This window comes from Arvicola amphibius, chromosome 11 (assembly GCF_903992535.2).
Source record: "Arvicola amphibius chromosome 11, mArvAmp1.2, whole genome shotgun sequence".
NCBI lineage: Eukaryota > Metazoa > Chordata > Mammalia > Rodentia > Cricetidae > Arvicola > Arvicola amphibius.
The window spans coordinates 19,693,637-19,765,725 of record NC_052057.2 but is presented as its reverse complement, the minus strand read 5'-3'; the positions used below and the strand labels follow the sequence as shown (position 1 = coordinate 19,765,725).

General features: G+C 37.9%; 2 protein-coding genes across 2 annotated transcripts; both read right to left on the bottom strand.

Moving 5' to 3' along the window:
• Window positions 1–1,694: 1,694 nt before the first annotated feature.
• LOC119826918 (arylacetamide deacetylase-like 2) lies at window positions 1,695–14,152 on the bottom strand. Its single transcript, XM_038348431.1, has 5 exons — window positions 14,015–14,152; window positions 8,551–8,773; window positions 7,286–7,355; window positions 4,853–5,024; window positions 1,695–2,297 (listed from the first exon to the last, which is right to left on the bottom strand). The coding sequence occupies exons 1-5, from the start codon at window positions 14,150–14,152 to the stop codon at window positions 1,695–1,697; spliced, it is 1,206 nt and encodes a 401-aa protein (XP_038204359.1).
• A 13,622-nt stretch (window positions 14,153–27,774) lies between these two features.
• Window positions 27,775–55,618, bottom strand: LOC119826803 (arylacetamide deacetylase-like 2). Its single transcript, XM_038348293.1, has 5 exons — window positions 55,481–55,618; window positions 41,148–41,370; window positions 37,008–37,077; window positions 35,270–35,441; window positions 27,775–28,377 (listed from the first exon to the last, which is right to left on the bottom strand). Exons 1-5 carry the CDS (start codon window positions 55,616–55,618, stop codon window positions 27,775–27,777), a joined length of 1,206 nt encoding a protein of 401 aa, XP_038204221.1.
• Between the last annotated feature and the right edge of the window lie 16,471 nt (window positions 55,619–72,089).

The following is a 72,089-nucleotide window of genomic DNA, read 5'->3' as shown; positions in this document are numbered from 1 at the left end:
TTTTCCAATTTGCTCAGCTTTAAGCAAAAGGGTAAAACAGGTTGAAACGACCATTTGGAAACAACAGCAATACCAAGACATCAGAAAATTTGACAACGATTTTAGTGCCTCCCAGTGGAAATGCAGTTACTTATGCCCTTGTTGGTACTGACAGAGGTGTGGCTCCCATAGTAACAGATGTGAGTAAGCCTATATATCATCACTTCAGATGGCTTCCTAGGTCAGGCATGCAGTAGGCTAATGATGCATTTCAAAATATGAAAACAATACTATGAATAATTCTGACTCCCATATAGAGTTGGTTAGGTATCATCTTGGATTAGGAACCATTGTCTAAAAGAGAATGAAGTTTCAGCTTTTTAAAAATTAAACTATAATTGCCTAACATCAGCTTCCATTTTCTCCCCGAAATACATACTTCCCCATTCCCTCTCAAATTGCACAAACACACACACACACACACACACACACACACACACGGTTAAATATATAAAGACAATTTGCTAAGTTCTTTTAGTGCTACTTCCACTATGTGATTCTGGGGCTGACAACTTGATATCAGATAGTCAACGAGGAGGTTCACACCTGTTGCTGAATAGTGCTTTAACTATGTAAAGGTGTGTTACATTGGCTTATGCTGCATTTGTTTAACTATGTAAAGAAGTGTTGCATTGGTTTTACTTGCCTGTATAAGGCACCTGATTGGTCTAGTAAAAAACTGAATGGTCAATAGCTAGGCAGTAGAGAGGTAGGTGGGACTGGTGGGCAGACAGAATGAGTAGGAGGAGGAATCTGGGCTCCAGAGAGAATGAGGGAGAAAGAAAGGGACATGTCCAGGTCTAGCCAGTCAGGCATCCACCAGCCAAACAGACAGAGAGGAAGCAGGAAGTAGGACTTACAGAATTTAAGAAATTTAAAAAGCCTCAAGGCAAAATGTAGATGAAGAAAAATGGTTAAACTAACTTATAAGAGCTAGTGGGAGAAGCATAAAATAAGGCCAAACATTCGTGAATAATAATAAGTCTCCATGTTATGATTTGGGGGCTGGCAGTCCAGGAAAGCCTGCTACACATACCTGACTTGATCTTATTAAAGTTTAAATAAGGTTCAGATATTTTAGCTTTGGGACAATTTGTGGTGAAGATGTTAACCTTGGTGGCCAGTACACAGACAAGTATATTAGTAAGTAATAAGCAATAAATAGACTTCAGTTACAGTGAATGAAATAAATACTGATCTAATTCACAATGAGAAAATTGATTTTTTGTATGAACAACACACAACTAAAACTTGTGACTGAAATACAGTTTAATGATCACTGCAAACAATTGCCACTACAGTGTTTCTCCCTCCTCTTTCATCATCCCATTCCTGTCACTGCCTCGGGTCTCCTGCCCTTTAGATATAACAGCACTCACATCTTAGTACTGAACTATCAGGTTTGATTTCTCAGAGAGTATCTCTACTCAGGGTGTTAAAGATGGCAACAAAATGAATATCTCCATTGTATTGAATTGAAAATTATCAAAATTAAGTAGCTTCCCCAATATACTAACCCTATTTATTCTAACTTAAAATTAGGTTTACCCAAAGTTCAAGTCATGTTTAAACTCTTTAATTTTAAAATACTTTAAATCATAACCTTTAGGTAGCATTGCTAGCTAACTGACTACCTAGCTATATGTACAGTTGATTTATAGATTTTCTTGTAGCCAACTTATATACTTATCTATTATCCTCGAACCTGAATGTAAAGAAATGGGTGCTGTGGCAAATGATATGGCTCCATGAATTGCATTCTCTATGTGGTCGTGTGTAACTGGAACTCCTGCATTTCTGAGTCGGGTGACATAAATAAGCCCATCATCTCTTAGGATGTCATGTTCACATGTGATGACATAAGTTAATGGCAACCTCTGTAACTGGGAGTCATTGGCTAACAAAGGTGACACTCTACTATCTAGAAGTACTGGATAGGAAGCATCCAGCTTTCCAAGAATGGGCTCCCTATAAACATGGTTCTTTTTATACTTCTCAGGAAGGAAGTGACTCCAGTTAACAAACTTGAACAAGTCTCTTGATCCTTCAGGCATGTGTTCATTTCTCAGTACTGCCTTTGGCAATTCTTCATCTTCTGTTAGATATCGGAGGAACACTTTAATTGCTAACTCCCTTGACAAAAAGGGGCCGTTTTCATACTCTCGATAAGATGGCATCCAGGTATCAATTACCTGTAGGTTAGGGTATATCATGACTTGTGCCTTAATTTTGTTTCTGTATTCTGGATCATCCTGTAGCTGTAAATAAAACACATGATGGGTGTTAATGAGTCAAATGCTTTAACAAAAAAAGAATTGGTAACTTTGTTTTAATGTCCTGAGGCAAATAAATTTATTAAACTGAAACAGTATCTGAGGATTATTCTCATAACATTTACTCATGGTTTGAAAAATGAGATCCTCATTCCACCTTCTTCACACTTGGCAGCCAAACAAGACCAAATGAGTTGGAGAATCCTACTGGAGATGGCAGAATGTCTATGTTTAAAAATACTTTTAGTTTTTGGTGACAAGTTGTTTTTATCTATCTATCACATGTCCTCCTGTATTAGCCTCCCATGTGGTTTTAACCTAGGTATGTGTCATCATGCCCAGCTTCCTTATGTTGACATACAGGAATCTACAATAGCAGAAACAATGAATATAGTAAAACAACATGTTGAAAACCCATTCAGATGGAGCATAAACATTTGTTGTTACATGTTGCAAACAATTCTATCATATGCCTTACCTTTAGCTACTAGTATTATAATATGACAGAAAACACAAAGAATAATTTACAAAAGTCAGAAGAGCAGAAGAAACTAATGGTTTTCATGTGTAATCTGTATCTACCAGAAACAGGAAGAGTCCTGAGTTTACAGTCATAAGAAGATCCTTTCCTTTCGTTACCTAGTTAGCACACTAAAGGAGGGACCTTGCAGTGAGCCCTGGCAGCACGTGTGCTTCTATAAGAGAGTGCAGCATCCCCATCTGTGTCTGCATCCCTCCACAGGAAGTTCAGGATGTGCTGAGTGCAAGGTCATGCCCTCATCAGAAAGTGAATTTATATGAAAAGAGAGGGCTAGTTGAAATCTCAACAGCACATCACAAGGAAAATATCTGACCAACTTCAAAATGCACAACACAACATAGGTACAAAGTTCTTAGCACGGCGGTGGTAGCACACGCCATTACTCCCAGCACTCGGGAGGAGGAGACCAGTGGATCTCTGTGAGTTCGAGGCCAATCTGGTCTACAGAGCAAGTACCAGGACAGATTCCAAAACTACAGAGAAACCCTGTTTTGAAATGGTCCCTCCCCACACCCAAAAAACAGAAGGAGAAGGAGAAGGAGGAGAAGTCCTGCAAGTTCAGAAGGAAACATGGGATATAAAATGTCCAATGAACATGATTACATGTGCTGTGGCCAGATCTTTGGAGCCTATATAGTGACCCTGCAGTGTCTAACCCCAAGTTTTCCTATTTTAGACTTTTGTTTCACTTTGTTCTGATTGAGACATTGCTCTAATTCTTCCTTCTTGGAATATGAAAGTATTTAATTAATTTATTATCTTATAGGAACCCACAGTAATAAACTTTGAAATTTTAGAGAAACTGGCTATTTTAGAGTGACTGACCATCAACGTCTTTGAATTTGTAAAGATTGCGGGACTTTCAAAGTTGCAATGTGTTTAATATTGATATAATGATATTAATATGAGCGATTGGGCATAAATAAGTAAGGGAAGGTCACAGTTAAATAATGATGCGCCCGTTTGTGCATCAAGTTGAGAAGTGTTTAGTAGCTCTGGCTGGTTTTTCTTTCATTTTGTTTTGTCAGTTTAACACAGGCTAGATTTATTTGAGCAGAGGGAACAATAAAGAAACTGTTGTCTTTGTAAGATTAGTCTGTGGGTGAGACTGTGAAGATTTTCTAAACAAGTGATTGATGTGCCCAGCCCACTGTAGGAGGTTCTACCACTGGAACAAGCCACCAGGAATAAGTCACTGGGCACCACTCCTCCATTGCTTCTGCTTCGTGACTCTTGCTGTATGTCCTTGAAAAATGTATTAAAACATCCTCACTTGTCTGCTCCACAGGGATAAACTCCTCTCGCTGCCATGGATTTTCTGCCTGCAGGTACTGTACCGTATTAAACCATAAGCCCAAATAACTCATTTTCCATTTACCTTTTTCTTATTAGGTCTTCTAGTCAGAGAGACAAGAAACTAATCAATTTGCATCAAGTACAGTGACACCAAATTCACACAAATTCTATAATTTATCTTTGGAAAGCTAGCAATAAAACTTATACTAAATAATTGTTCACAGTCATTGCTATATTTTTTAAATTAGTATGATAATGTAGGCTGGATCATGTGACTCTATTCCAAGTAGCTGGGGCCTGATGGGAAGAGATTGCAAGTTTAAGGCATATTACAGAACAGATTCAAATTCAGCCTGGGATGCTTAACAAGAGACCAACTCAAGAAGAGCTTAAAAAGAGGTAGTTCCATAGTTCCATGGTAGATCATTTGTCTAGTGAGCATATATCCTTAGATTCAGTGCCCACTAAGCACACGTGCACACACACACACAGTAGGATTATGAAATTCTTATGCAACATCACCTAATTTCTTGACTAAAGCCACATCTAAATCTAAAATCATGCAAAAGAATAAACTTATTTGGTTATGTTACATTTTATAGATTACAGTAAAAACATCATTCAGACACAATAACAAAGGTACTTCCTTTGTGTTAGGACAAAATTGTGCTGGTTTCAATCATACGTAACACACATAACGTACCAGTTGAGTCACTGATCCTGTCAAGGAACCCCCAGAGCTGTCTCCTGAAATAAAGATGTGAGCAGGATCCACTCCATATTTTTCAAGAACTTTATCTTGGAGAAAGAACTTGATCACAAAAATACAATCTTCAAGGGCAGCTGGGAATAGATCCTGAGAAGCAATTCTGTAGCTTTAGAGGTAAGTCAAACAAAAAAGAAACAAAGAATTTAAGATACTTATGATTAGGCTAAGGTATCTAATTATCTCTAAAATTTACTAGCAGATATATAAATAAAATTTGGCCCTATTTTGAACCTTTAAACCCATCAAATAAACCTAGGATTACTGATAATTAACTTCTATTTTAAAATAAGACATAGGTTCTGGTTTCGAAGTGTTTTTGGTATTACTACCATGAGAAGAAGAATAAGAGAGCATGTATTTTCACCCTCAGGAAGCCTGTAACTTCACCAAGCCCTGAATGGAGTTGGTGACTCAAAAGCAATTCATGATCATTGATTAGATTATTCAAGAAATTTAAAATCAGAAAATCTGAGACAAAGTGTTGGTAGTCGCCTTCAATTAGAAATTTATTTGTCCGAACTTTCACAGAATTGTAGAATTTCAATTCCTAAGCATGAGGATTTGAATTAAAATAAACAGTTTGATATATGGATATGTAAGCTATTTCAATGAGTACTATTAAAATACTGTGATTCTTAAGACAAAATATATCATATCTTTACGCCCTCATCCTTACCCCATCTCACTGTGCATTCTTTTATAGAATCATGTCTCAAACAGTCTATTTTTTTTACGTTTACAATTAGGATTAGAATTCTTGAATTATTCATAGTTATATAATAAACAATATTATTCAGATAGTCCTTGTGAATTTTTAAATTTTAAGGTGTGTTTAAGTGTATAAAAATAGCATAATATAGGGCTGGAGAGATGGCTCAGAGGTTAAGAGCACTGACTGCTCTTCCAGAGGTCCTGAGTTCAATTCCCAGCAACCACATGGTGGCTCACAACCATCTGTAATGAGATCTGGTGCCCTCCTCCATGTGGGCATAAATAAAGGCAGAATGTTGTATACATAATAAATAAATTTTTTAAAAAAATTAAAAAAAATTAAAAAAATTAAAAAAATAAAAAGGATAAAAATAGCATAATATAAACCATGAAACATCAAAATACTATTTTAACTCAAGGTGAAGAACAAAGTTTGCCTGCAATATTTTAGAATCCTTAAACTAGATATAACTTTACTCTTAAAATCTTATGTAAATTATAACGTGATAAAGTTGGTTGAATTATAATGATAAATGCAAGCTGACATTACTACTATAAATTAGAAATTTCTCAAACATAAGTGATTCCACTTGCTTTAAAGCAGTGGCTATGAGCACGACAGTACTGAACTCGCTAGTTCATGCTACTTGACTCTATTATACTGTCAGGAAAATTTTTTTATAATGTTTCAGAAAAAATCTAGAATTTTGCAAATCCATTTCTATGCTATAAAATTAGCAGGGGAAAGCCAATTTTCTCCAACCTCATGATGAGGCATAAGAAGTATAGAATATACCCAAAAGGTTATAAAGCAATAAGCATGTATTCAACTTTCTGGTGTACTGTTGAACATTTGAACAAAAGTCATGAATTAATTAAGAGCCGTCATTGGAAAGGTTCTTGAGATGTTTGAGTGGTCCCAACATTTGTTCTAATTGATATTACTTGGCCCAATAATGACTCTAGCATACATTGCTTCTACCCCTCATGATGTGGGATTTTCCTTTGTATGCTGTCATTACCATTAATGAATAAAGAACTGCTTTGGCCCTATAGCAGGGCAGAACTTAGGTAGGCATGGAAGACTAAACTGAATGCTGGGAGAAAGAAGGGCAGAGTCAGAGAGAAGCCATGTAGCCCTGCTGGAGACAGACGGCATAACTTTAGCTGGTAAGCCACAGCCACATGGCAATACACAGATTAATAGAAATGGGTTAAATTAATATGTGAGAGTTAGCCAATAAGAAGCTAGAGTTAATGGGACAAGCAGTGATTTAATTAATACAGTCTCTGTGTGGTTATTTTGGGGCTAAGCAGCCAGGAACTAACAAGCAGCTTCCTTATTACCCCCTTAGGTATGATGAATATACACTATGGGCATATTACCTAGGTAGGCTTTATGTTCTTAAAGCTGTCACTGCTCTATTGGCAAAGATGTTCACATCTCTGCTTCTCATGGGAGTCTACCATGGCAGAGATGAATGCAAAATGGAGCCTTATTGAAGAAATTTTGATATTATAAGGTTAAGAAAAGATTTTTAAACCCATATTTCCTAGCAGCAATCCAGCCATCACTGAGGATTTTGCAACTTGTACTGTAAACTAAGCTTAGGTGGGAGGGCAAGGGCACAATACTAAAAACAGCCAGTCTCTTACTCTGGGGCCACCACAACAGCATCAAGTCTGCTGGCTGTCATTCGGTTCACAAAATCATAGGACAGCATCTCTGAAATGACAGACATAAATACAGAACAGAGCTGTGTAAATGCCAGGCAATGGAAACCCAGACATCTATGAATCCTAAGAGAAATCGGAATTGTGATTACTCAGTGGAAATCTTGCAGTCAATACTTTGGCCACCACGTGTAAGAAAACTCCACTGGAGTAAGCAAACCTTCATTAACTCCCACCCACTAAATCCCTCCTAACCCAGGCCAGCCAGAAGAGAAGACTCTTGCTAGGTCACAATGAAAGAAGATTTTGTGCCTTGATGACCGGTTGGAGTTTCTCAGAAAACTCGCTCTGGCTTCCTGTGTTGCTAGCTTCACCTGACTCCAGATTCACAGCCTGGTGCACTGTGACTGTGCTCCTGCTGCTCATTTCTGCAGTCAGTTACATCTGGAGGAGGCTGTGCCTGAGCAGTACAGAAGGACGACACCAGGCATTGTCGCAGTGACTGACAAGCAGTGGTGAAGATCACAGTCCCGAAGCTTAAATAGTAGCAAGCTGTCCTTTCATAGAATTCATATTTTACTTTTCAGGAGAGTAAAAAGTTTATGTCTTGACTCTCTCAAAGTAACCATGTCCATACCATAAAACTGGCTATAAATCAGAACTCTAGAAGTAAGTTGAAGATCATATTATAATCATCATTATAATATTCATAAATTTTAATAGTCACCTTAATTAATCTATCTTTAAAGATCTTTTAGAGTTCTCAGACTTTTTAATAAAGGGATTTTAGTTTACCTAAATCCAAATATACTTCTTAGGATAATCTTTTTAAGTAATTTTTTTCATAATAAGAGGCTTAGGCTTTAAAATAAACTTTAAGTTGCATTTTTTAACATAAGTGAAAATTTTAATTGTAGTTAAAATCAATCAGCATATTCTCGTTTACAATATTTTTTACAGAAATTAACTATGAATTGAAGTTAGTTGTTATATCAAGAGATAGGGACAAAAATAAATTTATTATGATTAAAATCTTAACAGAAAACAATGCCAAAATTTGTCAGCAAGAACCAATTAATTAAGAAGTGAATTTATTATATAAAACATCATGACTACTGTCAAATGGAGTTTCAGTGGAAAATTAACTCATTGCAGGATAATGTGTAACAAGATCATGAGATGCAGAGAATTCCATTTCACATAGCAATTGCAATCAATTTAAAACACACATTTAAAAATACACTTACTGAAGCTTCCTGTGACAAAAGCACCACCATGAATGTAAATGACAGCTGGTCTCTGTCTTTCAGACTTCCTTTTTGGCAAATACAGACGAACAGGAATGTTATTGAATTCTGTGTCAATCACTGTAAGGTTTTCATCGGAAATTGGCTCTATATTTTGAGTTCTCAATAATATGAAGAAAAAATCTTCAATTTTCATAAGACCCATATATTCAAATACTGTGGCCTATCAAAACAACATCCAACATGTATGCATTATTTTTTTATTTTAACAGCACTAAATTCACATAAAGATGCAATGGGAAAAAGAGTAAGGGGTGCAATAATGCCATAGTGTGTATAGCACATCCTTCACCAAAGGTGAAATGCACACCTCAGAAGATGGAGAAGAAACATACGGAAACACAGAAGGGAAAGATGGCTGAAATACAGTGTCTTTCAAACATGACAAGGCACTTGCACTTATCACCTCATAGATGCTCTGGTTATCTGTATGAGATGTGCACATGACCAAATCCAATAATATGGAAGCGTTTGTTGCGGCTCTGTAACACAGGAAGCCCCAACCCCAACTCTGGAGCTACTGACAGTTAATGGCTACTGGGGATGAAAGGATCAGGTACCTTCAGGGATATGGAAAGTTGCACTGGCTCCAGCACATGGCTCTACGTCCATAGGCAGCACTAACTGGATTCAGTGAGTTATGAAAAATATTTTATAAAAAGGAAATGATGTTGTGAGGGCTATGCAATATGAAGAAGGGTCTGGGAGAAGTTGTAGGGGAAAGTAGAATAAATATGATCTAAATATAGATATAAATATAAACATGATAGATGATAGTTATAGATATCATTAAATATATATTTTATTTATGTTTTCAATACAATAAAATATTAGTCAAGCACAAAGAAAAATGAAATCAGAAAATAGTGCACTAAATATGTCAAAAGATTATCCTTACTTTAGAAAAACAAGGAAGTATTGCTAGACTAAACAATTAGACTTATTACATGTCCCGATGCATGTACTCTTATTTATACTCTATAAATCTCAATAAATTCATCTGTAATAAGACATGCATAATATTAGGCCAACCAACATTTCATGATAGATGAGGGACTTGTAAAGAAGGTCCCATACAAACCTCAGGAAATACTGACTCTTCATGGTTGCCGAGAGGGTAGATGCCATTTTGAGTGGTGTAGATAGCTAGCCTTGTTCTGATACATAATGCCCCCCCCCATGTTAAGTTGGACACTAATAAAATTAGTGGGGATTCACAAAGAAAACGTAAGAGTAGAAAGAGGAAATTTTGAGAACAGTTTCTGCAAGAGAGGTGAATTCATCATGTGAATTTATGAAATTGTCAAATATTAAAAGCTCATTATAAATTTAAAAATCTAAAGCATACAAAAGTTAAAATCAAGATAATCTCATTTGATCCCACAAATTTTTGCCACTGTACTTTTCATTGGGTTAAGTTCTTATTAGCTTAGTTTTACCTAAAAATACTAACTGGAAAAAGCCTTTTATGCTTCCTTTCTTTGTATGTCTATTCCCAATATTTTAATTTAATTTTTGTTCATTAAATTTAGTTTCAGTGTTTAAAGTTTAGCTGTGTGTGTGTGTGTGTGTGTGTGTGTGTTTGTGTGTGCAGGCATGTGTGTACCATATATGTCAATGGGAGCCAGAGAATACATTCAGATGTTGATTTCAACTTATTTGAGTTAGGGTTTGCTGTTCCTTGTCACTACATATGCCAGTCGAGATAGTCCATAAACCTCCAGGGATTCTCATATCCCATCTTCCCATGCCACTATGGAAGCTGTTGGGTCACAAATGGACACCACTATATGTACTTTTATGTGGGTACTGGACATCCAAACTCATCTTTTCCTAACAAGTGCTTTACCCACCAACCCATCTTCTTTGTCTTCGACTTATTTCGAAGTTAAAATGTAATGAGTAAATAGGAAATGCATTGTAAGCAACTTCCAAAATTCTAGAATTACAAAGATACCTGATGCTTAGACAGTTACAAAAAGTTTTTCTGTAACATTGGGACATCCATACTCAGCCTACAGGCCTAGAGTTTCTTGCAGATTTCTCAGTGAAGTAGAAAATTTGAAGGACTATTCTACCTATTCTGGTAAAGTTTGTCAGTCACTTTCTTCTGTGTCCTGCAGAATGTCTGACAGACTCTTTCATGAAGTAGGAACCTGAAGGACTGTCCCTCCTCGTTTTGAGAAGCTCATCATTTATTTCCCTGTGGGTCCTGCATGTCCAGTTTATACAGCATACAGTCAAACAGTCCAGGCAAGAGCAGTTTCTTGTCCAAATGGCTAGCTTTGTCACACTGAAAGCAAAGTATACAAGGAGTTTATTCAATGCTCATCATCCTCTTGAAGTAATTGGTGCTGCCAGGAGCACATGTCTCACATCCAAAGAATTCTAAGTTCTTAAAACATTTTAAATGCCATATTCTATAGCCTTCTGAAATGTTCAAAGGTTTTCTATCTTTCTGAAATGTGACTTTGCATATCTGGAAAACCTAACATGTATATAAATTTGACTACTATAAATGACTGTTTATTGTATTTCTTAACTATATGTTACATTTTTAAATAAGTTGCATAAGCACAATACTTTAAACAAGAGTGGAGATATAGAAATAGTATCAAAATGTACCTTAAATTTGTATCAATAGACCAAAATCCATACTAATATAAAGTATTTTGAGATCAACAGTTATTTTTTGGATCAAGGTAGATTTAATAATCTAAGTTTTTCCCTCATTTCTATATTATATTCCCACCTTTTCTTTAGAAATTGACTATGACCATTAACGATTTATAACCAACCTTCTTTAAATAAAATCAAACATTTATAAACAGTGTTTTATAATTTGGGTGTAGTTTTCTACATTATTTTCTACTGATTGTGGGCACTGATAATCTTATGGGGATCCTAAGAAAATGTAGAATTACATTCAAGTCCTGACTGGGGTATTTTGTGTGGTTGGTCCATCTCTTCCAGTATCCTTGAAATTGTTGTGGATGTTGAATCACCTGGGCCATCATCCCCAATGGAGACCTATTATACGGTCTTGCTCAACCAAACCATATTAACCTAAAAGGAACCCACAGCTTTTCATCTCCTATGGAAACAAAAACAGAACTGCTTCTCCCCCCAAAGCAACATATCTTCTAAGTTACATTTTACAAATATGTTAATTTTTTACTTTTGTTTTAAAGTTATGACATTTTAAAAATATTTCAGTTGGTTTAATTTGTCAGTACCTCCTTCAATCTTATGTCCTTTGCTTTTGAGCAACCAAAAAAAAAATTAAAATTAACACAATAGTATATAGGACCCATACTCCTTGTGTATTTTTTATGTTGTCTGGCATTTTTGTGTGTGTGTGTAGTTTTTCGAGACAAGGTTTCTCTGTGGCTTTGGAGCCTGTCCTGGAACTAGCTCTTGTAGACCAGGCTGGCCTCAAACCTCAAACTCACAGAAATCCACCTGCCTCTGCCTCCAGATTGCTAGGATTAAAGGCGTGCACCACCACCGCCCCTGGCTTTTTTAAAATAATACTCTAATATCTCTTTAAAGACTTTGTTTTTTTAAATTATGTTTTCTATAACTGTCCAGACCCATTTTCTTTCTTTCTTAAGCCTACTCACATTGTTAAACAACATAAAAACATGTTTAGAGATTCTTCTGTCTGGACCTCTTTTTTACTGTGCATCTTTCAGCCTTTTCATCTATATTTATATATTTCATAATTCTATGTCACATCTGAGGACACAAAAGCCAAATTTTACAATTCTTTGCTTTCAGAATACATTTATATTGATAGATGATAAGTATTGTGTCGCTTTGGTGATATACGAACTAGTGATGTATGTACTACTCCACGATGAACCAGTGATAGATGTACTGCTCAGGGATGACGTCGTAACCGTTTATAAAATGGCACTTGTCCACCCTCACTTCCCTTCGGTTCAGTCAACAACATGAGGCATTAAGAAGCCCAAACCAGGATAACTCAACTAATTTTGGACTCAGAAGAAAATGTGTCAGTTATTTTCATGATTTGTTTGACTGTCAGTTTCACATAACCAAGAATCATCTTAGGAGAGTCTCCTCAAGGGACTTTCTAGATCATGTTAGCTGGTAAGCATGTTTATGGGGGAGGTGTCTTGATAACACTAATTGATATGGTAATACACAGCCTTAAGGTAGGCAGCTCTGTTTCCCAAATTGGGCCCTGATAGCTAGCTAAGTATAATTATGCATGCATTCATTTATCTCCTATCTTATTGTTAAAGTTATGGAAGATCAATACCATAGCACCCTGATTGTCCTGAAATAATGGCCTGTATTCTTTGTTGTGGACTCTCACCTGGCTTTTTACCAGGGTATGTTATCACGGAAACCTGCATGAAAACAGAACAGTTATCCAGCAGAGTAGCCTGTGTATTCTCCATTTACCATAAATTTCAGTGTCTTCTCTGATCATGCACTTAACCTTCCTATTTTCATGATACCTATAAGGCTTCCAGGCAGAAGTACATTTTGGTGAAAAATAACATGGTGTACTCTTGAGTTCAGTTTTTGAATGTGTCATTATAAAATCTGTATTCTAGCAACACAGACCTAATATAGATAACAGCAATAGCAAGTACCAAGATGTGGCCCTTGAGCATCAGAATGTGTCTGAGACATGTCAGGAAGCATGTGTCACACAGCACACTCTCTGCCCATGAATATGCAGTGAGCTTGCCAGTGAGCTTCCCAGATGGGCTCTGACAGCAGACTAATTCAAAAGAAGATATGACAGCCAGATAGCTTCCACAAATAATTACAAAGTGATATGAAAAAAATCAGAAATAAATGCCACTGTTGTGATTTTTCTGATTATTAAAAGATACTTTATTTTAAATTTAACACAGAACTTATATAAAACTGTATTGAAATCATCATCACCATTTAGCTAACTATTAACACACTTAAAATTGATGAATGTAAACCAAATATAAACTTAAATATAAAAAGAAAGATACTAAAAGATACTAAAACAGTAGAAAGATAAAAATAAATCAAAATTTTATGATATTAATAATTTATACATGTGAGTTTAAGAAAATGTATGAGCCTTTCTGAAAGCCATCAAATATATTCAAGCATCTGAACAATTACTCAAGAATTCCTTTAGAAATATTGGTTATTTTTGCTGTTAGTATATACTTAACTTTAGAAGTACACATTTACAAACATTGCATCTTCATTAGATAATAAAGCATGTTAGCAATTAACTAAAATGTTAACTATATAAACTATAATATTATTTGGTAGGTAAAGCATTAGAAAAAGCAAAGTCTCTTTCAAAATACTGACTCAACGACACTTCATGTATATATGTGTAACAAGACCTCCCAATTTCCCAGGAAAAGTATATTACCGTAAGCATTGTAATTTTCGTAAGAATATCTATGAGTCTCACTTTCCAGGGTTCTTCAACATTTTCTGGAATGGGTATATAAGTATAATAAGCCAGAAGGATGCAAGATAATCCAAAGAGCAGCGTTTTATTCCTCATGATTAAACTCCAAACCTCTCTCTGCTGATAATCAAATTGCTACCTCATATATAAATCGCTAAACAGTAAGACAAAGGTAGCAGGCCAAGTCTTCCAGACAACACGGCAATAAAGCAACTCATTCATGATTCAGTTCTAAGATCAGGCCACTGTTGTAACAGGTAATGCAACTGGGCTTCTTTGTGTAACACAAGGTACCATAAATAAACTATTGAAAATTGGGTCAATAAACCTGACATATATCTGTTCTTTTATGAAATTTCCTTGCTCTTTTTTTCCATTGTTCTAAGCATTGTCTAGTATATTATCATAGAATGAATTTCTTACTTGAAGCCACTTCCAAGTTACTATAAGAAATTTGAGGCAGAAACTGTTACTGGCATGATTACTTATTCCATGTTGTTCTTTGCTATGCTTCCCAACCCTGTTTTGAAATCTACCAGAACAAAAACATGTGCAGGAAAAAAATGCCTTGTTCAAATAGATAGGTACTGGAGAAACTAGGAAAATTAAACACACAGTTTACCTCTCTCCCTAGAGTGCTAGGAATGATGTAGTCTTACAATTTGGTGAGCCTTTACTGTTTGATGAGATAGACTCTGTCCGTATTTCCCTGAATTAATTTTTCCTTAAACCCTTTCTCCCTAAACCTGGAGCATCATTTCTAGACCATAAACACCACCCTTATGAATGATGTCACTTGTGTTTTACAATAGCCTAAGTGATTTCTATGTTATCTTGAGACCAGATCAATCTTAACACCTACCAGTACTATGTTTCCCTTAACACAAGCTTTCTAGACACTAAATCTTGGGCAGTATCTCTGAGACAACAGTTCCCATTCTTGTGAAAGAAACCTGATGTACTTTGTAAGGAATCCCAGTGTAAATATGTCTTAAATTGTTGTGCACTTTGGACTGAGTTAATTGTTATCAGAATGCCCCCATTTTTTTTTAATTGTGCTATGCTTAAACATGGCTAAAGCAAAATGATCTGGACCAGGCGCTAGAAGTCCTGGTTCCAGCACAGATTACAACACAATCAGACTGAGTCATTCTTATCTCTTTGTGAACCATTTTTTCCCCTACCTCTGCAAAGCCTGCAAGATAATCACTAAAATAATATCAGAAAAAGTCATTCTTTCTAAATATTTGGGATTAAATATACGGCTCATGGATAGAATATGTTGAGCAGAGAAGGTTATAATTATACATTTAGGAGTACATATGCCTAGTTATTGGTTGTTCAGCTCTTTATTAGATGAATCAGGTGCTTTGGGCAGACAAAGTAACACAGCTTTACAGAGTTAAACAAATGCAGCATAAAATATTGCAGCACATCTTTGCATCATTAAACAAATATTCTACGACATAAGCAAATATAAAACATTTTAAATTAATATTTCATACTATTTTCCCCTTTTCATTTAAATTAATATAGTAAAACTAAATACAACAAAAGCAACTACCAAGTAACAATTACATTTACAATACTTAGTCCATTTGTATTTAGCAAATTCAGAGAAAATATTGTATTATTTATCTCATCTTAGTGATTCCAACATTTTATACCTAATTTATTTTCTATCATAACTAAAGAAAACTACAACTCTAATTTTTAGCTTTTAACTCTATCAAAGATCCCAGAAGGATGATGTAATATTACCTAACAACAGAGATATCTGGCTGCCTGGACAATCACATAAGCTGCTCGGCAACATTGAAGCACCCATCTTTGGCCTACAGGCCTAGAATATCTGGCAGACTTTTCAGTGAAGCAGGAAATCTGAAGGTGAAGGACAGTCACACATTGTACTGACAAAGGTTATCAGTTGCTTTCTTCTGTGTCCTACAGAATGTAAGGCAGACTTCTCTGTGAAACAGAAATCTGAAAGGACTGCCCTTCTTTGTCTTGGTGAAGTGCAAGTCTTTTTTCTGTCTTGCCTGTACAGTCTGTATAACATAGTTTCAAACAGTCAAGGCAAAAACAATTTCTTGCCCAAATGGCTAGTGTTGCCTCATTGAAAGCAAATTCTGTGTGGATTTTCTTTGATGCCCACCATCCTTTTATGAAATAAATTGGTGCTGTCAGTAGATGTGTCTCCTTGTCATGAAAAGCCCTATATTAGCAAAATATTTTAAATGCCATATTTAATAGATTTTTGAAGTGTTTGAAGAACATTTATCTGTCTAAAATATATCTCTGTATGATCTTAAAACATACCAAACATATCTATGAATCTGATTGTTACAGATGACTAATTACTGACCTGTGTTTTTTGATTATCCTAAATAGTTTATAACAATAGCTTTCAAAAACTAGAACTTTTTACATTTTAAATTAGCTACATAGTTACAATACATTAAACAAGACTAGAAACATATATGCAGTATGCTGCAACAAAAACAACCTTAAATTTGTATCAATATACCAAAATGCATGCCAAAGGAAAAATGTGTGAGATTAACAGTTGCCTTTTTATCCTATATTCCTATATTCTGCTAAATGATAACAAAGATCCATAACCCACCAAATAACCAAAGACTACCTACTCCATCTCTTGGAAACGTGTGCATCATGTTCTCCAGACTGTTTACTGTTTTCTGTGGGTGAAGGCATCTTTAGAGGATTCTGAGAAAATTGAGACAATGGCTGTGTTCTAGGAAGACCAGTTGTATCCTTTGTTGATATATTCCTGTCAAGATTCAGGAGGTCTTTTCTGCTCAAACATGATCCATATCAACCCTGAAGGAATCCATAGTATCTTGTTTCCTGAGAAAACAAAAGCAAAGCCTCTTCCCAAAAGCAATGCATTTTTTTGAGCTTTATTTTAAAGTTAAGGCATTCTTAAAATACCTAGGCTGTTTTATTTCATCTGTCCCTCTTTCAATCCATGTCTTTCAGCACTTGTCATTTATTTATCAGCAACCGAAAAAATCTAAATCAACACAATACAATATAGGATCCAGACTACCTATGTATTTCCCATCTTTCATGACTTTTTTCTTTTATATTACTTTTACTCTTCTTTAAAGACTTATTTTTAGCTATTTTTTCTTTAACCCTTTCTCTTAAGTCTGTACACGATGGAGGATGGTCATCTGTCTATGTGTTACTTTCATTGGTTAATAAGGAAACTGCCTTGGCCCTTTAATAGGACAGAAAATTAGGTAGGTGGAGTAGACAGAACAGAATTGTGAGAGAGAGAAAGCAGAGTCAGGCAGATGCTTCAGGCAGTCGCCATAGGACTCTCTGGGTCAGACGCCATGGAGCCAGCCGCCAGGTCAGACATGCTGAATCTTTCCTGGTAAGCCACCACCTTGTGGTGCTACACACATTAATAAATATGGGTTAAAGCAAGATGTGAGAATTAGCTAATAAGAGGCTGAAACTAATGGGCCAGGCAGTGTTTAAATGAATACAGTTTGTATGTTGTTATTTGGGGTGTAAAGCTAACAATGTGGGAGTCGGGCAGGACGAAAAACAGGTCTGCTCGCTCTCATCACTACATGTACACATTGTTAAATTCACTTTAACCTATTTAGAGGTTTTCCCATCTGGACCTATTTTACTGCCTATCTTTTAGCCTTTAAACTGCTAAGCACTGTGGCAAGGACCTCTGAGTAGCTTTGGCTCCTGGTTCTGCCTTCTTCTAGGGTTCTAAGAGCCAAGCATAAAGATCACAGCCTGGTTGGAGATGAGTGATGTAGAGCTGCATTCAACCCTTCAACTCTGGAATGCCAGCGCCCTGCACTGGGGCAAGTGTTTTTACTTAGTTTTCTGTTTCTACAGGATGTTCAAGGCCCCAGTGTTTGGCAGAACCTCTTTTTTAAAAGTTATTTTTATTTTTTCCTTTCCTTATGTTTTATTACTTAAAAAATAATACCAATCAAAATTCCCACTTCCTCCTCTCTTCCCATTCCCCTCCCACTACACCACACACCCTCCTTCCATCCCCTCCAGTTCTAAGAGAGGGCAAGGCACCCTGCCCTGTGGGAAGTCCAAGGCCCTCCCCCCCTACATCCAGGCTTAGGAAGGTATGTATCCAAAGAGAATAGAATACCAAAAAGCCAGTACATACAGTGGAGACAAATCTAAGTGCCATTATTATTGGCCCCTCAGTCTTCCCCAATTTTCAACCACATTCAGAGGGTTCAGTTTGATCCCATGCTCATTCATTCCTAGTCCAGCTGGAGTTGATGAGCTCCTATTAGCTCAGGCACACTCAGTGGGTGAACCCCTCCTGGTCCTCACTTCCTTGCTCATATTCTCCCTCTTTCTGCTCTTCAACTGGACTTTGGGAGCTCAGTTCAGAATACCTATGTGGGCCTCTGTCTCTGTCTCCATTTGTCACAGGATGAAGATTATATGGTAATATTCAAGATAGTCATCAGTCTGACTATGGAACAAGGCCAGTTCAGGCACCCTCTCCTCCACTGCCCAGGGTCCTAGCTGGGGTTAATCTTGTGGACTCCTGGGAACCCCTCGAGAGCCAAGCCTCTTGTCAACCCCAAAATGGCTTCCTCAATTAAGATATCTCTTTTTATGCTCCCATATCCATCCTTCCTCTATCTCAACCATCCCACTCCCCCAGGTTCTCCCCAACCCTCTGCTTTCCCCCCTCTCCCTCCCCTTCTTCCCTTTCCTCTACCTTCCCTTCTGCCTACATGCTTCCAACTTTTGCCTGGCAAACTTGTCTGCTTCCAATTTCCAGGTGGCTCTACATATGTTTTTCTTTGGGTTCACCTTATTACTTAGCTTCTCTAGGTTCATGAACTATAGGTTCAATGTCCTTTGTTTATGGCTAGAATCCACTAATGAGTGAGTACATACCATATTCATATTTTTGGGTCTGGGTTATCTCACTCAGGATAGTGTTTTCTATTTCCATCCATTTGAATGCAAAATTCAAGATGTCATTGCTTTTTTACCGCTGTTACACTAATGTTGTAGATGTGCCTCACTTTCTTTATCCATTCTTCAGTTGAGGGTCATCTAGGTTGTTTCCAGGTTCTGGCTATTACAAATAATGCTGCTACAAACATAGTTGAACACATACTTTTGTAGAATGATTGAGTATCTTTTGGGTATATTCCCAAGAGTTTATTGCTGGATCCTGAGGTAAGCTGACTCCTAATTTTCTGAGAAACTGCCACACTGATTTCCAAAATGGTTGCACAAGTTTGCATTCCTACCAGCAATGAATGAGTGTTCCTTTTACTCCACATCCTCTCTAGCATAAGTTATCATTGGTGTTTTTGATTTTAGCCATTCTGACAGGTTTGAAATCAATTTTGTTAGATATTAGGATAGCCACACCTGCTTGTTTCTTAGGTCAGTTTTATTGGAAAACCTTTTCCCAACCCTTTACTCTGAGGTAGTGTCTGCTTTGAGGTTGGGGTGTGTTTCTTGTAAACAGCAGAATGCTGGATCCTGCTTTCATATCCATTGTCTTAACCTGTTCCTTTTTATGGGTGAATTGAGTCTATTGATATTTAGCGATATTAATGACCAGTGGTTGTTAACTCCGGCTATTTTTTGGTGACAGTGTTTGTGTTTCCCTTCTTTGAGTTGTGTTAGTGGAGGTTTATCAGATGTTTGTGTTATTGTGGGTGTTGTTAGCTTCCTTGGGCTGAGGTTTTCCTTCTAGTACTTTCTGTAAGACTGGGTTTGTGGATACATATTGTTTAAATGTGTTTTTGTTATGGAATATCTTGTTTTCTCCATCGATGGTGAAAGAAAGCTTGCATCCATGGTCACTTAAGTGTCTGCAGCACATCTATTCAGGATCTTCTGGCTTTCATGGTTTCCATTGAGAAGTCAGGTGTAATTCTGATAGACTTACCTTTTTCCTTTGCAGCTCTTAATATTCTTTCTTTATTCTGTATAAAATAAAGAAAACATTAATACATTTAAAATGCCCATCTTTAGTTCTTTTGCTGAAGGTTTATAGTCATTATTCAATCAGATTAAGTTTGCTCCACCAATTTTCTCTGTCACCCTATGCACTTTCTCTAAACCTTTTAGATTAACTACCCTCCATCAATATACAAAGGAATTTCTTAAAGTCAGTTGTTTTATTGATCCATCAGTATCTCTCCCCTTACCCTGGAGAACACTAGCATATATTTTTCAGGAATGGGATTAAGGGTACTAGCTGTGTCTCTGTACACTTTTCTCCTCTTCTGGCACAGAGGTTTCATGGGTGACAAACATTCTACTCAGTGTTATAGTTAATATAAATCTTAATCTTGAAAATATTTTTTTATCTCTTTGTTCTTTTTGCCCCACCTCTCCTGCATTTGACTGCCACTTTTGGAGCCACTCTGCCTGTTGTCTTCTGCTGTGGAATAATCCTTCTGTATATTGTAATTATGAATTACTCTTGTTGGTTAATAAAAAGCTGACAGGCTGGTAGCCAGGCAGGCACTATAGGCAGGACAACCAGATATAGAGGACTCTGGAGGACTCAGAGGAGTTGCCAGCCTGACAAAGAAGGAGCATTAGATAAACATGCCATGCTAATAAATGTGCTGCTGTGTGTCCGAGTGTAAATAAGAAATATGGGCCAACTTAAAATGTAAGAGCTAGTTAGTTAATAAGCCTGAGCTATTGGCCAAGCATTTCCAATTGATATAAGCCTCAGTGTTTTTATTTAAGAGCAGCTTCAGGACAAGAAAACTCTGCTTATAGTTTATTTCCTCTTGAGTATAATTATCTTGTATATTTTGAGAAATTCAGTTCAAACAGAATGAATCACAAATATTCTTTTGCAAGTCCTCTTATTTTGCTTGATCCTTCCTCTTCCACCTGCTTCCCTCCACACAGTTTCAACCTCTGTATAGGCTAAAGGAAAAACCTGAAATGACAAAACAAACAAATAAAGAACAAATCTCTGAATGTTGGATATTTTAGTAATTATAAACACCTGATACTTTCCTGAGTATTTGTTTTCAAGTGTTGGTTCATCCAGGAGCACTTGGTGCTTCAGCTGAGAGGAGCACAGAGATCCAGGCAGTATCACTTCAGTGCTGTCTTCTGAACCTCAGTACCCACATAGGAAAACAGGTCCAGTTTCTCTATCATTTGTTCAATGCTGCAAAAACCTGCTGCATGAACATTGATCTGGTTTATATGTACCTGTGCCCAGTTGTCTCTTTATTTGTGATTTGTGTTATCATGCATGCCCTTTCTTTCAATTTCTTTCCTCCTCAATGGAGAAATACTGGCAGAAGAATATCAATAAAAGGGAGGGATAGGAAACAGTCTATAAACTGAAAGAGGGATTAAGATAATATTGTCACACAGAGAAGCAGAAAGTGTTAATGTTGTTTTAGTCTTCTTTCTCCAGTTACTTGGGGTTAAATTTATTCTTTATGATGACTTAACTGTTTTGTTAGAGATTTCCCGTTTTATTGTCTTTCTAAAAAGTGCTGTTTATTTATAGGTGCCTCAAAATAGTATGTATTCTTTGACAACAGCAGCTCTGTAATACTCCATAAGAGTGTAATAACTGAGCATACAAAAATGTTGGGTAGCCTTTATTCACATATAATACTTTCTTCTGCCTAATATGCTGTTTATGCTTTACCTGAAAAGCTCTCTGCTTTGCATAAAAGATACTTTGACCCAGGGTTGTATCAAGTACATGAGATGCTTCATATAGGTTAATTTCCTTTTATTGAGTTGTATTGTATGTTTATCCCAAAGGTGGTTTACAAAATGAAGACTTTTGTTTTCAGTTATTCAAGTCTTAATCTGTCAATAATCAGTGTTTTTTTCAGAACACAACTAATGTGGGATTTCTTTCTGTATTCTGTGAATAACACTGGTTAATAAAGAAACTGCCATAGGCCTATGCAAGTCAAGGGAAAACAAAACTGAATGCTGGGAGAAAGAAGGTGGAGTCTGTAGTGAGGAGCTGCGGGCCGGTTTTTCGTCCTGCCTGGATCCCACGTGGCTAGCTTTACACGTGAAATAACAACACACAAATTGTATTCTTTTAAATACTGCCTGGCCCATTATTTTCAGCCTCTTACTCACATCTTGACTAACCCATATCTAATAATCTGTGTAGCACCACAAAGTGGTGCCTTACCAGGTAGATTCTAGCGTATGTCCATCTTGGGCTGGAGCTTCATCGCGTCTGGCCTCTCTCTCAGGAGAGGCACGGTGGTCTGTCTAACTTAGGAGAGGCGTGGCATCTGACTGAGCCATCTACCTCACTTCCTTCTTCCTGTTCTGTCTACTCCACCCACCTAAGGGGCGGTCTATCAAATGGGCCAGGCAGTTTCTTTATTAGCCAATGAAATCAACTCAAACAGAAGACTCTCCTACATCAGGAGTCAGTGAGAAGCAGTACAGCCCCACCAGAGATGGACACCAGATCTTTACCTGCCTTGTGCTCACAGCAATATGCAGATTATTACAGATTGGTTAGTTTAGGATGTAATACCTAGAAGATAAAAATCTAGACTAATAGCCTAAGCAGTGATTTAAATAATATAGTTTCTGTATGATTATTTTAGGAGTCTGGGCAGCCAGGAAATGAAGAAGTATCCTCTTACAACAAATTGGCACCAATGTGGGCAACGAAAATCTACTTAAAACCTGAGAGAGTTTCAGAAGAAATTCTAGACAAAACAAAACAAAACAAACAGAATTAAGAATGGCTTAATGCTATGGCTCCCTTAAGAGAGGTTTTCCTGATTCAGAAGTATCAGGGAAAAAAAAAAAAAAAAAACGCCGTGTAGTTTTGAAACAGTGGCTTTCTGGACCATGCTGCCAGCATGAACTCTGGCTCTTTCAGGAGGCTGAGCATTGAAATAGGCTTGTGGGCAGCATGCTGCAAGTTACTTGGTGGCAGTATGTGCCAACTGGTTATCAGAGTTGAGGGAGTGAGGACAACTCCCACCCGGCAGTCTCAGAGCCAGTAAATGTGCCTCCTTTAACATGTTTTGCTGGGCAGAGCCAAAAGGCAAAGCAGTCTTAGTCATAATAATGTCACTTAGGTTTTTAAGAAGCACTTCTGGTCAGACAAGGATTAGAGATATGCAATAAGGACAGATTCAGACATAAAAGACCTCTAAATGAGACACAGTGTGTTTAAAAAATGTAAATAGGGCTTGGGAAAGAAAAGAAAAAGACTAAGGAGACAATAAATGTAACATAAAAGAGTACAGACAGTCTTAGATTAAAGGAGTAAAGATAATAAAATAAATATCAAACTTGTAGATAAAGTAATAGGAATAAAGAAAAATAAGCCATGTAAAGATAGAATATATATATATTCTATATCTATCTATCTATCTATCTATATATACATATATATAGAGAGAGAGACAGAGAGAGAGAGACAGAGAGAGAGTCTGGATTATGTATATTATTGTGTTTTCTTTGAATTTTTTGACTGTAGAGAGACATTTGATTCTGGGGACTGCTAAGCTAAGCCAACTATATGCTTTAAAGGTATCTTGTTTCAAAATATGGGTCTAAGGATATGTTGCTTTGGAAAAGAGGTTCTTCTTTTGTTTCCGCAGAGGATGAGAATCTGTGGATCCTTCCAGACTAATGTGGTTTGATGGACCAAGAGCCCCCCCCCCCCACAAAGGTCACTGTGAACACCCCCCAAAATACTTAGCCCAACAAAAAGCAGGAAGCAGTTTGGAGAGAACTATGCCTAAATTCCCTAAATGATTGTTTATCAATGTTTGTTTACATTTAAAGGGGATGTGCTGTAGAGTTTTGCATTGGTATGGATCTTGGTTTATTGATACAAATTTAAGGTAAATTTTGTTATATGTATATTTCTGTTCTTGATTAAGGTATTGTGTTTGTGCAGCTCATTTAAAATATAATGTATAATTAAGAAATATAGGTTAGTAGATAGTTATCTATAATAGTCAAGCTTGTAGTCATGTTAGGTTTTCTAGATATATAGATATAGATATATTTCAGTTAAATAGGTATTCTTCAAATCTTTCAGAGACCTTCAGAATATGGCATTTAAAATGTTTTAAGAGCTTAAGACTTTTCATGACAATGAGATACATCTGTTCCTGGCAGTACCAAACTACTTCAAGAGGATAATGGCTATCAAAAAGGCTCCTAATGGAATTTGCTAGTCATTTGGACAAGAAACTTCTCTTTCCTGGACTGCTTGATGGTAGAGACTGAACAAAATAGACATGCAGGACACACAGAAAAATGACTGCTGAAGTTGCTTAAAGAAGGTGAGACAGTCCTCCAGGGTTCCTACTTCATGAAAGAGTCAGCCAGACATTCTGCAGGACACAGAAGAAAGTGGCTGACAAACTGCCAATAAAGGCAGAACTGTCTTTGAAATTTCCTGCTTCATGAAAAATCTGAAGAATAGTGTGGACCAGTAGGCTGAAAATGGATGCCCTAGTGGTACAGAAGAACTTTGGGTAACTGTCCAGGCAGTGAGATGTCTCTGTCAATTCTAGAGTTTTGGAAGTTGCTTACAATGCACTTCCTGTTCACTTAGTTAATATTATATCCTTCTGGAATCTTTGGTGGAGTTGAAGAATAGATAGTTATAGTTTTCCTTAGTTATGATAAAAGATAAAATAGAAATATTGTAACTGTAATTCTTGTTTGAAAACTGTTTTATGTAATTTTAATACGTTAAAGTTAAAACCTGTCTTTTTATTTAAACAGAAAAGGGGAGGTGATGTGGGATTCCTCTCTGTATGTTGTGAATACCATTGATTAATAAAGAAACTGTCTTAAGCTGCACATGGCCAGATAAAACTAAACTGAATGCTGGGATAAAAAAAGGAGGTAAAGTCAGTGAGAAGCCATGTAGCCCCACCAGAGACAGACACCAGAACTTTACTCAGTAAGCCACAGCCTCATGCTCCTCATGATACACAGATTAATGTAGATGAGCTAGTTTAGGATGTAAGGCCTAGCCAATAAGAATCTAGAGCTAACAGGCCAAACAGTGATTTAAATAATATATTTTCTATGTGATTATTTTGGGGCTGAGCAGCTGGGAAGGAACAAGCAGCCTCTTACAATACACAACAAAACCCCATTCTTTGTAGCTTTAAATCTTTTCAGGTATCTCTTTTAACATTTTGTCTGATTAAAGAGTCTCAGTTAAAGGGAGTCACATAGAGATGCTCCTCTGCAGAGAACACCAAATCCTTCTGCTGACTGCTGAAGAACTTGCCTTTCCTCAAAGACTGAGTTTTGTTAAATCCTATAGAGTGTGGCAAAGCGTCACACCTACATTTAATGCATGGTATGTTGTAGGGTTTGCTAAAATTCCTAGGAATATACTTACATGCACATACATGTGTGTGCATGTGTGTGTAGTGTGTCTATGTGTGTAAAGGGGATTTATTGGAATGATTTATAGGCTGCAATTCAGCAATCTAACAATGGTTAGCTGTGAACAGAAAGTCCAAGAATCTAGTAGTTCCTCAGTCTCACAAAGGTGGATATCTCAGTTTGTCTGCTGTATATGCTGGAATTCCAAAGAACTGGGCTCCAATGCCAGTCAAGGAATGGATGTGCTGGTAAACCTGATTCAAGAAGAATCAGACGAAGAGCAACAGCTTCCTTCTTCCATGTCTCTCTGTAGAGGCTTCCAGCAGAAGATGGGGCCCAGATTAAAGGTGGGCCTTCTAGCTACAATATTCCCATTAAAGGTTTGTGTCTTCCTAACTCAAAGTCCATATTAGAAATGGATGAATCCACTTCAAAACAAGCAGAAAATCTCTCACAGGTGTGCCATTCATTTCTGAATTGTAGTTCATTACTGATGTAGTCAAGTTGACAACTAAGAATAGCCATCACACTAATCTTCTGGTTTTCTAACTATAAGTTCTTGTTTTGTCAAAGCTACAAAAGTGTGATAAGCAAGCTTGTTAATAAAATAGGGGGTTTTCACATGTAGAGTAGAGATCTTTTCAAATCCTGTCCAAATATAAAGTACTGTTTTAAAAAAGAAAAAGACTGTCTAGGAGTTTGCGGAGTTCATTCCATGAAAATGACATGTATGGAATCCAGAAAGACATAAGACCAAAAAACAGAAAACAAAGTAACAGGTTGGTTTTAAAGCACACTCTTCCATATGGGAGGAATCTTAGACTGGGAATCTGCTAATTAGGCTCTGGGTTAGGAGCTTTATGGGGCCTCTGAGTTTTCCTCTTTCCACTTTGGTTATGTTTAGGAATTTACTTTCAACCCATCTCCCATTTTATTATTATTATTATTATTTTTTACCAAATGTCTTCTCAAAGAATAAACTGTCACTTGCGGGAACCCACATAGACTTTTCTTGTATACTTGTGACCTTCTAACCTTCCTTCAATTTGTGACTAATAGTTCACGAAGACAAACAATTCTCATCAAGTCTGGTTTGATAAAAGATGATAAATGAAACAAGCAAAGTGGTGCTAGTCATTCTTTAGTCTTGATAAATGTCAATCTTTCCTGATGTTCTTGCAACAGCTTAGTGTCTGAATGTCAGGGAAGAGGCTCATGTGATTAAACTGAGAGAGTAGTGGGCAGCTCAAGGTTGAGATGAACAAAAAAGTTCAAGCTGCAGAAAAGAACTAATGAAAATATGTTTGGAGATGAGGTCAGGTTACCAGCTAAGTCCACAAGACACACTTAACTTCCATTTCACAAAGTTTATTGAATATTAAGAAAAAGTACAGGCAGCAAAATCACTGGGATATAAAAACATTAAACATTGATTTTTACAATTTCCCAGCAGAAATGCAGATATTTATGAGTTTATTTGTGCTGATGGGAGTTTGGGTCACATCATCACAGGGAAGCAAACAGGCCTGGAGATCACCACTCAGATAACTCCCCAGATATGCAGCCTCTGTGTGCACAATAATTCACTCCAAAAATTCAAAAGAATATTTTAAATAAATCTACCTTCACTCTACAGTTGGCTGGATACCTTTGTGCATCAATGGGGTTGAATCAATAAATTCAACCCTGGTAGGTACCTTCAAGTTTGATATTACAAAAGTTTAAGCAAATATTTAAGCTTTAGGAATAATTTACAGTCCCGATATTGACCGTTTACCTCCAATATACAAAGAATTCTTGAAAAATCAGTATACAAACTTCATGGGAAGTTTAATTTAATTTACTAAATTACTAACTTAATTTACCTAGAGTAGACCAAAGTAAAGTATGGACAACACATGACTGGAAAAACCAAGGCTGAAGTACAGTATAAAGCTCAGTCCATAAAAGATGTCTTTGCAGTCCTGCTTCATTGCCTCTAGAGTGCTGGAGAGTAATTTGCTAATCCACCCAGTCCTCATGATTCCATTGAGGTTACAACCTTGAATCTCACCACATTGTTTTACATTATTCTACTATTTTTGAATAGTCAGAGTACAACTTTCCTGACAAATAATAATTAATAGAAATTATAAAGTGAATATCCTCATTTTAGCAATGTTTTAAGAATGAGAAGACAAAGCCACTTTCTCAAACATACACAGTAACCTTCATTCAAATTCAAATGTAGTTTCCTCCAAAATCCGGATCATTCTGTTCACATTCATCATAAAACATTACTTTCTGCTTACTCTACTGACTACCTAGCTGCAGGTACCATTGATTTATAGGTTTTCCTCTAACCAACTAATATACTTATCTCTCATTTTTAATCCTGAATGTAAAAACACCGGAGCTCTGGTAAATGACATGGCTCCATGGATTCCTTTCTCCATATGGTCATGGGTAACTTGGACCCCAACATTTCTAAGCCGTGTGACGTAAATGAGACCATCATCTCGTATGATGTCATGTTCACAAGTCAGGATGTAGGTCCGGGGCAAACTCTGTAACTGGGAGTCATTGGCTAACAAAGGGAACAGCCTATGATCCATAAGTGCCACATAGGAAACATTCAGTTTCCCAAAGATGGGTTCAGTGTAAACATGGTTCTTTTTATACTTCTCAGGAAGGAAGTCACTCCAGTTAACAAACTTGAACAGATGTCTTGACCCTTCAGGCATGTGTTCATTCTTCAGTAAAGCCTGGGGCAGTGCTTCGTCTTCAGTCAAATATAGGCATGCCAACTTAATTATCACATCCCTGGACAGAACTGGACCATATTTATACTCTTGATATGATGGCAGAAAGGTGTCAATCAACTGTAGGCCAGGGTATATCAAGGCTTGTGCTTTAATTCTGTCTTTGAATTCTGGATCATTCTGTAGCTAAATATATAATGAATACTAATGAGTTAATAGTTTTTAAACAAAAGGATTGGTAGCTTCAGTTTAATATCCTGTGGTAAAATAAATTTATTAAGTTGAAACATTGTTGGTGAATTTCTCATAAAATTAACTCATTAACGTAGAGACATGAGTGTCATGTTACTTTCACCGGTGCAGAAACAATGTATATTCTGTTACTTACACAATTACTCATGTACGACATCCAAACAGGAATATGATCAGGAAGATCAGAAGCATCCTAGGAAAAATGCTAGAATAACTATAATGATTTTATTCTTTGTTTCTTTTAAGAAATTTAGCTTTTAGCCAGGGGATGGTGGTGCATGTCTTTAATCCCAGCACTTGGGAGGCAGAGGCAGGCAGAACTCTGAGTTTGAGGCCAGCCTGGTCTACAGAGTTCCAGGATAGCCAGGGGTACACAGAGAAACCCATTCTTGAATGCCCTCCTTCCCTCCCCTGCAAAAACGAAATTTCCCTTTTGTTGTTTTTGGTAAAGTTATACGATGCATCTCAGGTTGTTCTGAAACATTCTGTCACTCTGTCTCAGCCTCACAAGTGTCCTACGAATAAACATGCATTACCAAGTCTAGTTTCCCTAAAATGATTTTCGACCTAAGTAATATAATGGGGCAAAAGTATAACTATAATAGAACACAAATACCAAAGCTCACATATAAAATCTGGTGGAACTTGACATGCTAAAGGAGACAATTAATATTAATCTAAGTAGTGTGGCTTGATTGAAGTGATAGAAGATAAAGAAAATAATTTATGAAAACCAGAAGATCTGCAAAGGAAGTGCAGAGCGACCTAGGTCAGAGCGGGTCTGAGACAGAGATTTCCAAAAGATCAGGACTGAGCCAGCGACCTGGGCCAAAGCAGGCCTGAGAAAGTGAGCTCCATGGGAGCAGGAGCAGATCCATACCAGGGACATTTGTGGAGGCAGGACTGAGCTAGCAACCTGGGCTAGAGCAAACCTGAAACAGTGAACTCCACAGGAGCAGGTACAGGGGAGCAACTGATGAGCAAGTGGGCCAGAGACAGAGATCACTGTGGGTCTGGATGTGAATATGGGACCTTCAAGGGAGTAGACCTAAGTCAGGGCCCCCGTTTGTCTAGGTGTGAATCTGGGACCTCCAAGGGTATAAGCAGGAACCAGAGATTTCTGCAGGTCCAGGCTCGAGTCTGGGACCTCTGAGGGAGTAGGCCTGAGCCAGGACCTCTGTGGGTCTGGGAGCACCCAAGTCTGGGACATCCAAGGGTATAGATCAGAGACAGAGACCTTTGCAGGACCAACCCCAAGCCAAGGACCTCTGCAGGAATGGATCCTGACCAGAAGGTCATGGTCAAGTGTTATGCAGACATTAAGAGACCACGGATGCCAGCCCAGACTACTATACCCAGAAAAATCTTTCATTCATCATAGAAGGACAAAACAGGATATTCCACGACAAAACCAGATTTAGCCAATACCTAGGTACAAACCCAGACCTACATAAAATATTAGAAGAAAAACTTTAACCCAAGGAAGATGGCTACATCAATAAAAACACAGACAATTGATGGTCTCATAGCAGCAAATCCCAAAGAAGGGAAAAATGCAGAAATTAACACCACCAACTATGAAAACTAAATTAACAGGAGATAGCAATCACTGGTCATTAATATCCTTTAGTATAAATGGACTCAACTCACCTATAAAAAGGCACAGAAAAAAATGTAGAGCTCAATAAAAATCAGTTTTAAAAAAGGTACAGACAGGCTAACAGATTAGGTACAAAAACAGCATCCATCCTTCTTCTGCATACAAGAAACACATATCAACCTCAAAGACAGACATTGTCTCAGAGTAAAGAGTTGGGAAAAAATATTCCAAATAAATGGACCTAAGAAACAAGCTGGTGTAGCTGTTCTAATATCTAACAAAAGAGACTTTAAAATAAAATCAACCAAAAGAGACAAAGAAGGACATTACATATTAGTCACAGGAAAAAATCCATCAAGAGGAAATCTCAATACTGAACATCTATGCCCCAAATACAAGGGCACCCCTATACTTGAAAGAAACACTTCTACAGCTTAAATCATATATCAAACCCCATACACTAATAGTGGGAGACTTCCACACTCCACTCTCACCACTGAACAGGTCAGTCACATGAAATATTAACAGAGAAATAAAGGAACTAACAAATATTATGACTCAAATGGACTTAACGGATATCTATAGAATGTTCCATCCAAACATAAAAGAATATGCCTTCTTCTCAGTACCTCACGTAACCTTCTCAAAAATTGACTACATACTCGGTAACAAAACAAACTTCACCAAATACAAAAAGTTTGGAATAACCCCATGTATCTTATCAGATCAATTTTATATTGAAATACAAAATAAGGTGAAGGAGAAATGACAATAAAGTATTTGTTGATACTCATTCGAAAGCCTGATTACAGATGGCCGGAACCACGAAAGCTATGCATAGCGGCATATGTGTGGATAGGGTGGACAGAGGGGGATCCCAGAAGTTAACTGGCAGTCATTCCAGCTGACTCAGCGATCTCATGTCCTGTGAGAGATCCACTTTCTAAAATAAGGTAGAGAAATACAGGGGAAGACATCTAGTGTCAACCTCTGACTTCTACATGCACGAGTATACACCTGAACAAGCACTTGCAAATACACACATATTTTTTGTAATGTATATACTCACACAAACACACACAGAGAGAGACATCAAATGACAACTACTGCATTGAAGGCAGAGAAAAGGAGAGAACAACCGTTCTCCAGGCAGTGGCTGAAAACCAAGAAGAGCTGGGATAGAGGCTATGATGCACTCCCCGTGGCGGACAGTGTCTGGGATTCAAATTTCGCTATTTCTCTGCTGTCCTGAGTCAGTAAATCCCTGTGCGAAACCCACTGTGATACAATTTCATGGTGAAGATACTGTCTTCATCTCTTAAGTTCCTAGTTTTAATGTTCATTATAAAAAAAGATTCTCAAGTAAAAACCATCACAAATACTCATTTATGCCAATGTCTTTCATTATAAATCCCAAAATGTGGATTCTAGCACACTAAAAGGATTTCTGAAGGCGATAACCTATAGAGGCACTGGTGATCAGCTAAAGGTTCCTTTTCCCTGAAGAAGACAGTTATGAAAGAACTGGCCATGTCTAAATTTACCTAGGACACTAAGGAAGACCTTAGGAGCAGCAATGGAAGTCTTGACCTTGGCAAGTCAGATGGATCACAGAGTCTAACCTGGCCCAAAGCACCTGACTCTTGCAGCACAGAAAGGACACTTGGTGGCCATATCTCTGCTTTCCACAGTCTTTCCCCATCTGACAGCCTGTTGTGACACCACACCTGGGCCTGTGGGAGAGGCTTCACCCTTACAACAGAATGAAAAGATGGCCTAACACTGTTCAAAGTTCAGACCTTATTCCAACTACCCTGATGCCAGAACCTCGGAAGGAAAAATCAGTACAGCTGTAAGGCTGACTTCTGTCTCCTCGGCAAAATAAATAAATTAATTAAAAAAAATTAAAAAAAAAAATAGGATTTTGTGAAGAGGGCCATAATAAACACAATTGCTTGACTTAGTTCTGGAGAATTTTAGTAGCCACTCCAATGAAATGCCAAGGCAGCTTGGGTAGCAGTCAAGCAGAGGTTACATTTGGCTCCCAATGTGGCTGGTGAAACATACAGCACAGAGTGCAGCAGAAGAGCATAGTGCCAATAGCAGCAGCGTGGGCCTAACATCCCACCACAACTGAATAATCATAAGGTAACTCTGTGTACAGGCTTCTTTATTCAGCCTTCCAGTGTATGCTCCTAATCTCAGACAGACAGACAGACAGACAGACAGACAGACAGACAGGGAGAGAGAGAGAGAGAGAGAGAGAGAGAGAGAGAGAGAGAGAGAGAGAGAGAGAGAGAGAGAGAGAGAGAGAGAGAGAGAGAGAGAGACAGAGAGACAGAGAGAGAGACAGAGAGGGAGGGAGGCAGACAGACTACACACACACACACACACACACACACACACACACACACACACGATGGGAGCAGACAGCAGACAGAGACCATGGAGGGGGAGGAGCATCTTTGTGCATGTGGAGGTCAGAGGACATCTTTCAGGAGTTACTCTCTTCCTCCAACATTTTGAATCTAATGACAGAACTTTGAACGTCGGGGTTGGGGTTGGCAAACCAACATCTTTACGCAGTGAATCGACTTTTCAGTGACTGATAACTCATTTTGTTGCAGTTATTTTCAATTTCAAGTCTATATTCCTAAGCTTTTGTGTGAAGTTTGCTTGTCTAGCATGCAGTGCTCCTGTCTATCCTAAATCCTAAGTCAAATTTAATTTTCAAAAATTAACTGAAGGATTAAAATGTACCAAGTACATTTCAATGACTCTGTACTAGCCAGAATCACAGGCTAGAACCATCAGTCTGGCAAAAACTACTTCACTTATTGGAGTCTATATTAATTAATTTCACCACATCATGAACACTTGTGTTTGTGCAAATTAAAACTTAATCAAGAGCGTCAGTTCCTAAACGCACAAGTAATCTCGATTTCAATGACCATTTCCCACCTTATGTTAAACGCTGTATGCATTGTACCTAAAACTTGCTCAGTTAAGGGAAAGGTGATCCTGTCTTTATTCATCAGGAATTCTTTTAATTCCTTTCCTCTTGACACTTTCTGAGCCATCGCAAGTGTGCCTATCTAGCCACCCATCTTTATTAAACTGACCCATCTTTCTCAATGATTTGCCATCTTGAAGACATCACAGTTCTGCTTTCTACTGAAGTGAAAATTTTAATCTCTAACTCTTTGTTCATTTTGAACCACATGGTTTAGAATAGTGTCAGTTTTTTTTTTTTTCCTCCTGATGGTACATGAGAGAAAAATGTGGTGTGCCACCACCTGAAAATGACAACTTTGAGAATTTGGTTAGTTTTTTTTTTTTTCACTGTGTGGGTCCTGGAAGTTAAATTAGGTCTTACAGCTTGGCAGCAGATGCCTTTGCTTTCTCAACTCTCACATCAGGCTGCCACGTTTCTTTAAAACATGAGAACACACATGTTTTGTACTCTAGTCCATCTATATCTTGTCTTTCTACTAGAAAAACATGACCTGCTTTAGAAGTTTCTTTAAAAATGAGTTCTGTATGGGCTGGAGAGATGGCTCAGCGGTTAAGAGGATTGCCTGCTCTTCCAAAGATCCTAAGTTCAATACCCAGCAACCACCTGGTGGCTCACAACCATCTGTACTGAGATCTGGTGCCCTCTTCTGGCTTACAGGCATACACACAGACAGAATTATGTATACATAATAAATAAATAAACAAACAAATTTTTTAAAAAATTAGTTCTGTTATTCTGAGAGCCTGTTCATGCACCTTACGAAACAGAACACCGAAGTGACTCAAGAAAGATTTTGAGTATTTTATAGGCTTATATGATATGGTATTTCATAACAGTTGAATAATAAAAGGGATAGTTGTCTTAAGATGAGTTAACTAGTCTTAAAAAAGGAAACATTATTGATTGAACTAAATTTCAAATAAAAATAGAAGTATTTAGTAAAATTTAATAAATACATACTTTGAGACTACGTCAAATTTTTACAAGGAAGTCAATCTATGTAATAGAAATGCTACAAAGTATTCATTTTCTTCTACAATGGCATTTGGGGAATATAGGTCATGTGTTGGACTAAGATTGCTTTGCAAAATATTACCTATTGGGAAGTGATTATTTAGCTTGCCTCGGCAAGGATTTCAATATGAGGTAACTTAACTTTAGTTGAGTAGAAATTCTTTCATACAAGTGTGCCATGTTGCCCAGTGCTATCTATAACAATATACATGTTTACCCATTGCCATGATTACTAGTCAATACCAGTTTGCCTGGATTTGGAATCATGCAGGAGATTGAAACACATCCTTGGGAGTATCTCCGCGATTATTTCAAAGGGCTTTAACTAAGGAGTAAATTTTCATTCTGAAAGTGGAGGCACTGTCTCATCAGTGGAAGCTTTCAGGAAAACAAAAGAGGATTAATCAGAAGCTAGGCTAAGTACCAGCAAGCATCATTCTCTGAATTCTAGTCTTGAGAGACAAGAGCAAGCAGCCTTACACTCCCACCGCCACAGGCAAAAGCAGCTCCTACAGCTATGCCTTCACTGCCTTGATGCACTGAGTATTTCATACAGGAGCTGCTATATCCTATCTCCCCTTAAAGGTTTCTTGTCAAGTATTTAGTCTCAGAGGAAAGAAAAGGTAAACACTCACCAATGATAGTGATATAAAAATATTGATAATTTTAATGGTTTATTGATAGAAAATCAATAAATCATGAACCCAGGATCCCTTATTGTAGTGAATAGCATGGCTCTTAGATGATGTTGAACCCTTCCCTAATGTTGGCAGGGTGAGCCAGGCTCAGCATAACAGTTTTCTAATACCAGCCAGGCTCTGGAGTTGCTGAAGCAGGAGGCTCCCAAGTTCAAGGCCTGCACAAACTACAGAGCAGTTCAGGGAATCTTATCAAAAGTCTTTTTTGAACCAATAAGTTTAAAAGGGAGGCTATATAGTCCTATGGTACAGTACTTGCCAGCACATATCCCAGGGTTCAATACCCTTGCCCTCATCTCTAAAAAAAATAAGTATGGTTATAAATTTTTTCCTTAGCAGTAGACAATTAAAGCTAAATCTAAAGTAACATCCTTCAAAATGGATAATCCTGTTTATCTTAAATTTCATAGCTAATGATTTGAAACAAATGAAAATACACCTAAAACAGTGCTTCTTTTGTGTTAGGATTAAAACATGTATATAATACATACAACATACCAGCTGAACCACTGCTGCTGCCAAGGTACCCCCAGAACTGTCTCCCATAACGCAGATGCGAGCGGGATCCACTCCATATTCTGCAAGAACCTTATCCTGGAGAAAGAACTTGCTTGCAAAAACACAATCTTCAAGGGCAGTTGGAAATCGATACTGAGGAGCAAGTCTGTAGCTTTAGAGGTAAATGGAGAAGAAACACAACAAAGCCCTTGTTAAAATTATGTAACTAAATATCTCTCATACTCCCCAACCGATACACTGATATCTTGGCTCTACTCTGAATCACAAATGTCACCAATCAACCCCAAGATAACTGGTAACATTGGTCTTAAAAGTGAGGAGTAGATTCCGGTTCAGGGTTTCAGGTACTGGTTCTAAGGAGAAATGCCTGAGACAGGTGCCTTCACTCTATGAAGCCTGTATACGTCCATGATCCTCAGTGCACTTGTTGACACAAAAACAATTTAAAAACACTGATGGGACTACCCAGAATTTTTAAATGCCGAAAAAAAATGAGAGTAAATTATTGACATATGACTTCAATTATAAGCATATGTAGGTCCATATTCTTTAAAATAGTAGAATTTCATATCACAAATTGAACATCAGAATTTAAACCAACAAACATTATGGAATAGGAACATTCTAAATATACCAATGGATCTTACTCAAAATTTTTAATTGTTTCATAAGACTAAGTACTAACAGTACTACAATGTGTTTTTATTTTTTGTTTTGCTTCATGTGTGTGTGTGTCTGTGTGTCTGTGTGTGTTCCGTCTTTGGAGCACACCTCCAGTGGGCTACAACATTTATAATTCTATCACTTTAATATCTATTAGAATTAGTGAATTATTCACATGTTCATTTTAAACAATATCAATCATATGGTGCATGTAGATATTTGCATTTTAATCTGGGTATTACATATTTGAAAATTAGTATAATATGAGCAAATGACACCCAAGCATCATTACTTGACAAGGTAGAGAACTGCAAGTACCTAAAAATGTGCAGAATTCTTAAACATTATACAATATATCGCACCATTAAAAAAAAACTAATTTAAAATGATAATGTGATAAATTTGGCTAAATTATTGCAGGAAATGCACACCATTATTACTATCTTAGATATTTCTCAAAACTCACACAATTATGTCTTGTTCCAGTAGTAGCAAGTAATTAGTTATGAGTAGGGCATAACCAATCTCTCTAGTATATCCTACTTGCTGACAATATACCCTCAACTATGAAATTCTTTATGGTGTTTTTGTCTGAGCTCTACAATCCTGTAAGGTCTATTTCTACACTATGTGCTTTGCTATTGGCAAGAGGTGCAGCAATCTTTTCATTCTCCTGATAGGAGTCTCAGTGGTTCAGAGGACACAGAAGTTCATAAAGTAATAGACACTTGCTCGTATTTTTATGTTATTGGAAATGTTGGTAAAAATAATGAGATAAGAAGACATTACTTGTATAATGTCTTAAAGTATTTGAATTTTCCCAATTTTTTCACTAAAAATACTAGACTCAAGAACAACACTAATCGCATGCTCTTTTATAACTAGGTCAAATAAAATCCATCATCTTAAGCATATAATGAGTGTACTTTCTATGTGTGTTGCTTGCAGATCAAATAATCTGCTTCTGTAACCTAGGTGGGTGTCAAGTCCTGAAAAAGCCAAGCTTAGGTAGTGAGAGCAAGGGCTGTGGTAAGAAATGCTACCATTCCCTTACTCTATTCCCACAACAACAGCACCAAGCTTGTTTGCTGTCCATCTGTTCAGGTCGTCACTGGATGATATCTCTGAAACAATAGAAATAAATATCAATTGATGCACTGTAATCAGAAAATAATGGGAACCCACCAATACCTATGAATGTGATAGAAATGTGCATTGTGATTAATGACTGAAACCCTGTGATCCCCGCTTTTGTCGCCATGGAGAGCAATACTCTGTCAGAGCTCAAGAAAAAAAAAGGATTGTCTGTAACTCATTAGCACCATATTTCATAAAACTCTTGGTAGAGGAATTGAGAAATCTGGCATTAAGTTGAAAATAACATTGTAGCTAGTGTTACAATGTTCACAAATTTAGATATTTTTCATAGTTATTTTTAAAGAAACTTTTCAATGAAGGAACATCAACTTACTCAAAGCAAGGTGTACTTTTAGTGTAATTAAAACAAATGAGATTTTCCTTTGCTAGGCTTACATATTTATGTAAAGTCATGCATATTTAATAAGCTTATAAGTAAACTTCATGTTTCCTTTCTGTATAGAAGATACAATTTAATTTTTATTAAAATCAAATAATAATATGTTCTTAAATTTGTAGTTCTTTAAAAAAGTTAACTGTGGATATAATTAACTTAAAAGAATTTGAAGGGATACAAAAGAAAAATGTTTTACTAAACTTTTAATAGATAACAGTGACAAGATTCCTTTTAATCTGCAATATATATTAATTCACCTCAAGATCATAAATTGGTATTCATCATATATAAAAATATAATAACAAACAGCAAATAAACTAGATAAAAATCATAATTTTTGGTTAAAAAGTAACAAGTTTATGAGAATATATGTAGGCAAATATAGTTGAAATACAGAGTTAGAGAAGAGGCAGAAAGTAGGCAAAATAAGAAAATAGGAACGGAAGATCTATACTTCAATGTGTGACAAAATATTTATTACTGGATGGCCAGTACATTTGAAATGTTTCTCCACAATTAATGTGGCCATATTTCCACATTATGGAAAGTTGAGAAAGAAGACAGCAGAAATAAAGAAAGAGTGGAGAGCAGCCAGGAATGAATGAACAGGGAGCAATCTAAACGATAGTCTATGTAGGGAGGACAGGAACAAGAAGGTGCTCAAAATTGTGTGGCCGGAACACGTCATAAAGCATAGGAGCTAAACGACAGTTAAAATAGAGCATGGTGGTCACTACTAGGGGGCGTTCTCCTTTCTCGTGTTTGTGGAGTTTTATTTATTTCCAAGCTTACTTTTTTTCTTTTTATTAAGATTTTTTTTTAATACAGTCTTTTCTCATTTTACATAGCTATCCCCATTCCCACTCCCTACCCTCCTCAGGCTCCACTCTTCCCCCTACCCCACCATCTACTCCTCAGAAATGGTAAGACTTCCCATGGGGAGTCAACAAAGTCTGACACTCACACAAAGGCAAGACCAAGGCCCTCCCCGCTAAGTCTAGGCTGAATAAGGTATCCATCCAAAGAGATTGTGTGCCTAGATGCCATTTCAAGCATAAGGCATAAATCCTGGTCTCACTGCCAGTGGCCCCACAGACTGCTCAAGCCTCATAATTGTACCTGACATTTAGTGAGCCTAATTTGGACCTATGCAGGTTCACCCACTGTCAGTCCAGAGTCTGTGAGCTCTCACTAGCTCAGGTCAGCTGTTTCTGTGGGTATTACCATCATGGTCTTAACCCGTTTGCTCATATTTTTGTTCCTCCCTCTCTTGCCCTGGAATGAGGAAACAGACAAGACCTCCTGAGAAAATTCAGAGGAGGGCATGAAGGGAGGAAGGAAGGGCAGGGGGGAAAGAGGAGAACATGAGGGAACAAGATGCTCAAGAAGGGGGAAGGACAGTGAGGGACAGAAAGGAAAGAGATCTCTTGATTGAGGGAGCCATTAACAGACAAGCGAGAAACACAGCACTAGAGAAATTCCCAGAAATCCACAAGGATGACCTCAGGTAAGACTTTAAGCAACAGTGGAGAGGGTGCCCAAACTGCCCTTCGCCTGTAATCAGATAGTTGACTACCTTAATTGTCATCATAGAGCCTTCATCCAGCAAACTGATGGAAGCAGATTCAGTGAAGCACTGTGCTGAGCTACCAGAGGCCAGTTCATGCTTACCCTTTAAAGCAAGAATATGCTATATCTGTTAAAAAATTCCCATGATCCATTAATGACCGGTTACACAGTCCATTTCACAGTAGAATTTATTGAACTTAAGTTCAGCAACAATGTTAGAGATTAAAAACAGAATGTGTATGGAGGCTAAGGTGGAAACAAGTAAAGAATAAAGTAGAAAAAAACATGAAACCAATAACTAAAGAAGTACATACTAAAGCATTAGAACATTAATATCTGTAAAGTCTAAACATGCTTTTCATTTGTTTTAAAGTTGTAGCCACAAATGAAGGGATAATGTAAAGGAGGAAGAATAAACTTATTTTATACAAACTAACAGTGAAGAATATTAATGTAGCAAAGGGCATTGCTTTCAGATTGCACAGCTAAAAGAAAGAATCAAAAGGAGAGAAAGACAGACATGGACACAAGTCTCTGAAAATAAAGCACAGGTAGGGAATAACTAGAAAGAGTAAACTTATCTTGACCAAAAGATAAACATGTCTTTTCCCAGGATATAAGTAGAGAGAAGTGAAGAAGGGATCACTAAGATGCTAGGAAAATGCCAATAAGCGTGACATGGGTAAGAGAAGTGGACTTGGAGGTGACAAGATATGGACTTATGTGCTGGAGGGGAGCAGGTAAGGTTGGAAACCAAATGGAAATTTAGAAATGTCATTGGAGCCAACAGAGGAACTAACTGCTTCTGAGAGTTAGCATTGTTCAGCCACAGTCACTTGGATAGCCTGGAGCCCAAAACCCTAGAGGAAGAGCTAGAAGCCCTGGTTTCTGCCAATAGGAGCTATTGCTTCCTCCCCTTTTGAGTTCTTTGAAAACATTTCTTAATCATTTGCTTCTGCAAAACTAAAAATGCTGGCGATAATATCTATCCAAAAAATGCTTACTCAGTTGGTTGCTCAGCTGAACACAGTAACATTTTAATTTATTATATTTTTATTTTTAATTTACTCTTCTCTCATTTATTACATCCTGACCATAGTTTCTACTCTCTCCTCTCCTTACAGTCCCCCTCAACTCCCCTCTCCCTCAAATCCACTCCTCCTTTCCCTTCAGAAAAGAGAAGGCCTCCCAGGGATATCAACAAAACATGGTATATCAAGTTATACTAAGACTAGGCACACCTCCTCAGTTTTGCTTGTCTTGAAATTTTTACAGTTCATGAAGAAAAAATACTGGTTATAACAATTAAGTTATAGGCTCATTGGAGAAAAGAATGTTATCACTTGTTTATTACATATGTTAAGTACACAGTATGACAGCCCAACACTTTGCTGTACAGTGAATCCATAGTCATGAAAGTTTAAAATGGTCTGTCTGTCTATCTATCTATCTATCTATCTATCTATCTATCTATCTATCTATCTATCTGTGTGTGCCTGTGAGTGTGTGTGTCTGTCTTAGCTACTACATTCTCTTCCCTCCAGAGATGAATACATGGGTTATAGTCAGTAACTGATTACTCAGCTTTATTTTATTGTATCATTTTAATACAAAGTTATGCTTTGGATTATAAGTATCTATATTATTGTTGTATTACAATCTACAACTTGAACAAATGTTAACTGTGGTATGGCAGTGATTATATTATTTCAGATCCAATAGTTAAAAAACTTTGTACACACACACACACACAAACACACACACACAGAGAACCTGGTTCACATCAATGTTTTATATAATTTGTATGATTGGCAGCTTTTTGGCTCAATTCAGAGTTTCTTGTTTGCACTTTCAAGTCTAGGCTGTCTATATGTTTATTTAAAAGTAAATTTTTCCTAACAAAACAATCTTAGTTCCACATGATGCTTTACTTACCAATATGTGTGAGCCATAACCCATACATTCCAATGTATCTCTGTTAAGAAGCAAATATTATTCAAGTCAACTTTATATTGTTAATTACTCTGTCAATGCATAGCACTTATTTTAATGTTAATATATGAACAACAAATATATCAGAAATACACTTACTGCAACTTCCGAAGACAAAGATGCCACCGTGAATGTAAATTACAGCTGGTCTCCGTCTTTCAGACTTCCTTTTTGGCAGGTACAGACGAACAGAAATGTCACTAAAGTTTGTGTCAATCACTGTAATGTTTTCATCTGAAATTGGTTCTGTATAGTGAGCTGCTGCTATTACTGAAAAAACTTCCTCATATTTCATAAGACCTATGTTTTCAAGTAATGTGCCCTATAAAAACAAGACAAAATTTTAAACAGTGAACATTTTTAATAGCAATAAATATGCACACATGTAATGATAAAATTAAACAGTGATTATACTCTAGAGGATTTATTTTATTTCCTAACAGTATTTTGGTAGCATGAAATTCTCAGTACATTTATCTGCTCCAGATCAGCACAAGATTGAGTTCATGAATAATTTATTATGGATATCAGATGGGTCAATACAATGCCATTGCTTTGAGAAAATAATGTTTGTTATAGATTAATAAGAAGGATGAGTCATTTTATTGCATAGCTGTTAATGATTCACCCTTGCTACAGTAAATAATCTTTTTCCAAAGATCAAACAAGAAACTATTAAACTCATTGGATCACTCAAAAGAATGAAGACTTGAATGTTGTACAGAGGAAACCACTTGTTCGTCCCGGCCTCCCAGAACCAAAATAACCACACAGAAACTATATTAAAACACTGCTTGGCCCACTAGCTCTAGCTTCTTATTGGCTAACTCTTATGTTAATTTAACCTATTTCTATTAATCCGTATATCACCATGTGCATGTCTGACTCTGGCAGCTCCATGGCATCTTGCCCTCTGCCTTCCTTCTCCCAGTATTCAGTCCAGCTTTTACTACCTACAGGCCAAGGCAGTCTCTTTAGTCATTAACCAATAAAAGCAACACGTGAAGGACCTCCCACACCATTTCCCCTTTTTTGCTTAAACAAAAAGGAAGGCTTTAACTTTAACATAGTAAAATTACATATAACAAAACAGGTATCAAATAAGAATTACAGTTATAGTATTTATATCTACATTATATTTATCATAACTAAAGAAAGCTATAACTATAACTATAAATTCTACAATTCCATCGAAGACTCCAGAAGGATCACCTAAGTAAACAGGAAGTACATTGTAAGCAGCTTCCAAAACTCCAGAATTGACAGAGACATCTCACTACCTGGACAGTCTCCAAAAGTTCTTCTGTACCTTTGGGACATCCACCTTCAGCCTACAGGTCCATATATCCAGCAGACTTTTCCATGCAGTAGGAGTAGGAAATTTCAAAGACAGTTTCTCCTATATTGGCAGTTTGTCAGTCACTTCTGTGTCCTGCAGAATGTCTAGCAGACTCTTTCATGAAGCAGGATCTCCAAAGGACCATCTCACCTTTAGGCAAGTTCAGCAGTCATTTCTCTGTGGATCCTGCATGTCCAGTTAAGCAGTTCAGGCAAGATCAGTTTCTTACCCAAATGGCTAACTAACTCCAGAAGGAACCTCTTCAATGCCCATCTTCCTCTTGAAGTAATTGGTGCTGCCAGTAGCAGATGTGTCTCATTGTCATGAAAAGTCCTATGTTATTAAAGCATTTTAAATGCCACATTCTGAAGGTCTCTGAAAGATTTGAAGAATACCTATCTAACTGAAATATATCTTTATATATCTAGAAAATCTAACATGACTACAAGCTTGGCTACTACAGGTGATTATCTATTAACCTATGTTTCTTAATTATACATTACATTTCTAAATGAGCTATACAAACACAATACCTTAGTCAAGGGCAGAAATATACACATACAGTATAACAAAATATACCTTAAATTTGTGTCAATAAACCAAGATCCTTACCAAAGCAAATTATTCATCTCTATAGCATATCCCCCTTTAAATATAAACAAACAATTATAAACAATATTTGTGAATTTGGGCATAGTTTCTCCAAACTGTTTCCTGTTGTTTATTGGGCAAAGTATTTTCTTTGTGGAAGTGTTTACAGTGACTTTCAGGGAGTGTTGTTCCATCAAACCGCACCAGTCTGGAAGCAATCCATGAGTTCTCATCCTCTTTGGAAACCAGAGAAGAACCTCTTTTCCAAAGCAATATATCCTTAGACCCAAATTTGGAAGTCATGATACCTTTATAATATACATGCTGGTTTAGCTTAGCAGCCCATACAATGAAATGTCTCTCTGTACTTAGTTCCTTTACAGACAAAAAATTCAAAGAATACACAATAATATACATAATCCAGACTCTCTGTGAATTTTCTATTTTTACATGGCTTATTTTTCTTTACTCCTTTTAATGTATGACTATTTGTACTCTGTCTCTTTAAAGACTTTACTTTTTTTAAAGCATTAACTTTATTTATAATGGCGCCCACGTGGATAGCCGAGTCCGCAGAAAGCTTGAGAAAGCTTGGGAAAGAATAGAGTAAAGCTCCATTTTTCGGGTCTGGCAAGCAAACACTCTCATCTAAGAGAGGCTTCCTGACTCAGCTTCAGCTGCAAAACATTGCAGCTCTTTTAAGAGGTTCGGCTACGAAACACTTAAACGCTGTTGATGAAAATTAACTGCATGCTTTTCAGTTTTCAGCCGTAGCAGGAAAAAAGCTGTGTCGTTTTAAAATGCCAGCTTTCTGGGCCGTTCTGCTAGGGCAAACTCTGACTCTTTCAAGCAGGCGGTCCTGACTATGGAGCTTTTGAGTGTTGTTTAACACTGTTGCAGCTTGCTTGCTGGCAGGGACCTTGAACTGCCAAAGAGTTGTGGTACCTCTGCCATGAGGCTGGAAAGCTAGGGAATGGGCTGGATCTAGCCGCCAAACTCACGGCTTTAGTCCTACCGATATTGCTCAGTAAATTAAAGATTTATGTGGTCAGAAAAACAGAGATATACAATAAAGAGAGATTCAAAGATGAAGAAAACCTCTAAATGTTTTCCAGTGTGTTAAAAATATACGCAAGCTAAAGGTTAAAGTTCTTAAAAGTAAAAAAGAAAAAAGAAAAAGGAAGTAGCTAGGGTGTGGTGGTACACACCTTTAATCCCAACACTTAGGAGGCAAGATATATTGACCTCTGTGACTTCAAGGAGCAGAGGTGGATTGACCTCTGTGACTTCAAGGTGTGGTAGCACACACCTTTAATCTGAATGCCTGGGAGGCAGAGACAGACAGATCTCTGTGAGTTCAAGGTGTGGTAGCATACACCTTTAATCCCAGCACTTGGGAAGCAAAGGCAAGTGGATTTCTGAGAGTTCAAGGACAGCCTGGTCTACAGAGTTATTCCAGGTCAAAGATATACAGAGAACCTGTCTCAAAAAGTAAAAGTAAAAATAAACGAAATAGAGGCTAAAACAAAGCTGCACAAAGATGGAAAATATATGGAGAACCTTGATACTGTATGCTATTATGCTCTCTTTGGATTGTTTGTATGCTGAGGAAGGAGCAACAGATGCTAAAAGATATTTGTTTATAAATGCTGCTGAACTAATCCAAGAAAGATATCTTGAAAATGCTTTGACTTTAAAATTTGGATCTAAGGACATGATGCTTTGGAAAGGAGTTTCTTTTGTTTTTACAGAAAATAAGACCCTATGGATTGCATCTATCCCAATATGGTATGATAGACCACGGCCTCCTGAAAGGTTGCTGTGAACAACTTCAGAAAATTACTTTGCTCAACTGATGACTGAGATGAACCTGGCACACAGGTTACACCATGAAAGATCTGATTAACAGCGTCCCCATTCAGCAGGAAGCAGTTTGGAGAGAAATAACTTCGCCCATGTTCCCAAATATTGTTTATAAATGTTCTTTTACAGTTAAAGGGGGATATGATATAGATATGAATAATTTGCATTGGTATAGATTTTGCTTTATTGATAGAGATTTAAGGTCAATTTTGTTATATGTATATGTATTTTTGATACTGATTAAGGTATTGTGATTATGTAGTTCATTTAAAAAATGTAATGTATAGAGGTTGTTAATGGATAGTTATCAATATTAGTAAAACTTGTAGTTATGTTAGTTAGATTTTCTAGATATATAGAGATATATTTAAGTTACATAGGCATTCTTCATATCTTTCAAAGACTACAGAATATCGCATTTTAGATGTTTTAATAACTTAAGGCTTTTCATGACAATGAGACACGTCAGCTCCTGGCAGCACCAATCTACTTCAAGAGGAAGATGGACATCAAAGAGGATCCTTATGGAGTTTGATAGCCACTTGGGCAAGAAACTGCTCTTGCCTGGACTGTTGGCATAAACTGGACACGAAGAACCCACAGAGAGAGGACTAAATATGAGATGATCTTTTGGGGTTCCTGATTCAAGAAAGAGTCTGCGAGACATTCTGAAGGACACAGCAGATAGTGAATGAACTGCCTTCGAAATTTCCTGCTGCATAGAAATGTCTGATGGATATTTATGGGCCTGTAGGCCGAAGATGGATGCCCCAACAGTACAAAAGAACTTTGGGTGACTGTCTAGGCAGCGAGATGTCTCTGTCATTTCTAGAGTTTGGAAGTTGCTTATTTCTTGTTTACTTAGGTAATATTATATCCTTCTGGAGTCTTTGATGGAGTTGAAGAATAGATAGATAGTTATAGTTTTCCTTAGTTATGATAAAAGATAAAGTAGATATAAATATTATAACTAATTCTTACTTGATAACTGTTTTGTTATATGTAATTTTACTATGTTAAAGTTAAAGCCTTTCTTTTTTTTTTAAACAGAAAAAGGGGAAATGATGGAGGATTCCCATTGGCTAATAAAGAAACTGCCTGGCCCATTTGATTGGCCAGCTCTTAGGTGGGCGGAGTAGACAGAACAGGAAGAAGGAAGTGAGGTAGATGGCTCAGTCAGATGCTACGCCTCTCTTAAGTTAGACAGACTGCCGTGCCTCTGCTCAGAGAGATGCCAGATGTGATGAAGCCAGCCACCAGGTCAGATGTGCTGAATCTTTCCCGGTAAGACACCATTTGTGGTGTTACAAAGATTATTAGATATGGGTTAGTCAAGATGTGAGTAAGAGGCTGAAAATAATGGGCCAGGCAGTGTTTAAAAGAATACAGTTTCCGTGTAATTATTTCAGATAAAGCTAGCCGGTGGCTGGGAGCTGGGCAGTGGGAAGCTGGCCCACAGCTCCCCACTACAATTTATGACTCTCCATACTCTTTTTCTTCTCTCTCCCAAGCCTATGTACATTTATCCAACACTGTGACTCATTTAGAGTTCTTTTCCATCTGTATTTGTCTTTATTGCATATCTGTAATTATTTAATGTCTTAAAGATCTTATAAAATGGTAAGCAGCTTGGTTGCAGCTGTTCTAGATGCTGGGTCTGCCTCTCTCTACTTTCAAAATGGTGGATGTACCATTACTACTCTGGGGCCACCAGGTAGGAGTTTCACTCAGCACTTTAACTCTGAGAATGAGTATGCAGAACATAAACCCTTTTTATTTGAGTAATAGCTAAATATGCCCTGCAATGCACTGTGAAACCTGGAAATATCTCTCTGTATGGTGGCAGAAATGTGCCATGCTCTCCTTGTTATGCATGCCTAGTAGACCTGATCCTGCCATCTGCCCAAAAGGAGAGCACTGAGCCATGGGCATGGTCTCAGATACTTTCCTCCTGACCCCGAGTGGGCACACAAACACACAAGCTCACAAATGACATTTAAATGCTCCATAGCCAGTGTTCATGCTGGCAGCATGACCCAGGAAGCTGTGTTTTAAAACCGTGTGCCTTTTTTCTGCTATGGCTGAATCAGGAAAACCTCTCTTAACAGAGCTGGGGCAAGCTGCCAGCTGAAAAAAATGCGGCTAAACTTTGCTTTTTGTGTCTAGAATTCCTTTTCAAGCCCTCCTAGGTTTTATGTGGATTTAGATAGCCATGTTGGTGCCAATTTGTTGTACAGAGGCAGCCGCTTGTTCGTTCAGGCCACCCAGAACCAAAATAACCACACAGAAACTATATTAATTAAAACACTGCTTGGCCCACTAACTCCAGCTTCTTATTGGCTAACTCTGATGTTAATTTAACCTATTGCTATTAATCTGCATATCACCACGTGGCACTGGCTTACCAACAAAGATTCGACATGTCTGGCTCTGGCGGCTCCATGGCATGTCTCCCTCTACCTTCCTTCTCCCAGCATTCAGTCCAGTTTTCACTGCCTACCTAAGTTCTGCCCTATCAACAGGCCAAGGCAGCTTCTTTATTCATTAACCAATAAAAGCAACACATAGACGGAAGGACCTCCCACACCACATGAAAGTAGGAGAAGAACTTGTTGAGAAATGGATTCCAACAGACGCAGGATGAATTGAGAGAATGGAATTAATCAAGAAAATGTATAAATCTATTAAATGATAAATAAATAAATGCTTGGAGATTTTTTTTTTTTTTTTTTTTTTTTTTTGGTTTTTCGAGACAGGGTTTCTCTGTGGCTTTGGAGCCTGTCCTGGAACTAGCTCTTGTAGACCAGGCTGGTCTCGAACTCACAGAGATCCGCCTGCCTCTGCCTCCCGAGTGCTGGGATTAAAGGCGTGCGCCACCACCGCCCGGCTGCTTGGAGATATTAAGATGATATTGACCTGGAAGCTTATTCCCTACTTGCTAGTTTTTATAGGGTTTAAAGATGCTATGCATCCTGCCAGAGAAGCTCCAGTTTTGCTCAACTGTGAACCCTGTGAGCTACAATAACCACTGGAGTAGCAAGACTTGCCCATTTTTAAAGCAGTGGTTTGACCATTATGGGGATAATCAACCACATTCTTGTTGCATTTTAGTACCATTACAAAAGATGAAATTTATATCTAATTCCAAGTTTTTTTAAGAATCTGTGGATAGACAGGTCATAGGACATGTGAGAGAACCTAATACTGCCACTCTGTTAAATGTGGATTATTAAACTGACTCAATGACTTACTCTTGTACCCGTAGCTAAGTACATCTTTTAGTCCTCGTCAGAGAAGTTTCTGTTTGTAGTAGACTGTGATTAATGAACATATGCAAATGGACTAAGGTGAGAAGAATAAAAGACTAACAAGGTTCAACTCTAAATGGAACAGCCATAGTGCCTTCTCTCCTGCCCAAACCCAGAGATCATTGCAGAAGAGGGTACTGAAGGACTATATAAGCCAGGGATATTGACTGAATACAAAGAAAGAGGGTTCTCAAGGTACAAAATGACAGTTTAATGAATTCTCTGATTGTGACAGCATGCACCAACCCATGCAAACTGAAATATGGCTAAATCCCATAGTGGAAGAGGGTGGTGAACATAAAGTCCTACTCCCAGCCATGGAGCTATTGGCATTTTTAGCCAGTCAAAGAGAGAGAATCAGTTTTTTAAGGATGTGGCTTCTGGTACATCACCTGACCTCCTGTGGATAGCCACACATCCAAGAGTGTTCAGGCAGTACAGACTGGGCTTGATGGGTATTTATGTGGTGTTGGAGGAAACAACACAGGTAAGGAACTTTGGAGGGTGAAGTAGGGAGTTTCAAGAGTGGTAAATATACACAGCCCTGTGTATAGCCCTGGCTGTCCTGGAACTCACTCTGTAGACCAGACTGGCCTTGAACTCACAGAGATCTGCCTGCCTCTGCCTCCCAAGTTCTGGGATTAAAGACATGTGCTACCACCAGCTGGCTTATAATTTATTCTGTAATAATAATTTATTTATAAACTGTAACTTTATTTAAAACAACATTTTCTGAAAAGTGGCATTTTATGTATGTTCCAATATTTTATTTTATTTTGTTGGTCACTCAATTTAGTGTTATAAAATTATCTTTGTGTGTGTGTGTGTGTGTGTGTGTGTGTGTGTGTAAACATGTTGGCCATGTGTGCTTGTGGAAGTCAGGTATAAACTTGGCTGTTGTCCTGATCATTTGAACTTGTTAAAGACAGGTTCAGTTGTTCCATCTGTATACGTCAGTCTTTCTGGCCCAGGAGCTTCTAGTGATTCTCCTGCCTCCATCTCTCCTCCCATTGTAGGAGATGCATGCTAACATATCCCACAGTCTGTGAGTTCTGGAGACCTTGGGGCAGAAACTAATGCTTGCACAGCAAATGTTTTGCCCTCTATGCTGTCTCTATCATCTCTAGTGTTTTAAAAATGCAATTCAGTAACTATGTTACCCATAGTTCATGTCCTCTATGAAGTAGCTATAAAACAGCATCTTCTCTTCTTAAGATGACTTGAGGCCAGAAGAAGTCACCTTCTATTCATGAAATTGAAGACAGGCTCTTTTTAGTATTTCTGATGTGCTAACTAAAACATCGCTGACTGATTTCAGTTAAATCATTATATATTTTTATATATAATGTGTCTAGAATATTCCGGTGCATTTACTGCTGAGTCTGCTTCATGATGCTAAGGTTATGAATGAATACAGATATTATGCCCATCATTAATGGTGAGAGTATCTACTCCAGAAAACCCCATGGCTGATCATTGTTACACAGATAGTAAGAACAAAGTAAAATGACATTTATCTGGGCCAGCGGTACATATGGTCTTCTTTGTAGAATTAGCTGATACATTATATATCTGAAAAACAAAAGTTAAAAAAGATAAATTCTAGAAGACTGTAACCCGTAGGAGATCACAATGGTAGTTGTATAAAAATTATGTTTGAGGAGTGACAGGTACTGTTGATGGTGTCAGAACTGTTGTTTTATTATATTCAAGATATTTTAATAGTATAAAACTCTCAATTTAAAAACAAGTATACCTATATAGGAACATGCATATAAGAACATCTATTAAGAAAAATAGCCAAAGCCAGATAGTTTTAGGGTAGAATTCTACCAGGCTTTCAAAGAAGAGTTAAAGTTAATACTCCTCAATTACACAAAATAGAAACAGAAGGAATATTGCAAAATTATTTTATGAAGCCACAGTTACTGTTGTAATTTTTTTTTAAAGCGGCATATGAGAGAAAGACACCAAGCAACAGAATTCATGCAGAGGGGCTTTTATAAGGGTAAAGGGAATGTAAAAAGAGAGAAGGAGGGAGACCAGCCTCTCTATGCCCCTAATATAAAAGCACCCACATATGTTAAAGAAACATTACTAGAACTCAAAGCATACATCAAACCCCACACACTAATAGTAGTAGACTTCAACACTCCTCTCTCAACAATGGACAGACAGGTCAATCAGACAGAAATCTAACAGAGAAATAAGAGAACTAATGGAGGTAATGAATCAAATGTACTTAACAGATATCTATAGAACATTCCACCCAAATAGGAAAGAATATACCTTCTTCTCAGCATCTCATGGAACCGTCTCATAAATTGATCACATAGTATCAAAGCAAACTTCCACAGATACAAAAAAAATATTCAGTAACCACCTGTGTCTTATCAGATCACCGTGGAATAAAGTTAGAATTTAACAACAATTCTACCCCCAGAAAGCCTACAAACTCATGTAACAGTCAACTACTGAACTACCCCTGAGTCAAGAAAGAAATAAAGAAATTAAAAGTCTTCCTCGAATTCAACAAAAATAAAGACACAGCATACCCAAACCTATGGGACACTATGAAAGCAGTACTAAAAGGAAAGTTCGTAGCACTAAGTGCCCACATTAAAAAAAAAAAAAGGAGAAAGCTCACATTAGGGACTTAACAGCACAGCTGAAAGCTCTAGAAAAAAATAGAAGTAGACTCACCCAGGAGGAGTAGAAGACTGGAAATAATTAAACTGAGGGCTGAAATCAACAAAATAGAAACACAGAAAACAATCCAAAGAATCAATGAAACAAAGAGCTGGTTCTTTGAGAAAATCAGCAAGATTGACAACTAAAGAAATCCATAGAATCACAAGGACATACTTTAAAAAAAAAAGACACACAAAAAGCATCCACCATAATCAGGTAGTCTTTCTTATAGGGATGCTTGAACAGTTTAGCAAATAGAAATAAATAAATGTAATCCATCATATAAACAGGTTGAAGGACAAAATCATCTTATTGCAAGAACAAAAGACCCTTAACAAAATCCAACACCTCTTCATAATAAAAGTCCTTGAGTGACTAGGGATGCAAAGGATATACCTCAACATAGTAAAGATAATTTCTTGAAAGTCCATAGCTAACATCAACTGAAATGGAAAAAATTTAAATGCAAGCATTTCCATTAAAATCAGGAGCATGACAATGATCTTCACTCTCTTCATACCTATTCTATATAGTACTTGAAGTTTTAGCTAGAGGAATAAGACAACTGAAGGATAAAAGTGTTAAACTAAGAAGTAAAAGTACCTTTATTTGCAGCTGATATGGTTGTATACATAAATGATCTTAAAAACTCCACCAGGGAACTTCTGTAGTAGATAATACTTTCAACAAAGTAACAGAATGCAAAATTAACTCACAAAAATAGTAACCTTCATATATACAAATGAAAAGCTTGTAGGAAAATTAGAAAAATGATACCTTTCACAGTAGCCTCAAAAAATTAAAATATCTTGGAGTAAATATAACCAAGCAAATGAAAGACTTTTATGATATCAGAAGATGGAAAAATCTCCCATGCTTATGGATCAGTTGGATTAATGCAGTAAAAATATCAACCCTGCTGAAAGCAATCTATAGATTCAATGTAGTCCTTATCAAAATTCTAATACAGTTATGCATAGAAATTGGAATGAAAAATTTCAGCTTCACATGAAAGTACAAAATAAACATGATAGCTAAAACAATCCTAAACAATAAAATAACGGATATATATATATATATCACCATCCTCAATCTCAAATTGCATTACAGAACTATAGTAATAAAACAGCATGATATTGGCACAAAAACATACACATTGATCAATGGATTCAACTTGAAGACCCAGGCACAAATCCAAACACCTGTAGCAATCTGACTTTTGACAAAAAAAAAGAACAAAAAACAGAACCAGAAATACATACTGGAAAAAAGACAGCATCTTCAGCAAATAGTGCTGATCAAACTGGTTTGCTGCATATAGAAGAATTCAAATAAATCCATATTTTTCACCTTGCACAAAACTCAGCTGTAAATAGATCAAGGACCACCACATAATGCTACATACATACCATGAATCTGATAGAAGAGAAAGTGGGGAATAGTCTTGAACTTACTGATGCAGGAAGAGACATTCTGAACAAGACACCATTAGCACAGACACTAAGAACAACAATTAATAAATGAGCAATTAATAAATGAATAAATTAATTCATAAAGCTGAAAGGGTTCTGTAAGGCAAAGGGCTACATCATTTGGACAAAGAATCAGCTACAGAATGGGAAAAGATTGGGAAAAAACTGATGGAGCTAGAAACAAATCATCCTGAATGAAGTAACTCAAACATTGTATATATTCTCTTACATGTTGATGTTAGCTTTTAAGCTTTCAATCGGCATGCTACAATCTGTATAACCATACAGGTCTGATTGGAATATGGAACTATAGGGAAGTGGAGGGCATCTTGAGGGAGAGGAAATATATTATATTGTTATAGAGGTACAATGGAGAGACTGGGACAGGGGGATTAAATGTCCAGGAGGAGGAAAAAGTGAGTTATGGGAGGGAATAGTGGAAGAACAAGTAACACTTGATGGGTCATTGGAAAGCCACTGTTATAGAAGATTCTTGAACTTTTTACATATATATATATATATATATATATATATATATATATATATATGGAGTTACCAAATAACAGAGTTGACAATATCCAAACTATACATCTTTTACCACCAACTAAAAAAATCCAGTGCCAAAAATAGGTTGCATTTAATTTGATTAATTGACCTAATCGGCCCCAAGAAAACCTCCCAGTAACTCAAGTCATTGCCAAGACTAATGGTTGCATTCCACAAAATAATGTTATAAAAAATATCACCTACATACCTCATTCAACAGGAAGCAGTTGAGTTGCTGCCCAGCTAGAGCCCTTTCCCCTACTGACTATTGTTCATGGTACTGGAAGGCACTCTGCATACCACCAGTAAAGAACAGTAAAGGTTAACCCAGCTACAAACCCTGTGATTTACAATGTTCCTGGTTGATAGACTCATGAAATAGTTGTACAAATATTATGGGAGTTACCAACCACTTTCTGACCGGATTTTAGAACCCATGACTGACTCTTCTTCAATGGCTAAGACCCTGAGACTGGATAGGTCAGAGGCTTGGGGAAACACAAATGTTATTGACTCATTATAGGATAATAAATGACTCCTAATGAAATTCTGTGATTCACATAGATCAGTGTCTTGCTCAGCCATATTTAGAGAAGCTTCTTCCTGTGATAGATGGGAACAAATACAGAGACTCACAACTGGACCATGTATAGAAAGTGAGAGACTTTTCTATATTCATTCTCAAGTGGGATGTCTTCATCAAACCCCTCCCCTCAAGTCTCAGGGAGTCATGTGGAAGAGGAGGTGGGAAGATTGCAAGAGGCAGAGGAAATAGATAATCCCCCAAAAACAGTGTCTCCCAGACCCAGAAGGATGGACACAGATAGGATTCAGAGATGACGGAAGCATGCACAGGGCCAGACAGGTTCAAACCAGATGGGGCTCTGGTGCTAAGAGGGAGAAGTGCACAGGAGCTACTATATCATTAATCAAGTAGCTCTCTCAAACCAATCACTGCTTGCATTGTAAAAATTAGTTTTATCCAGTGGTGTCTTACTGGGTCTATCAACGACACTGAAGGGTAGGCCCATGTTCAGCACAGACGGCCAACACAAAACAAAGTCTATAGTGTTTTGCAGTTGGTTTTTTTTTGTCTAAATTTTTTTTAGGCATTTTAAAATATCTTACTGGTCTTTCCCTTGTAACTTATGGCTTCCAATTTTGTGTTTCTGTAGTTGTATATATATATATATATATATATATATATATATATATATATATATATATATGTGTGTGTGTGTGTGTGTGTGTGTGTGTGTGTGTGTGTGTGTGTTGTGTTTTTTGTCTGTCTGTTGGGTTTGTTTTTGTTTTGCCTGTTTGTTTTCTAAAGAAAGAAAGAAGGGGTGGAATTGAATGAATGGATGGGGAGGTGAGGAGTGTGTGGGAGGTGATGTGAGAATATAGTATATGAAATTTCAATAAAAATATGACTGGGTTTCAATGCATACATATACAAAGCACTAATACTAGACTGATCTCAAAGTAAGCATTAATTACATATGCTGATTTTTTTTAATTGTGGGTTTTAGAAATTTTATTATTTTTTATGTTATACGCGTTGATGTTTTGCTATGGGTGTTAGGTACCCTGGACCTGGAGTTGCAGACAGTTGTGACTTGCCATGTTTGTTCTGGGAACTGAACCCAGGTCCTCTGGTAGAGTAGTCAGGTTCTTAACCATTGAACCATCTTTCCAGGCCCCCATATGCTGACTCTTTATTTTCATGTATAAAATTGAATAATAGTAACTTTTTCAGAGTAAAATTGTAGTAAAGAGATCTGAGAAATAGAATAAATGCCACTATCACTTCTGTATGTTTTTAAAACACATTTAGTATAACTGTAAGTATTTTGGTTTTTTTAACTTATAATGACAACATCATTATTATAAAAATTGTTCAATAGTTAATATTGACAAATATACCCATATAAAAATTTATTTGGAAGCCTCAGCAACACAAAGAATATGCAAAGTTTCTGTGAACAAATGTTTGAGAACCACCTTTAAGAAGAAAATCACTAGAACAACAAATGATTAAATGGATCAAAAGTTTAAACTTAATGGGCATAAATGAGTTAGTTTTCAAGGACTGTATGAGCCTGGGTATTACTGAGAACATTAAACATATCCAAACTTCCTGACAATTTCTAAATATTCTTTGTAGATAATACTATTTCTTTTATGCTGCTGTTGCTATATGGTCATTACGTGGACTGGTTTAGTAAACATTGTATGTCCCCGTGTCAGTAGGTAATCAGTTAGGCACATTAGTGATTAATTACACATCAATATTATCTGATTTACATATCATAAAGCCAGGTGGTGGTGAATGCCTTTATACCAGCACTCAGGATACAGAGGGAAACAGATCTCTGAGTTCAAGGCAAGTCTGGTCTACACAGTAAGTTCTATAATAAACAGAGTCACACAGAAAAACCTTGTCTTAAAAACCAAAACCAAAACTCAAACCAAAACCAAATGGAACCAACCAAGCAACCAAGTACCAAAAACAGAAACAAAAAAAGAAAAGAAAACAGAAATCTTTCAAACACTTTGAATTAAAAGAAGTTTCAAATATACTTATAATGTGTCATCCCAGTTCCCCAGTAAAAAATATATTACCACAAATGATGTAATTCTTATGAGAGCATCCATGAGTCTCACTTTCCAGGGTTCTTCAATATTCTCTGGAACAGGTGTATAAACATAGTAAGCAAATAGAACACAAAAGAATCCGAAGCACAGAGCTCTGCGCCCCATCATAAAATTTTTCCAAACCTGTGTGTCGTGATAGTCAACAGCATCTCATATATAGACTGCAGAGCAGTAAGACAAAGGTAGGTGAACTCTTTGAGGCAAAACGACATGACGGTTTTAGCAACAGTGCCATGACATTCACTTCTCAGATCAAGTTGAAACTGGTTATGCAATCGCATAGCTTTGTGGAAAGAATTTACTACAAAAAGTCATATGAGAGCAGGGAGCTCCTCCTTCACCACATAACACCAGAAGAGCAGAAGCATTTTGATCCTAAGTAGAGCACACCAAAAATAAGGATCAAGAGATCCCTTTGTTCTCTTGCCATTTTGCAAGGAGTAGTAATAAGAGTTTAAAAAAGATAAAATATTAGGTAATATTCATTTTCAGCCTTGAGGCTAACACCTACACCACAGGTTATTAAGATCCAGCTCTAGCAATCTTGGGCATATACCCAAAAGGTACTCAATCATACCAAAAGGACAGCTGCTCAATTCTGTTCACAGCAGTCTTATATGTAATAGCCAGAACCTAGAAACCACCTAGATGCCCCACGAATGAAGAATGAATAAAGAAAATGTGGTACATTTACACAGTGGAGTATTTCTTAGCTGCAGAAAACAATGCCATAATGAAATTTGCAGGCAAATGGATGAAACTAGAAAGAAAATTATTCTCAGTGAGGTAACCCATATCAGAAAGAAAAAAAAAACATGCTATGTACTCACTCATAAGTGGATATTAGCTATAAAACAAAGGATAACCAGGCTATAATCCACAGCCACAGAGAGGCTAAGTAACAAGGAGGGCTTAAAGAGAGACACATGGATTTCCCTCTGTAGGGATAAGAGATCTAGGCAATCTGGTGGTGGAGGAGGAAATGGGGAATGGGAGTATGAGAACATGAATGATCAGGATGGGTAGGTTGGGGTAGGATGGAAGGGGAGTGTAATGAAAGAGATATCTTGATGGGTAGTCACGTTTGGGTTAGGGAGAAATCTGATGCCCAGGCAACTCAGGAATCCACAAGGATGATCCCAGCTAAAACCAGCAATAGTGGAGAGGGTGCCCTAACTGGCCATCTACTGTAATCAGCTGTCACTAGAGAAACTTCATCCAGTAAAGGATAGAAGCTGATGCATAGATCCACAGCTAAGCACTTGGACTACCTCTGGGAGTCCTATTGAAGAGAGGGAGGAGGGATTATAGAGCCAGGAGGTATCAAAGTCATGATGGGGAACCTACAGAGACACCTGAGTTCCTGGGAGCTCAAAGACTTTGGTCCAACAGAAAGACACATGCATAGGTCCTTGCTCGGTCCTCTGCATATGTGTGACAGTTGTGTAGCTTGGTTTTGTGGGACTTCTAGTGGTGGAATCAGGACTTGACCCTGGTACTTGAGATGGCATTTGGGACTCTATTCCCCATACTGCATTGCCTTGCCCAGTCTTTTTTTAAATATTTATTTATTTATTTATTTATTTATTTATTTATTTATTATGTATACACTATTCTGTCTGTGTGCATGCCTGCAGGCCAGAAGAGGGTAGCGGATCCCTGGTTGTGAGCCACCATGTGGTTGCTGGGAATTGAATTCAGGACCTTTGGAAGAGCAGGCAATGCTCTTAACCTCTGAGCCATCTCTCCAGCCCCCTTGCCCAGTCTTGATGCAGAGGGGAGAAGCTTGAAGTACCATGCTTTGTTTTTGCTTACGGGAGGCCTGCCCCTGCTGAATCCAAGGAGAAGTGGATGGGGGCAGGGGAGGCGTCAAAGAGGAAGAGGGAACAGGAGGAGAGAAGGGAGGGGAAAATGATCAGGATGTAAAATAAAATGAAAAACTTTAATGAATTAAATAGAAAAATAAAATTCAGATCTACTCTTACAGTGGTCTTAGAGACAATTAGAAATGAAATTCCTATTCTTTTCCAAATAATGAATGAATTCATCTAATGCTGAATTTCATATGTGACTCAGCATCTATTAAATAGAAAGTTTTCAAATTCATATAGTTATGAGTATAATCATGGAAACACTACATATTGATTAAACAAACACTTGTTGCATCCCAGTATTGCATATACTCAGGTTAGATAAAATATTTTAAAACTTGAGCATTTGTCTGTTCTTTAGTTCAGGTTCTTCTCTTACCCATATTCTACCAGCTCTGCCATAGACTACTTTCCTTAGATGAGGGCTCTCCCACCTTCCTCACTAACTTCTGGGCAGAACCCGTTACTGGCACACTTAATTGTTTCCTGTGGTAATCTTCACTCAAGTGTGCTTAGATCTCTATCCCAATACCAGAATTTTGGTCAAAAGACACTGTCCAATTTTGGGCACTAGAACCACATGGACCATGGATGGAAGAGGGCTAAAGAAGTTGCAAAGTAGCTAAAGAGATGATCCCACACATGCGTCCTGGAAACACCAACCCACCAATTACAGTCTCAGGTTCTTTGCACGTGTTCCTCCTCCATCTCTGCTAGGAACTGCAGAGAACTTACAAGGAATTCGATGGACCTTACTCTCTCTCCCATCCAGTCAGGTATGCTCCATTTACCCCCAAATTTTCAAAAACAGAATTTTTAATCAATATACAAAAAAGCTTTTTGCCTGTCTGGCTTCTGAACCCCCCCCCCTTTTCTTCTTAATAGGAAAGACTATAAAGAAACCATAAAATTAAGGGTTTATTCAGTGGTTTTAGTAAAAACATGAAGGCGGGAAGGGCATGCCAATAAAACTTATCTCAAAAGAATCAGAGAAAGAATTAAGGTAAAAAGCAACAAAATATGAGACATGCTTTTGTCCATTGTTCATGGTTCATGTCTCTCAGGAGCACAAGAGAGAAGAAGTGAAGGGGGAGCTGAAAGAGATTGAGGTTGGCTTAGTTGCAAACTGACAGAAGACACAAACCCACACTCTAACATTTCAGTGAACTGTAAGCCTTATAAACACAGAAGAATCTACAACAGACTCCCAACTGCTGGCAAAACAAAGACAAACCCTTGTAGTAAGCAGAATTTCAAGGTGGCTCCTCAAGAATCCCAGTTACTGGGAGCCTCATACAGTCAAGTCAAACAACAATCTTAGTCCTCGGTGAAGAAATTTTGTAGGTGGAATGAAGTTTTCAAACAAGGGCCTTCAGACAAAAGTGACCAGATGGTTTAGTTTAACCAATCACATGATCCCTTAAACCAAGGAGTGTTCTCCACTTAGACACTGTGAGACAAGCCTGAGAGGGGAAAAAGGGAGGCCATGTGAGAGGCTCTCAATTGCCCCTTGAAGTAGAGAGGGTCACATGACAGCCTTTAAAAAAGAGAGAGCTGTTCCCAATTAAATAACTGAAAGAAACAAAACAACAAAGTTACGTCAGGCAGGTGGGTGCAGCTGAAATCCCAGGAACAGGGAGTCCAAGGGAGGAATCCTGAGTTCACAGTGAACCTGGGCAGCATCCCCAGGGCAGTCTGACTATGGGGCAAGACCTTTCCCAAAAATGTAAATGAGGCAAGGAGGAAGGAAGGGACAGAGGGAGATGGAGGAGGGAGGGCAGAAGGAGGGAGAAGAGGGCAGGAGGGCAAAGAGGATGAAAGAGCAGTGGGGCGGGGGAGAGGGAAATAGGAAATGTCCCTCGACAGGAAGAAGCCTTAGTTCTATGACCGTAGAAAACTACCGTATAATATCCAAAGATCCGCACTTAGCAGCCCACTTCTGCTAGCTGGTTTTTATCTCCCATTAGCCCCTGGCTTCCATTGCTACTAGCAATACTGGAGTGATGTTTGTGGGGATTTGAGCATTTTAAAGCTAGGCTGAAGTTTCAGGGCTCTGAGTTTTCGAGAGAGGTTAGGAGGGCATCCCAGTTGCTGGTGTAAATCTCTGATCACTGCCAGGAATTTTCATGCAGTTCTCATTACCCCGATAGATAAAGTGAAGCGGGCACCAGGTTGTCAGGGGAAAGACAGTTCCTTTCAATACCAACAAACGATGTTTGTGTGGGGGGTGAGAGGAGGGGGGCAGAAAGTCAGATCTCCCTCCTCTCTCCCTGTCTTTCCTCTAGCGTATGACTCTGGGATGTTTGTCTAAAATCAGGGGGATGGAGTCACATGGACTTATTTTCATGGCTTCAATTCCAATACTTTGAATACTTTTATCTACATGTCTGTTTTTAAAGACTGTTTCATGCTTGTTTCAATTGTATAGCTGTGCGTTATACAGAACTTAGCATGGGGCTTCATTGAGGAGTATTCTTTTTCCTAGGATTGATTTAGCTATGTGCTTCCTAAGAATTTAGGAAAAAAACATTGGTTTTATCTGTGTCAGTGAGGAATGATACTGCAGTTTCAACAGACTTCACTGAATCTATATATTCAATGATTTTGTTTTGAATAATGGATGTTTGCTTTTGCTTTTGTATGATGGACATTTTCTCAGTACTAATTATTGATATCCCTAGCCATGTTTGGCTTTTCTTTAGTTTCTCAGTTTCTTTAAAGTTTAATCTTTTCATTGTAGAAGTCTCTCCCTTTCACTGTTAAATGAATCACAAGGTTATTATTTTCTCAAAGTTTTGATGATATTATTTCACTGATTTATTTCTCAAAATGATTGCCAGTTGTATAGAGAAAGGCTACTGATTTTTTATTTTAATTTTGACTCCTTCCATGTAATTGTATTTACTGTTCTGTTCTCCATGTTTTCTGGCAGACCATTGAACTCGCTTACATGTCAAATCATGATCATGTTCCCTGCAAATAAGGAGACTTTGATTTCTCATTACTACTCTATCTCTTTTATTTGTTTGTCTTATTTCTCTATTCTCTTTATATATCTTTTTAAATGTCTCTTTATACATCCTTTATTATGTTCAGATGTGTTTCTTCCTGTTTGAAGAATTTTATCATGAAGGGTGTTGGTTTTTTTTTTTTTTTTTTGCAAAATCTATTTTTATATCTATTAAGAAAATCCTATGATTTGGGCAGTAGTGGTGCACGCTTTTAATCCCAGCACTTGGGAGGCGAAACAGGCTGATCTCTGTGAGTTCAAGGCTGATACATACAGAAACCCTGTTTCAACCAACCAACCAAACAAAAAAACCTAAACAAACCAACAGAACAAAAAAGAGAGAGGGAAATGAAAAATAAAATTCTATGATTTCTTCCTCTCTTCCCTTGAGTTCTTTTATATTATTTACTACATGTATTGATTTATGTATGTTGATCCACACCTTCACCTCTACAATAAAGCCCACTTGTGGTGAGCAAACAATTTCATGTGATTCTGAATTTGGTTTACACATTTTCTTGTAAATATTTAATCATGGCCATTAGTTTGTCATTTTCATCTTTCATGGAATCCTTAACTGGTTTTGGTAGGAGAACAGCACCAGAGTGCTACTTAGTTTTCATCACCTTGGCACAAACAAGAGGCACCTTGGAAGAGGAACCAGAAACTGAGGACTGGGGTCCATCACATTGGCCTGTGGCTGTGTCTGTGAGATGTTATCTTAATGAATGATTGCGGGAAGGGCAGACTACCATGGTCCATGCTATCCCTGGGCAAGTGGGTCCTGGCTTCTGTAAGAAAACAAGATAAAGTCTTCCCAATAAGCAGCATTCCTCCATGGTCTCTCCTTCCATTCCAGCTGCTTGGTTCCTGTCTAAAGTACTTGGTCTGGCTTCTCTCAGTGATCACACACACACACACACACACACACACACACACACACTCACGGGAACACATAGGCACACACGTACATATGCACATATGCACAAACACACAGGTAGGTTGTTTTTGATTAAGGTTTTTTCCCCCATAGTAACAGGAAGCAAACTAGGTCAGAAATTGATACCCATGAGTGGAATATTGCTTAGTGTTATGGGGGGAGATTTTTGGTTAATTTTAGGGTTCTGGGATAAGAACTACCATTGTTTGCTCAGGGATTAATATCTGTTCTGACAGGGAGACAGGAGTGTTGATGGAGGTCCAGATGAAGGAGGCCTGACTAGTGAAGTTTCTGAGCGAAGCAAATAGCATATCCGAGTCAGTTGTGTGATATTTTGATTAGTCATCTGTGGAAGTGAAAGCTTTCCTTTATTGAATTATTGGTGCTGGATGTCTGGGGTAGAAAGTAATCAGCAGTGTTTAATGAGGTGGTTCACGCCTTTAATCCCAGTATGCAGAAGGCAGAAGCAGGTGGATCTCTGTGAGTTTAAGGCCAGCCTGGTCTATAGAGCTAGTTCCGGGACAGTTAGGGCTGTTACACAGAGAAACCCTGGAGAGGGGTGGGGGTGAAAATTTCTGGGAATCAGCAAACAGAAGCTGGTTTGGTCCAGTGAGGAGCAAAAAGTGTACTTCAAGCTGCCAACAGAACTTGGCAAATACTGTGTAGTGCAGAAGTCTCTCACAGGGTACTTTTGGAATGCACGAGGGGCATGGAGAGCTGCTGAGGCTCAGCACTGTGTGGCAGGTTCAGAGCTTGCCTGCAGAGGCCAGGCCAGGCCTTAGGTGAGGATGAAGCTGGGAAAACACACAAGACGCTGGAAATTCCAGGATCAGAAAGTAGTTAGTTATCCTCATAACAATCATATTACTATTGCACCAAAGAGGCATATCTTGTTAGACCAGTGATGGCTGTAGCTCATAAATTTCTTTCCAGTGTATCTAGCCAGCAACACCAAAGCTTGTAGATCAGTACTAGCTTGATTTCTATATGCCCTGTGTCTCAAATGTCTTCAGCAATTGAGTTTCACCATCAGATTCTGGAGTGTATCCCAGAGAAATTGCAATAGCCTTTAGGTTTGGGAGTGAGCTATAGAACCCACTGACTACCACCTTGGAAAGGGTCCTCCCTTTCCTGACACTGATTCTTTTTTTCCCTTTCTTTTCTTTCTTTCTTTTTTTAAGATTTATTTATTTATTACGTATAATGTTCTCCCTGCATGTATACCTATATGCCTATAGGCCAGAAGAGGGCACCAAATATCATTACAGATAGTTGCTGGGAATTGAACTCATGACCTCTGGAAGAGCAGCCAGTGCTCTTAAACTCTGAGCCATCTCTCTAGCCCTCTGGCACTGATTCTTTTCATTGATAGAAGATGCTGTCTGAAAGAAGCTTTGCTCCCTGATACACAACACACAACAACTCTTTAAAATTTAAATTCTTTCCATATATATATATATATGTATACACACATATGTGTATATATATAATGAACATGTAAAATAGTAGATTTCTATGAGACTTAAAAGGTTTTGCTTGTTATTCCTTTTTTTCCTCATACCTCCTCCTTATCCTGTCCTTCCATTCTTCACTCCAAAATCCTTCCTATTTCATTTTTCTCCTCTCATCCTTTGTACCATCTGTTTTCTTGAAATCATCCCATGACGTTTTCTGATTTCTTTGTGTACTCCAGCTAAACACATTCATCTAAGAACTCAAGGATAATAACATGCACACATGAGGGCAGGCATGCAGAAGCTGTATTTCTGGGCCCAAGTAACTGCACTCAGAACCATTATTTCTAGGTCCGTCCATTTACGTGTGACCTTCATGATTTCATTTTTCTTTAAATGGAGTGATATTCTTTTGTGTGTATTTTATTATCTGTTCATCAGTTAGTGTGTGTCTAGGCTGTTTTTATTTTTATTTTTTGTATTGAGAACAGAACAGTAATGAAAATGGAATATAAGTATATTTGGGTAGGATATAGAGTCCTTTGGAGGTATGTCCAGGAGTGGTTTAGATGGATCATATGGTAGCTATATTTTAGTTTTTGAGGAAACTTCATGCTGATTTTTGGTGGTTGTACCGGCTCAAACATTGGATAAGTATTTTTCTTTCTCCATTTCCATGCTAGCGTTTCTTTTGAGTTGTTTTGCTGATCTTAGCCATTCTTACTGGGGCCATGTGAAATCTCAACATATTTTTCCTTTTGAATACTCCTCACAGACAAGGATGTTGAAAAAAAAGTTCTCTGTCCTTTGTCCATTTGTATTCCCTTGAGAATTCTATTTAGTTATAGGCCCAAGTTTTACATGGGTTGTTTGTGTTCTTGGTGCTTAGGTTTTGTTTTGTTTTCATTGCATAGGCTAGAACCAGCCCTAATCAAATGGTTCCTTTTACTAATTGGAGTTTGACCTGCTCTTTCTGTTTTGGTTTTTCAAAACAGGCTTTCTCTTGTAGCTTTGGCTATACTGGAACTCACACTATAGACCAGGCTGGCTTTGAATTCCCAGATTCGCTTGTCTCTAATTCCTGAGTGCTGGGACTACTTGCTCTTCTTAATTCAGGTTTCTAAAGTACATCATTAAATTATTTATTTGCAGCATTTCTAGTTTCTTAATGTGTGTGCTTAAACTATCTTTGTTGTGTACCATAGTTTTTTTTAGTTTTATTTTTTATTTCATTTGATTCTATGACAACTTTTAACTTTTTCCTTTTTCAAAAAAGATTTTTGAGACTATAAGTTAATTACAATATTTCTTCTCCCTCCAAACTGTCCCATATATCCCTCCTCACTATCCTTCAATGTAGTGGCAGTCTGAATCTGATAGAAGAAAAAGAGGAGAATATCATTACCACAGGAGAAGACTGTCTAAACAGTATACCAGTAGCACAGGCACTAAAACCAACAATTAAAAATAGAACTTCATGCTGTGTGATGGTGGGTGGTGCATGCCTTTATTCCCAGCACCCTGGTGGGAGATGCAGGCAGAGCTCAGTGAGTTCAAGGCCAGCCTAGTCTCCAAGAGCTAGTTCCAGGACAGGCTCCAAAGCTATAGAGAAACTATCTTGAGAGACAAAAAAAAAAAAAAAAAAAAAAAAAAAAAAAAAAAAAAAAAAAAAGAAAAGAAAGAAAAAACCAAATAACTAACTAAACAAGTAAATAAATGGAGCTTTATGAAACTGAACAGCTTTTCTATGACAAAGGGCACCATTATTTGAACAAAGTGACAGCCTACAGAATTGGAAAAGACCTTTACCAATTATACAACTTATAGAGTGTTAATATCCAAAATGTATAAAGAACTGAAAATGACATTAAGAAGGCAAATAATCCAAAAATCCAATTAAAAATTGAGTACAATTTTATGTCCAAAACTGCCTTTCAAATAGAAATAAATAGACTACAGACCTCAGATGAATGTTTGTCTCCTGAGCTGTGGCACCCCATTTTGATTTCAGTCTCCCATTTACCTAAATTACCAGGAAAAGAGACCAAGTCTGGGGATGTTTCTGTAAAGTATTCATTTATAAACAAACCTACATTACTCCTCATAGGGGAAGTGTTTGGACTCTAAGAGATAAGAACAGTTTGTGTCTGTTAAGTATTTTCTTGGCTGACGAACCTCTCTGCCAATGCAAATAATCCCAATCAGATTAAGTTAAAAGATGCCCAGGTTTAATAAATGGCAATATTCCTGGGGGGGGGGACCCTGGGAAAACACGGAGACGGGAAGAGGGAAAGGGGGAGACCACGGGGAACTGGGAGACCATGTGCTCATTCTCTGGGGGGCAGTTTCAATAGCCTGTGGGAGTGGTCTTGACCCTTCCTAGGGATGGGTCACCATTTGGCAGGCTTTCTCAAAGGTGGAGTTTGGACTGAGGTAACTCTTAGGGGAGGGAGCTTATGCCAGAAGCTGAGGCAAAGCTGCCAGCTAACTATTCTAGACTTATGTACAAAGGGGTGCCAGGGAGCTGAGGTGACACTTCCAACCAAACATTCCTGACTTTCTTTGGATAAAGGGGCGCCTGCTCAAGTCTGGCTACTTCCTGCGGGCATGGGGCAATGTGGGAGAGGGGAGAGCTGGGAGTTGGGGGGCTCATGCTCAGCGAGAGTTGTGGCTGGAGAGGCATCCAGTTTACTGTCATCTTGGAGATGTTAAGCATCTGTTTCTTGAGGGAGATGAGAAGGCAGGTGGCTAGAAGAAAAAAATATATATTGTTATTCTTGGTGCTATAAATGGGACTAGCCATGGGAACAGTTATTAACTGCCAGAAAGAATAGGTCAGAGAAGTGCCCTGGTTGTATAGGTGAGGCTTTATAAGTGAGACATGAGAGCAGATATGCCCTTTTAAGACCAGAATTTAGTTGGTTGGTGTCCTTTTGAGCTAATGGTGAAGTCTCAGGAGCTGGTGCAGGTGTTGGCATTTTCTGGAGAATGCTCTGAAAGTTGGTCTTGGCCCAGACAGCAGGAGTGACCTGTAAAATATGCTTGAAAATGGGTGGGGTTAAAATATGCTCTGGATACTGTTAGTTTTTGCCAAACCAGATTTTTTGATAAAGCAGCAGAACATTATTTTGGGAACCTGCAGGCATCTATAAGACAACTGGAACAGGAACATTTTAGAAATTTGGATCATTTAAGATATACCTGAAACCTGTTCATCCTGGACTATAAAATCTGTGAAAGAGGCACACCTGTCTATAATTTTAATAGGAAACTTAACAAATGAGATAATGAGCTACCAGTACCTTAAGTCATCAAATGCCATTAGACAGAGCTGAGAGGGATAAATGAGCAGAAATGAGACAGCTTTTTTATATATGCAGGCAATTCCAAGTCTCTCCTTAGTCCTTGGAAAATACTAGCCTTAGAAGCAGTGCTTGACATTAGCTGCTGAGTACAAGAGGCCTAAAGATTTTCCTGTGGGAGGAAGATTTAGTCTACCTTTCTTGGCAGGAAGAGACAATCGATCCCCTGGGTAGCATCCAGGAAGCAGAAGAGGTAGAAGGCCACTTTTTGCTGGGCAGGTAGCTTTGCCATACCCAAAGGCAAGCCTTGATTTGGAAGGTCTTTTGCAACCATGCATCTTTTTGAAGGAGCTATAGGATGTTGTGGGAGCTGGCATGTCTCTATGTTAAAGGCTCTTTTGTTAAATGTCATAAACTCAGATCTGTAAAGGCACTTGAGAATTGGGTACCTTTATCTGTTAGTTATATTTAAACTAGACATATAAGCTAAATTTAGTCATGTACTTGACCCAATTAGTTACAGCTTACCAACGGTAGTAAATGTAAGAAGATTAAAAGGAATATTTTAGTAAGTCAAAAAATACTAGCACATGTGGGTATTTTTACTCAAGATGGTGGTGAGGTCAAAATGAAGGTTACCCACATGTTTCAATTTTTCCAGAGCTGTTGTAATCTGGAGTTATAAGCCTTATGGATCTTAAAACACACACACACACACACACACACACACACACACACACACACGCTCACCCCGACATAAAACAAGCATACGGTGGCAACAGACACACATACTCACATAGACATAAAATGTGCATACTGTGGCCACATTATTTTAACAGACAAACTTTTTTTTAGGAACCTGTGTCAGCTGACCAACTTAAAAATCCCAGCGTAGGTAGGTAGCAGAAGTCAGGAAAGTATACAGGTGGTCCCATTAAGAACCAGATTAGCAGATGCTAAAAGAGGGAACAGAAAAAGGACGGAAGAACTATACAGTTTTAGAGTGGAAAGATGGGGTGGGGAGAGGGGGAACAGATCCGGATCCATTGTAGAGAACAGGGAGAGATGAACAGCTAGAGAAGCCAGGAGGAGAGTGAAGAATGGGCGTGGGGGCAGGAGTACCACATCTAGAAACCATGGATTTTTGGAGTCTTGTTTATTTTTATGTTAGATGTTAGCCCCAATTTAAAAGAATTTTTATAAAAAGCAGCCCACGGGCATTAGAGGATCTGGCTTTGAATCGCAAGAGCCCATTTTAGAAGTCTATGCCAAATAGACTTGGGACTCAAGCCTGTCACAATGCATCCACTGTGATAGGGCTCTTGAGTCAAAAACAGGGTGGGGGTCATGAGAAATGAGTGGGCAGACATCTCTATCCACTCAGTCCCATCTCAGGGAGAACTGTCTCACTGCTTGCATTGGGCACCTGGCATGGACCATGATTAACACAGGAAAGTCTGAAAATTGACAAACACAAACAAACATAAATGGGCCCTGGGTCCTACAGGCATGTACTTGAAAAAGGGGAACTCACCGAGACGAAGCCGATCTTAGCCTGGCAGAGACATTTGCAAGAAGGGCATTTTCCAACATCTAGACCTGGGCCAGTGGTAAAAACAGCCTCCTCCCCCATGGGTCCTCCAAATGTTAAGTATTTTCTGGCTGACAAATCTCTCCCTCTATGCAAATAATCTCAATCAGACCAAATCAGACCGAATTAAGAGATACCCAGGTTTAATGGATGCGAGTGATCCAGGGTGGGGGAGGAAAACCAAAACACCCACTGGAGAGGAAAGAGGGGAGAGCATGTGTTCATTCTCTGAGGGGCAGTTTAAATAGCCTGTGGGAGTGGTCTTAACCGTCCCTGGGTAGAAGTTACCATTTGGCGGGCTTTCTTGGAGGTGGAGTTTGGACTGAGGCAACTCTCAGGGGAGAGAGCTTTTGCCAGGAGCTAGAGTGAAGCTCCCAGCTAAATACTCCAGACTTTCTGTCTAAAGGGGTGCCAGGGAGCTGAGGTGACGCTTCCAACCAAACAGCGTCCCTTTCCCATCATGGACCTACTTCGAAAGAAATGGTTTAGTAGCCATGGGCTTCTCTACTTCTGTTTAGCATGGACAGTTTTTCTTTCTCTCCCAGTTCTGGTAGCTTTGCTAGAGACCTAGAGAGGGTATCAGAGTTGGCAGTCCTATCTGTCAGATGGAATATGATGTCATTCCAGACTCCCTTGATGCTTTGTTTCTGATGAGAAGTCTGCTCTTCTGCTGGGATTTATTCTACACCCAAGTCACCACTTTTGTCCTGTTTGTTCTATCGCTTGCTCTGTGTACTTAGTGTTCTCATTGTAATGTGATGTAGAGAGATTCTTGTCCCCTCAGGATCAGTTCACACTTGTTAAACCAGGTGTGTGAGTAGGCTGTACAGGATTCCAACAGGTTGCCTCTGGGGTTGTTTTCTGCCTGAACTCAGCAGGGGTCAGGCTTCCCTCATGAATATCTGAGCCATTGTTGTACCCTGATTTTCCAGGATATCCTCTTCTTTGCAGTACTAATCTCCACTGTTTTCTCCACGCGTTGGTTAAATTGAATTCCGGGTACAGATTTCAATGTCTGCAGTCCTGACGTGGCCAGACCCATATCTAGAGAAGATGGAGAATTCTCTCCTTTTCTGCTGTTGCTGTTCTCAGTTGAAGTTTGTCCTCTGAGTTTGAGTCTGCCGTTCCCCTTATAAATGTCATACTTAGTATTTTCCTATTTTATCTTGTCTCTCACGTCTGCTGATTACCGTGAGTGTGCGTGGCTTTTTTTTTTTTTAAGGCCTCTCATCTTTTCTTAGTGGCACTCACCAGATACGTTTATTTCACATTCGCGCCTATGTAGGAAAGTGCCATTTCTCCCTACTGAACATTTTCTCTCACATTGGCAAGTCTTACACCTCTTATTTACTTTATCTTTAGTAACACATTGAATAGCCCTGGACAGAATGGATATTGTAAGGTCACTTGGAGAAATAAAAGTTTAGCAAACACAGTTCAGAAAGCACCCCACTAGAAATGACTTTTTTAAAAGTCAGAAAATAGAAAAGTGTAACTATTGTTAATGGAATAATCAAAAAAAAATAAACAATCGTACCATTATCTTAACAAAGTGTTATTGCATATGTGCGAGGTGGTTTGTGTCAGCTTGTCACTATATTAGTCTCGGAGGTGGGGACCTCAGTTAAGGTGTTGGCTTCCCTCAAATGATCCCGTGAGCAAGTCTGTGGAGGTCTCTTCTTGTTTAATGACAGATGTAGGATGACTCAGACCACTGTTAGCAGTGCCAGGACTGAGCGGACAGTTGTGGATTGCTAAAGAAAACACACCGAATCAGTCATGGAATGGAATCCAGTAAGCAGCTCTCTCTCTTCCACGGCTCCTGCTTCTGTTTCTGCTGGAGTCTTCCCACTTTCCTCTTTTTCTCTCCAACTCCTCCCCTGTTCACTCATCTCTGCTGTAGTTCTGACCTGTCCATTCTGTTTAATTATTATTATTATTTATTACAATTATTGGGATATACTCAGTAATATATGTTGATGCATTACAGTGTTGTCCTCATTTGCATTTGCTTAGGGCTGATTATTTAAGATTGGAGGCTCCTCTGTGGAAACAATGATTGCCTTTTTCTTATCCTTGCATAGCTTCACCATGGCGTATCATTTTAATATTTGATAACATTTTGCTTCATATTGCCTTGTTTGGACATTTTTGGGGGTCTTACTGACCTTCTGCTTGTATGTTACAGTTTCTGATTTTGTGATTGTATGGGTTTTTTTTTTTGTGTGTGTATGTTTCTTGTGCTTTCTCTTTGCTATTTTTCTTTATTCTTTTTTTTTTTAAATCTGGTTTGCTTGCTTTGTTGTTTGCCTGCTTGTTTTCTAGAGAGAAAGAAGGGATGGAGTTGGGTTGTTGCGTGGACAGGTGGGGAGGATCTGGGAGAAGTTCGGAGAAGGAAGCAGTAATCAGAAAACATTGTGTGAAAAAATGTTATTTTCGTTAAAAGGAAAAGAAAAAAGATTTGATAACATTGTATTGCATATATATTAGGCTTTATGATATAGAAATTGGATTTCCACTGGCTGGATTTCACAGATAAGTGCAGTATATTGTTTCCAAATTTATTGTGAAAAGTTTTATGTACATAGTTTTTGGGGATTATATGAATATTTTTAGTGTTAGAAATTCATGCAACTAAACTCATAGGAAAAGCCAATGTATTTCTTCTTCTGAAATAGCTTTCACAAGCCAAATTTAAAATTAAAAAAATCAAATACTATAATATATTTCAAAGTGGATTAGCAGCTGAAAGTACAGTATAAAACATTATTAGAAAACCGAAACATGAAAAAATTTAAGAATGATTTTAAATTAAATCCTGTTGGGGCAGCTGGCCCAATCCCTGCGTTCAGGGGCGTGGCTGCCCCAGCGGAGTAGCATACCCCTTAAATAGGATCGGGGCGCTGGAAGGAGGCCCGTTTGGTTCTCCCCTGCGTACCTTCTGCTCCGCTGGACCCTTGGTTCTGTAAGTTTCCTTTTTTTCCCTTGTATTAAAACTGATTTATTATAAAGGACTATCGTGGTTATTCACTAACCCCTATAACCGCTGGTACCTTTGCCGGTACATTTGGCGCATACAAAATCCTGTATTAGAAAGCTTACATGTAATAAGAGAGATTTTTGTAAACTGCATGCAGGCTTACCTGTTAATCAGTGCAAAGTGAACCATACTTGTAATTTCATAGCAAAAAATTAAGAATTCCAATTGTGAATTTAATTTAAAATATGCTCAGTGGAGGGAAGCAGAGGGGGACAGAGAGAGACAAAGATGGATTAAGAGAGATGAAGAGATTATCTACAACTATTAACGCAGTGTTTAAACCCACCAGCACTTAAATTAAGAAATATCCCAGGTATAGAATACTAACTTTTGTTAAGATGATACTGTAATTTCATCCAATGAGCAATTCCATTTCTTTTTTGTTGTTGTTGTTGTTGTTGTTTTTTTGTTTTTTTGGTTTTTCGAGACAGGGTTTCTCTGTGGCTTTGGAGCCTGTCCTGGAACTAGCTCTTATAGACCAGGCTGGTCTCGAACTCACAGTGATCCTCCTGCCTCTGCCTCCCAAGTGCTGGGATTAAAGGCGTGCGCCACCACCACCCGGCTGCAATTCCATTTCTTGACTACTATCACATCCCACAAATTCCACGCAATACAACAAACGGTATCAACAGTCACATGCCTGTGGTTACATAAGATTTTATTGAGAGTCTGTGTTGCTATCAGTGTAGAATGTTTATGTGTTCACACAGTTACTCTGAAATACTTAACTGGGGAGAAAATATATAATTATAAAAGTTATCAGGTATGAAAATGTGCTTTAAATAGCAAAAGCTCAGAGGTACTCTTGACCTATAATCTTGCTTTCACTGAAAGCTGTGAAGGGTATACTACTGTCAGGTAATGTGATTAAATTTAGCAATCTTATGACCCCCAAGCCGACATAAAAGTTTGCAGGACAAAATAATCTACCTCCACATGTAAATAACATTACAATTTTCACATATTAATCTTACCTCATTTCATTCATTAGAATATCTGTTGCTTCTAGAAACTATGACCACTTCATACCTATATTTGTCTATATCATGCCTAAAAAATCATAGCTATGCAATAGCATAGGTATAATTATCTTTATTTTAAAATCAAAGGTTAGAAGATTAAAAAAAAATAAATGACTTTCCCAAGAAAAGCAGTAGCTATTAAAACTTTGATTAAAACCATCTTTGACTTATTCTCATTCCATAAGTCTTTCCCTTATACTAAAGACATAATAGTTTTAATAAGATTACTTTAGATTGCTACCTACTAAATGATCTGTGTAACAGGGCCCTTGACCTTCGTACGCCTGAGACAGTACAACTGACTCCATGATGGAAATGCCACTCAGGGTGTAAAACCCAGCATGTA

Excerpts from the sequence above, each read along its gene's own strand:
- LOC119826803 (XM_038348293.1), bottom strand. The coding sequence starts at position 55,618 with ATGGGGCGCAGAGCTCTGTGCTTCGGATTCTTTTGTGTTCTATTTGCT. Across the intron at positions 41,371-55,480 it reads TAAGAATTACATCATTTGTG|GGCACATTACTTGAAAACAT; the intron begins GTAATATATTTT and ends TTGTTTTTATAG. Across the intron at positions 28,378-35,269 it reads CAGCAGCAGTGGTTCAGCTG|CTACAGAATGATCCAGAATT; the intron begins GTATGTTGTATG and ends TTATATATTTAG.
- LOC119826918 (XM_038348431.1), bottom strand. The coding sequence starts at position 14,152 with ATGAGGAATAAAACGCTGCTCTTTGGATTATCTTGCATCCTTCTGGCT. Across the intron at positions 8,774-14,014 it reads CGAAAATTACAATGCTTACG|GCCACAGTATTTGAATATAT; the intron begins GTAATATACTTT and ends TTGTTTTGATAG. Across the intron at positions 5,025-7,285 it reads GCTGTTGTGGTGGCCCCAGA|CTACAGAATTGCTTCTCAGG; the intron begins GTAAGAGACTGG and ends TTACCTCTAAAG.